This window comes from Coptis chinensis, chromosome 6, assembly GCF_015680905.1.
Source record: "Coptis chinensis isolate HL-2020 chromosome 6, ASM1568090v1, whole genome shotgun sequence".
Classification (NCBI taxonomy): domain Eukaryota; kingdom Viridiplantae; phylum Streptophyta; class Magnoliopsida; order Ranunculales; family Ranunculaceae; genus Coptis; species Coptis chinensis.
The window spans coordinates 87,110,556-87,182,644 of NC_141461.1; the positions used below are offsets into that span (position 1 = coordinate 87,110,556).

Here is a 72,089-nt window from a genome sequence, read left to right on the forward strand (position 1 = left end):
TAAGGATATATTTGAAATAAGTCAGTGCTTTATCATAGACACTAAAATTGTATGATTTGTAATAGAGAATTAGTTTTTACAAATCACCTATTTTTTAGCAATTTTTTTTTATTTGATCAAATATATAAGAATTGGAACACTAAAAGTGTTTGATTCGTAATAGGAAATGATTTTCTACAAATCATTTATTTTTTAGCATTTTTTTTTATTTGATCAAATATATAAAAATTGGAAATACACTCAAACTCTCCAAATATAAGAATTAGAAATACACTCAAACTCTCCAAAGAGGTTCCATGTACGTGGAATTATAGGCTATTAGAAAATACTATATTTCATATTGCCATATATGATAGAGAAAAGGCTAACTCTCATATTAGAGTGCCACATATTGCCATCAAAGACCATTAATATTGAGTAGTTGAAAATGCTCCCAGTGACCCACGTCAGCCCCCTTTTTTTCTCTCAGACTGACACATCAGATTTTACATAAAAAAAGGAATTCTACGCTCTTTTTTGGTGATTTCAATTGTTCGTAACCCAAAATAGATAAAAACCTCTTTTCTTAAATCTTATCTCTTTTATTAAATAAAAGGAATCCTGAAAAAGTGAGTAAAACTTCTCTCTTCCTTCTCCATTCTTAAACAAAAAGAAACCTTAAACACGACATTGATAGTCCAGAGTTACCAAAAGATACTCTTCTAACAGGTTTTTGGTTGTGCTGAGAGTCCGACCTTAAGAATGAAAGCAACCATGAAAGAGTTTATTGCTATTCTTTATTTGTTCAAACCGTAAATTGTCTATTGCAAGGGCGCTGTGATTCTATGAAGTGTCGAGTATGTTCCTGTTCACATCTACGAGGAGAAATTGAAAGTTCACAGGCTCAGAGGAAAAGAGGAACGTTTCCCGGATGAAACTGCACAATGTGTGTAATACAAGTGAAAATGCTCGCTGCATCGAAAAGAAAAAGTGAAACTGCTCAAGCGTACTATATCTTAAACCTCAAGGCATAATCGAATTATTGTCTTCCCCTGATTCTAGGACTCAGGCGCATGCAGTCACAGCTATTCTCAACCTCTCCATAATTAAATGAGACTAACAAGGTAAGTATCGTTAACGCGGGAGCAATACCGGATATAGTGGATGTGCTTAAGAATGGCAGCATGGAAGCGAGAGAGAATGCAGCTGCAACCCTTTTTAGTTTGTCTGTCATAGATGAAAACAAGGTGGCTATAGGAGAGCAGCAGTAGCTATTCCGGCTCTTATTGACCTTCTGTGCCATGGCAGCCCTAGAGGGAAGAAGGATGCTGCCAAATGCCATATTTAACCTTTCAATCTATCAAGGGAACAAAGTAAGAGCCGCCGAGCTGGAATTGTTGTGCCATTGATGAGGCCGCTACGATGATGCTGCTTTGGTGGAATGGTAGATGAGGCACTTGCAATACTCGCAATCCTTGCAAGCCATCAAGAAGGTAAGGTGGCAATTGGTCAAAATTTGAGCCCACCCCTGTTTTGGTGGAGGTAATGAGGATGGATCACCACGCAACCGTGAGAACGCTTGCGGCGCGTGTTGTGGTCACCGTGGTACACTGATGGGAAGCATCTTAAGACTTCAAAAGAATGTGGGGTGGAAGAAGCTCAGAAGGATTTATCATAGAATGGCACTGACCGTACTAAGAGGAAAGCTGCAAATCTTCTGGAACGATCTAGACGAAGATAACAAGCCCATGTAGTTACTTCAGAAACTCAGGTACCTGCTCAAAAACATGCATTCGGTGCTTTGGAAGTTCTCTAATATAGTCAAAAAGTATTTTTAAATAATACTTTCCTCACAGGACGATCAACTAGGAGCAGAAAATGGTTACAAGCATACATAGATGCTAATCGAGAATTCTCTGAAGCAGCTAGGATAACCAAGTGCTTAAAACAGCATGGAAGGTTCGAGGGTGAAGGTAGGCATGAGTTTGCGTATTGAACTATTCTAAGTTGATATAATCTAAGGCGCAAGAGCCAGATCTTGGCCTTCATTCACCTTCTGAAAGACTTCTAATCAATGTTGCAATTGTGCATTTCCTAAAATACACCTTTTTTTTTTTTTTTTTAAGCGCTAAAATAATTGACTGCTGGGTACTAATATTCCTAAAGAGAAAATACAAGTGGTCTTTGTTGCTGGTGTAGGATAAGAAAAAATCAATCTGTTGTATTTTATGAGGTCTGTTGGTGTACAAAGTGATAAGACGAGTTGGTCTTTATTTCTGTTCAAAAATGGAGAGCAAAATCACTGTGACGTACAAGTATAATGGTCGATTAAAAGCGCCATTATATAGCACACAGATCTATCATTGCAATTCATACAGATTAAACAAAAGGAGTTCTCTGCATGTGAAATCCATTACACAGAGAACGTGCAGTAATTGGATAGACTAGAAGATTCTTAGTAATAGACATCTAATCTTGATCCTAATTTGTTGTGCGTGGTGCTACATCAACTTTGATATCAAGCATACAGATAACGTTTCTCATAATCAAGTCTAATTGCTATGACTGGAGGTGTGTCGATCTAATTGTTTCCGCTTTTAGAAGTTAAAAGTTATCATTGTGGCCCTGCATTTATTGGGAGCACTCCATGGATAAGCCGTAGAAGACCCTTTTGCTTCCTTCTCCTGTGGTGAAAGTGCTGTGAAGTTCTTCCAGTCATCTCAGAAAGTTAACTACCGTGAGTTCTATAGCATGAGAATCTTTTGATTGATTTAGTTTCTGATATGGGTGGATACTTTGGTAGAGAAGGCAGCTGAAAACGCCATGCATGACTAAGGCTTCATATCCGCTTGCTAAAAGAAACAGTTTTTGTTGCGTAAGGCTTTGTTTTAGGATCAAATAATATTTTATGATGTCATTTAGTGTTGTTGGAAACAAACTAATGTTTCTATGGGAAGGTGAAAAAAAAATTCTACTTGGGCATGCTCGGCATGAGCCGACTCTAGCGTGAAGCACCCATAAGTAGTCTTCATGGAGTTTTCACGCCAGCTCCTAATTCCTAACCTCGCCTCCCTCTATTACCTTGCGAGTGACCTCCTCAAATTGTCTGCAAGCTACTGGGATGCTGCCCCGCATTCCCCTTCAAAAAGAAGTTTTTTAGTTTGGGCAAATGCTATCCCGACTTCAGTTTAGATTAAACCATTTATTTGAACTTCCTAAGAAACAGAGGACAATGTAGTACAAAACATTATATATAAAGCAAGACGATTGTCACATGCATGGCCATCATTCGTAATTCTTCTCAGATTTACTGACAAGGCCAGCTGTCATTCGTAAGACTTGATCATGGATTTTTTAGGACAGTAGAGGGTTTCTTCCAAGTTCCAAAGAAACAGTTACATAACAACAATTTGAAAAAACTGTAGAGCTCCTATAGGATCTTGAACAACTCTTTGACATTTCTCTTTTTCAGCCATCAACAAGTACATTTTACTTGAGCTATGCAGAAAGCCAAAGATCAGGTAACCAAATACCAAAGCTTAGACCAGAATTAAACTGCTCAAATACCTCATCAAAACCCTTTTGACCAAGATCACCACCAATTTCATCATATTGATACAAACCCAACATCCGTAACATAAGCTTCAATCGTCGGCTCTACTCGCAAAAACCTTAGCTCGCAGCTGTTACAAGCTACAACCTTAACTTTGACCCAACACCCAGTTTATACCGTTTTGGCTTCCAGTAAATTAGTAGGCAAAGAAGCAGTATCAAGTTCAAAAGATCTTTTTGGAATACCATCTCTTTCTTTACCCGTTGTTCTATATGAAGGGACCATGTGCGAAAATCTTAAAGCTCACATGGTGGAATTTGAAATGGAGCATTACCATTCTTTGGCTGAAAGAGGGAAACAAAACCTTTCACCTTTTCCAAGTATGCAACACCAATGCCAGAGTGTTTATTGTAGTCCAACAAAATTTCAACTAAGTCGAATTCATAACAACTATATCTGTTTGGATCAAGGCTCCACTTCAGATCCCAGTTATTGAGGATAGCCCACGTTTCACCCTTTCTAGGGTATATCACAAAAAAACCTCTACTCCTGCTTTTTTCATATATAAAACCATATGAGAAAACATATTAACTCCTTCAATGGTTTCAGTCTTCCCAAGTTTAAACTTACCACAAGAAGCAGGTAACTGTGCATCAACCCATTTGATCTCATCTGGACTATCTGGATTGGCCTCCAACCATGTAATCTTCACCTTGAACACAGGAGAGAAAACTTTCTTGATCCAAGCATAGAAACGAGGCATGCCATCCGTGTCATCGTAAACAGCCCACATTTGATTGTTTTTTATACAGTTTTCCTTCCTATCATTGTCAAAACATAAAACTCTGGATCAGCCACTTCAATGCTGGCATTTGACTTACACGTGTCATCGATTTCGGATTCTTCTTCATCATTTTCCAAACTCACAATTTCTTCTCTGCTGCTCTTACATGGTTCAACTTTGGTATACCCATTACGAGAGATTTGTTCCAAAGGAGCACTTTCTTTAGATTTCTTCAATTTCCTTTCCTTTTTGAAATCAACTAGAAAACCATCTGGCTTCACAGTTTCTGACCCCTCTTCTTTCGAAGTTGCTTCACTCTGATTTTCTACAACCGTTGATGGTTTAGTGTGCTTCTGAGAACCCATAAGGTCATTTGATATAACTGGAACCAAAACATCTTTTTTGGTGACAGTATTTAACAATGTATTGCTGTTTAGCTATTATAAGATCTTCAAGTAATGAGTTTTCAGTAAAGATTGTGAACTATGCGTGTGGAGCATTAAGTATATCCACTAGCTTTGGGAATAGGGTCATTTGACCTTTTGGTGGTGATTGAGTGTTTGCCATTAATGTCTCAGCTTGACCTTTGCCTTCGCATGCTCGATATACTGGAGTATTTATCCCACACTACTACACTGTATAGAGATCCAATTTTTTTTTTTTTTTTTTTGCTGGATTCTTAGTTGCGCTTTCAGTTATTGGATAACTTAGCTGCGTGTTTCAGGGTAAGAAGCTATTGGGAAGTCTTGGTGGTATGTTTTCTAAAACATGAAAGCCTAAGAAGACTAAAGCAATTAAAGGGCCAGTAATTACGAGAGGTAATTATCATATCACATTCAATCTTTGGACTTTAATAGCTGGAAAAGTTTCTCTTTGCTTACCTGAATACCTGTGTTGGGTTGCAGATGATTCATTTAAAAGAAGGGGAAATCACTTGGAGCAAAGGGAGAAGTTGGGACTGGCATCAGTTCCTAAGGGAAGATCGAACCCTCGAAAACCGGCATCTGAACCCACAACTTCACTACAGAAAGTTGAGGTGCATCTTGGCGTTGAAAGTAAAACTCACAGATAGTGTGGAGGAGAAAGTAGAGAGTGAGGTGGAGATGGAATCTGTTCAATCTGAACTGCAACAGCTAGATAAGCCTGATTCAGCTGAACAGAATGTTGATGGGGAGATAAAGTCTGGAGAGCAAGACACATTAGATTCAAGAGTTGTGATGTGAAATAATGAGGACTCGCAGTCTATGCCTATTGAAATTGTTGAAAGCAATAGATTAGAAGCAGCTAGAGTGGTACCAAGAAGTGGAGAATCCGATGAGGATATCTCTGTGGAAGAACCTTTAGACTGCTCCGCAAAGGAGCAGGGCCTCGAATTGGAAATAGACTCCTCTCCTGTAGATAATACACAATTAGAACTAGAATCTACCGATTCTATTTATCGAAGTAGTGATGATAATGGGGATTTGAGTGGAAGGTCAGATGTGACTGATAAAGAGGCTAAGAAAGATGGTGACCGTTCTTATGTTTTTGTCGATGGAGGAATTCTCTTGATGGGATTGTTTCGGATTTTTTGGGATTGTTTTTTTTTGGTGTATTTTCAGTTATGTGAGGGTAGATGATATTAATGATGTTCAGTACTTCTACTACTTCGTCAAGTCTGAGAACAAGCCAACTGAGAACCCTCTTCTTTTTTGGATCGCAGGAGGTCCTGGTTGCTCTGTTTTAACTATGGGGCGTGTGGATATTTGAATACGGTTAACATATGATGTTTCAAAGGAAAGCATGGGCTGACCCAACAATCCATTTAAGGCCACTCAAGATGGATACCACCATAAGCTTATGAATTTTTCTCGTGATGAAGCATCACGGTAAGTGAAGGCAGAAATGATACCACCACCTAGGCAACCGAGAGTTGTAGCGTGAAGTGACAACTAACTTCCAACCGACCTACTCGGGGGATTGATGTTGTGATTCTACTGATGTTGAGTAGCCACAAACCATCACACCTAGATGACGAGTGTGGGAGGCATTACAGACTACACTTGCGGCCACAATTGCTGCAATGTATGGTGGGAAAATCCATGCTACGTTGAAAAAACCCGCGGGAGACAAAAAGAGCCTATGGCGGTTGCACCACCAAAGATGAGATTGTGGTTCCCGCCGGTCCAAAGGGACGATCGATTAAGATTAGGATTGGAGTGGCAAGAAATATACCAGCAGCCTATGAAATTGCAGTCCATTCCAGTGGTGTGAACGAGTAATTGCTAACCTTTATTGGTACCTGAAATTGGATCCGTCTATTTCAACTATATTGTTGTATTGCTATATGAATGCTTGGCTTTTGTTTGTTCAGCACGATAGTTTTTCATCTTATTTACATTATTATTGACACACAGGAAATTGTGTTATTGGCTTTTGTTTGTTCAGCACGATAGTTTTTCATCTTATTTACATTATTATTGACACACAGGAAATTGTGTTCTTGGCTTTTTTACATTTTGATAGTCTATTGTCTATACTGCAAGGAAGTTTTCATTCAGGCAACGCCATTGCTTAGCCATTTCTTAGCTTGCAAAACTAGGTCAGGCTGTTTTTATATTTCATATGAGCAACCTTGATTTGTTTACTGATGCACTACCGTAGCCCTTAAGTGCATTGATTACATATGCTCCACATTCTTTAGTACAGCTATTAATGTAGTAAGCCCGGCGTATGCCGGGCAAATTATCTAGTATATGATAGAGAAAAGGCTAACTCTTATATTAGAGTGCCACATAGGAGAGAGAAAATCCTCTTTTAAAGGTCTCTGCTTTAGTATATAGATAGTAGATTCTTGTCTAGTAAGTAGGAGGTAGTACAAAATATCCCGATATATCGTGATATTTGGAGATATTTATCTAGATTTCAAAAAAAGATATATAAATATCATGATATGTTTAGAAATATATACGATTGCAAATATCGATGATATTTGTGATAGTTTGGGATATTTTGTGATATTTGACGATATTTTGTGTATATAACAATTTTATTTAATATTTATCATTATATTTCAAATAAATATAAATAATGTATCATGATATATTAAGAAATATCTATAATATCTACGATATTTATCGATATTTTAGATATATCTACGATATTTGCATGTGAAACAATATCAAATATTCTGAAAGAAAGAGATATATCTACGATACATATCCAGAAATTGAATATCAATAAATACCCATATCCTGATATTTTGTACTATGAGTAGGAGTGTCTTCCGAACTCATTCCCTACCACTGGACAAATATATGTTAAAAAATAAACTGGGCACGATATATCAATCGCATAAAATATATTTCGCTTCATCATTGTGGTTTTCCCGAATCCTTCCCATGTGAATAGGCCATATAGTTGACACTTACCAGCATCTGATGAATTTTACTAAGAGAAAGATATTTCGAGGAAAAAAATAAATAAATAAAACGTTTTTGGGGATGCGAGGGTTCGACCCTCGTACCTTGCAGCGGGGCCTAGGATGCTGCAATCTATTCGAATATTGAATAATCAAGTTGGCTGAGCTACATCCCCGTTGTTTAATTACAAATTAAATATTATAAAACCATCCACTAATCCCCAAATCTTAAACTCATATTCCCGAACGCACTTTGTCCATAAACCCTGGAGGCCTGGAGACAACTTACCAATGCCGACTCTCCCATTCGATATCGTCACCATAATCCTAGAACGGCTTCCCGTGAAATCTCTTTTACGATTTAAGTGCGTGTGTAAACCATGGTGTTGTGTAATCAATGATCCTATATTCATCAAAAGGCATCTCAATACCGCCATCGAAAGCGAAAAGTTTAACATCATGTTTAACCATTATCATCTCCATTCCATTGAGTACGACTCGTTTGAATTCAATGAAGTTGTAGATATCGATTACCCTTATAAGAATAAGACATATGGTTGTGTTGAAGGACTTTCGGGTTCTTGTAATGGATTAATGTTCTTGACGATAGGAGGAATTTTTTTCCTATGGAATCCATCTACTAAAGAATTCAAGAAACTACCTAAGACGAACATTGAGATTTTTGAGGAGATTCCGGAGGGGTACGGGTACCTAAATATAAATTATGGTTTGGGCTATGATCGCATTGCTGATGATTATAAAGTTGTGAGGATTGCCAAATTTTATGGTTATCGGGATAATTATGGTGATGCTGCTGTGGATTGTGAAGTCAAGGTCTATACATTAGGAACTAATTCATGGAAAACTGTTGCGGATGTTCCTCAAAACCTTTTCTATAATGGACAGTCTGTGGTTTATGTTAATGGAGCTCTGCATTGGTTAGCTTTAAGTATACAAGGATCAGGTTTCGTTAGAGTAATGGTATCTTTTGATCTTGAATAGGAGGTTTTCAAAGAGGTGCTACGATTTGATGATATGTTTAAGCCCATGAGCATGCACACAGTGGGAGGATGTCTGTGTACCCTTAGTTATTGCGATACAAATGGAATCGAAGAATGGGTGATGAAGGACTATGGCGTCAAAGACTGCTGGACCAAATTGTCAACCAATATAGGACCAAGTGAACTTCACTTTTCTAATGACATGAGGGTATTATACCACTTGAAGAATGGTGAAATTCTTCTGCAGAAGTATCGCAATGATCTAGTTCTATATGACCCAAAATCTCAAAAGGTTAAAACTCTTGGAATGCAAGATATTTTTTCACCAGGGTTTAAAGCGGAGATCTATGTGGGGAGCCTTGTTTCACTAAACTCTGGTACCTATGTTGAAGGAAAGGGAGAGCGTAAGAATACCAAGGGAGAGGAGGATGAGTTATTGGAGGACAGTTCATGTCCATTACCATGATTCTTATGCAAAAATCATTAGGATCTAATTTTCATTGTTTATTTGGCATTATTAGTGATTTTGTACTCTTGAAATTATATGGAAATAGTTCCTTTCCTAGTTTCAGGAATATGGACTGTGATTGAAAAAGCTTGCTAATAACAATCAAGGATTTGTTCTGTTTTCTTGAGGTTTAAGTAGATTATAGAAGAGACAGGACAAACGAACAGACAGTACAGAGTACACTAGTCTCGGCGCAAGTTGATTAGAGACATAAAGAGGATTATATATTCTATAGAGTACTGATCTACCATCAGTACCATTGGAGGCTAAACATTTCCACCCTCAAACTATGCCATTTAATTATCTCCATGGAGACGAACATTTAGCACACCGCTATCGCCTAATACTACACTCTCTGTTTGTCCAAAGATGTTTCCCGCTCGCAGTAAAAGGAAGCTTTGGACCCCTATTGTTTGTTATAATAATTTTACATGAACACAGACAAGGTCTGCTGTCGTCCATGTCTTTTCATCTTTTATACGTGTTTTATGCAATATGATTGAGAACATTTTCCTTATCTCTGTCATTGAATCATTGCCAACGAGTATACATACGACTAGTTAGGCAAGGGTTCTCGACTAATTGTAAGTCCGCCACTGCTACGATTTAAAAACTTGGATCAAAGTAGACGCTATTTTTTATATTCCCAGTAATCCATGCTCTGGCATTTTTTTCCAGAATGCCTCAGGTTTTCAACCTTCACTACTACCTTTTACATGTTGATGCAAAACGGAAACCGATGCTTTTCAAATTGGCTCTAATTTGCTAAATGATTGTATATCCAGCAGTTCGATGTTGTCATTTCAACATTGAGAGAGATGTTCCTCATGAAACAGCTGAATATTGGCATTAGCTTCTAAAATTCCAAACTCGTTCCCTGCCACTGGAAAAGTATATACATATAAAATATATTGGCACGACATATAACGTAATTGAATCATAAGACTTTGAACCATTATCTTTAGAAATTAGAACCCCAGAACATATTTTAAGAAAAAAGATTTTTTTTTTTTTTTTTTTTTTGGGGATGCGAGGGATCGAACCTCGTAACCTTGCAGTGGGCCTCGGACGTTGCAATGTATTTAAAGCTGAATAATCAACTAATTGAGCTACATCCCCGTTGTAGAGTTACGAATTAAATAATATAAACCCATCAACTAACTTTTTCCCTTCAGTTTTCTGTTAATGGGCTATGTCCTAAGTCCTAAGTCCTAATTAAAAGTTAGAAGTTAGGTTTTAGCTAAAAAACCTAAACACCTAGTCAGACTTCCACCACAAGTCACAAGTCACAACAACCATTTCCTTTTTTTTATCGGAATTCAAGGTGGATACACATACAGTTGCACATTACTATTTCCTTCATCAATCCAGCTAGATTCCCTTTCAACAACATTTGACCATTTTTACAAAAATATTTTAATCAAAATTACAACTTAGATAACTATAATGGAGATGATCTGTAGCAGTACTTTTCAGAAATGCATGGTTTTGGAACCTGACGACTTACTTGAAGGTGAGTCATCATGATTCCTGTCTATGAAACTATTATATTAGTGTTTTTATTAGGTGTTAAAGCGTTTTCATATCTGGATGTGGGGTCGTTTTGTTTGTTTTTTTCATGTGTTATAGAGAAGTAGCTTGAAATGTTGGACTCTTTGATTTAATTGATGTTTGAGGTTTTGCATTAATTTTTTTTATATGTTGAAGAACATTGCCATCACTATCACTATCTTGAGGATTGGCGGTGCGAAAGCTTTGTCTGATTTTGATTGATTGATGTTTGGTGTTTACATCTTCTAATCACTATCATTAGCTTGAATTGAATTGGCATTTCGGAAGCGTTGTTGTCTGAAGATGAATGGTAGAGAATGAGTAACACTTATAAATTATATTAATTCTTTTAAAACAAGTCTTAAAAAGGTTTTGTAAAAAATCTCTTGTTTTAGTGAACTCTTTGGAAATTTGTATCGATTACACGTCGGGATTTTCACTGTATATAAGTGGCACTCTCGAGTACGTGGACGCGTTTGACATTAAGGGTGAACACAAATAATTAAAGTTGAAAGGATGGGTGCAATATCTTAAAGAAATATTGTTGTCCAGCCGAATAAGAAAGGTTGGGATGACAGAAAACTGTTTCCTCATTCCCTATTGAATTTCGACGGCCACCTTGTATGTGGGATGAGGAGTATCACTTGTTGAGTTTAGACTTTAGAGTAGTCTAAAATATTATTGTATGACTCATCATTTGTCTTATTGTCTCTTGTATTCTTCTGCTTTAAAATATTAAACTCTGTCCTCCAGCTCACTGGGACGCCTGTTCTGTAAATATTATGATCTGTGCTTATTGTTTCTGAAAACTCAATTCTGTCAAGACACTACGACTTTAAAGTTTAAATACAAGAAGGAAGGTATGTTGTTTGTCAGTCAGTTGTTAATTTTTTTAGTGTTATAGCTTAGACTTTGGAAATATTTCAGTCTACGAGCATGTGTAGTTGACATGCATTGATGTTTACAGTCTAGCTTAGTATTTTATTTAATTCGGTTACGGCGGCAAGAAGCTCCCCCCATATTAACCTAAAATGAAAAAATGTAGAATAATGTTATATCATTTTCAATGAGACGTGTACAAATGAGGATTCCAGCATCATGTTCATACTCATTTCATTGCTGGGAAGTATACTAAATAATTACTTCTTCTATTCCCGATTTCCTAATTCCTATATAGAGCCAGCCAAAATGCTATCTTTTTAGACTTGTCCGTGACACAAATGCTTCTATCACATGCTTGGCTCCTTCATTATATACCATCCCTACAAGCTAGCTTTGCAATGTATTAGTGAACTATATATACTATACAGACGGTAAATGTTTACCATATTATCTGTGGTTGATTCTGTTTAATCACCTCTTCTGTCCCCAAACCGTGACTATGTGCTCATCCTTAGCTAGATAGAGGAGCGTTAGTTCAGGTTGGAGCCCGAGTTCACATTCTCCCACCGTGAATTTGTTATTCTTTTAAAGGTCTTGAAGGCTTCTAAATTTTGTCGTTAGCAGAAGGGTTCGAAGCATTAAAAAGGTTACAACCTTAACTAAAATGCTGTCTTCTTTCTTTTTACCTTTGGTAATGGTGTTGAAATGTGTGAACCGTTCACTTTCCCGGTTTTCTTCTTTAAAATTTGTCATAAGCAAATTTATGACTCACTAGTTTGTAAATGCACTTTATGTATTGATTGGAGGAGCATGGTATATACTAGTTAGTTCTCGCCCCTTCCTTTTTCTGCAAAAAACCATGTTCCTTTTATCTAGTTTTATAATTTTCTCATTGGAAGAGGCTCACCAGAAGCTGATTGTAGGATAACACCTTTGTGTATGTTCTCATCAATCTGATTATAGAGACTGTGTCACTCTTTATGTTTGTCTAGTTCTAGCATTTTGTTTCTTTGAGTAGTCACTCTCTGTTGCATCTTTATGCATTTTACCTCATTATATTCCACTCTTCCAATCTGATTGCAGTTTTAAATTTACAATTGCTATTCTGACACTCTCCATCTGCATATTGCTGAAATTCATAATATATGTTATTTGGTCTGACAAGGGCTTTAAGCCATCACGTTTCAAATAAATATGATACCATAATAAAGAACTGGTACAACCTGATGATGTTGTGGAGGGAAATTTCGGAGTGTCAACTGAGTTTCTTGAGTTTGAAACAACATGAGCATAGCCTGTCCGATTAATTAGAAAGTTTTTTCTTGCAGATGCATCAATTTGATTGCATCACCTAAATTGTATATTAACATCTTGGTGTTCTTTTGGAGTTCAAATAGGAATAATCACTCCGTTGAAGAGGTTAAATTTTTATCATGTATTGTAACATGTTAAGCATTGTAAAAATGAACACCTTGTTATTATAGTTTTAAACAGATTGTAATAACGACATTCTCCTTTCTCTGCTTTCCACCTAGTCAATATTCTATTAACTGAAATTGTTCACTGTGGTGTAGGTTTAGTTGCTTCTGTATGGATGCCATCACGGATCTTTGTTCAGTGAAACAGGAGTCCCCTGAAGAACTCCCTTCCCTCTTCAAGCATGTATCATCCAAAGCTATTGATGGATTTGATACGGTGAATCTGTGTCCTATAGATTTTGATCCCTCGTCTGGTTTGGCAGGCAGCAAAGTAAGCATTGGTTTTAAGTTTACCAAAGTATCTTGAAACAGTTCATTTTTTTATTGTTATTTTTTTCTGCTTGAGCACATCCTTATTGTTTAGCTTTTCTATGTGTCACTTCGACCATGTTGAGCTGTTTCTAGAACTCTATCCTAACTCTTCAGGTGTGACATCGGATTCAGATCGATATACATATTGCTGGAGAGATAAGAATTATAAAACATATTACTTTTTAGAATCCAGGAAATGCATGAAAATATCAAAAATATAATAAATGCTATAGTATTTCTTACTAAGCAAAAAAAAAGTACTCTGCCTCCCACATGGTATACCAAGGGGTTGCAGCACTATAAACTTTCAACTCTAAATATACAAAATGGAGAACATAAATTTTAAAAATCATGGTTTATCTTGTTATAAGTGCTGGAGTGAATAGAACAGAGTATTTACTTCTTTGTGGCCAAACTTTATTATAATAGGCTTAGATAAGGCAATTATGAAGTAAAGTTAATATCTAACCTTTAAAAGGGCACCATCTAAATATGGTTGCGATATTTTTTTACTTGTAGTGAGTTAACCTCCAGATTCATACTGTAACCTTCAAGGTTGTCAGTAAACCATAAATCACACAAGAACTTAAGAAGTAGGAATCTTCATGCAATCTTAGAATTAGACAAACTCCATTACAGGTCTATCTAGTCGTTTCTCCTCTGGTATACATGTACTACAAACTCCATTTCAAGTCTATCTTGTCGTTTCTCCACTGGTATACATGTATTACAAACTCCATTTCAAGTCTATCTAGTCGTTTCTCCTCTGGTTTACATGTATATAGATCTAGCAGGCTCTCAATATTTCTCACATCGTGCATTCATTTTATGTGCTCGAAACTTAGATATGAATATGTAGAATGTTCAGATCGTCTTTATGTTCAAATGGGGTCCCTTGCTCGGCCATTCATGATGACAGCTTCTTTGCTTTACTTTTTAAGTTTTTATCAGTTGTAGATTTTTTTTTTTTTTTTTTTTTTTATTTATTAGAGGGTTAAGGCAGACCCACACAGGTTACATCGAAAGACCTAGCCAGAAGGCTCATCAACCCCAGAGGGACACTAGCCCTAGGCTCATCAGTTGTAGAATTTTCTTATATTACTCTTGTGTTTGTCTTTCTTTTTTACGTTACCTGAGTGCAATATCTCATCCTGCAAAGTTGACTTTATAATATAAGTATTCACATACATTTAACCGATAAAAAAAAAGTAGGTAGAAAGTACGGACACCATAGTTAGCATGTGAGGTACAAGTACTAGCTTAGTTCAACTTAGTTTCCTCTGAGATTAATCTACCAAACGAGAGTCTGTAGGTTTCTTTTCTTCCCAGAAGATCTCTCATGTCAAAATTGTCGCAAGCAACTGTCCCTTGACTTGATAAATTCTTGTGGCATCAAGTTGTTGGGTGAGGTACAGTGTAATATTGGATGTTTCAATCTTTATTTTTGAATCCATTGATGACAGCTCGACTTGTTCCTATCAGGTTTATCTTCTTCGAAAAGTTAGTCATCCACTGGAAAAGTTTTCTGCTCCACCATAGATTTCTTCATTGATAAGTAAAGTAGTGTCACAAAAATGTGATTAATTATACAGAATATACTTGGCATCATCTAAATATGGTTGCCATATTTTCACTTGTTGTGAGTTAACCTTCCAGATTCATACTGTAACCTTCAAGGTTGTCAGTATACCGTAAATTGCACTAAGAAGTAAGAACTATGAAGTAGGAATCTTCATGCAATCCTAGAATTAGACAAACTGTTGGTATACATTTACTGAATTGCATAGCTGCTTCGAGTCTTATTGTTCGCACATACTTGTTGTGCTTTGAAATTGTTGGTCTCCATCTTTTATGTGTGTATTTGTGTGAAGAAGGAAATCTATTGTGTATTCTTTCTTATGTTTCATCATTTATCATCACTTCTAACTGAACTAAGAATTTTCAATTCAATCCAGGATGCTACATCAGAAAGTAGTGGTTTCGACCATGTACATGCTATTTCTATCAGTATGCCTTCTACTCCTTTGGGAGTAAAAAGAGTTCTATTCAGTAATGATCCTGGACCAGATGACAACAGTCCTGGTCCTTGTGCCATCCCCAGTATTTCTAACCATGAAAAGTCAAAATGTGCAAAGTTTCATTCTCAGCCCATACCACCATATGTTGATGGAGATGGGAAGGGGAAACATTTAGAGCCTACGATGCTGCAACCGAAGCATCCAAGGACTGACAGGCTGAAGGATAAACAATTTAAATCTTTTAAGACATGGTCTGCAAAATTCGAGAGGCAAACCTCACATTTACGTGGGAAGCAACAGGAAACTGAACCAAAAGTGTGTGCTTCACAAAATGCTGGAATTGCGCCTTTACCAGTGCATCGCTACTTTGATGCCTTAAAAGGGCCAGAATTGGACACTCTTAGGGTATACTCTCTTCTCATAATTTTCTGTTCAGTTATGTTAAATTGTTGAAGGGACTGGTCCAATTCTCTAGAAGAATTGAACTCCATTCTTTATTTCACAAGTTTTATATTTTTATATGTATTTTCTTTTTTACTATTTATCAATCAAGCGAACAGTTTTTCAACTTAATGCCCAGAGGATTAGGCAGATGCAACCCCCTCCTCTCTTTTCCCTCTGCCTAATCCACTCTCCTACAGGACGGGTGCCACGTAGAGGCTCGTTTTTTTTTAAGTTGCATAATGCAACTCTAATGTCCGAACTTCCCCAGACACCCCCATATGTCAAAGGACCGATTTTGAACATGTTTTGCCTTCTGAGGGAAGCCACCTGAACCAAAATCCCCATGAGGATGTGGTTGGTGAAATCTTCTGCTCGTGTCTTTTTTTTGAGTAAGCATATGGGAAAAAAGAGGCTTCAGCCCAATTTTGTGCCCCCCACCCCAAATAAATGTAGAAGTTAAACAGTTTATATACGACACGAGCATACGAGCACATCTTGGGAAACTAGTGTGATGTGCAGACAAAAACACGTACCTGTAATTGTGCTTGAGTACCATTGTTTGCATAAATCTGTAGCAGTAATTCTTGTTAGGTCGTTGCTGATTAGTTAGCCACTCAGAATGTGTTGGCCATCTTACCTAATGGTTTTGTTTGGAGTAAGTGGAGCTTGTTATGTATGCTTTTGTGGCTTTCTGCAAAGACATGATAGAACTTGTTTTATTTCCTTGATATAAATCTGTTATTAGTTAGTAAACACTGTTACGGTGCATCACTAAAGGACATTCGTTGATTTATATGTTCTACATTCTTCCAGGCTTCAGAGGAGTTGGTTCTTCCTAAAGATGAGCAGTGGCCATTCCTTCTCCGCTATCCAATTTCTGCATTTGGTATTTGCCTAGGTACTAGCAGCCAAGCTATCCTCTGGAGGACCATTGCCACCTCTTCGTCAACCAGTTTCCTCCATGTAGGCCTAGAAGTCAATCTTGTTCTCTGGTGCATCTCTGTCGTTCTTACCGCCACTGTGTCTTTGATATACTCTCTTAAGATCATTTTTTACTTTGAAGCAATCCGGCGTGAGTACTACCATCCCGTCCGAATCAACTTTTTCTTTGCCCCATGGATATCCTTTCTGTTCTTAGCACTCGGGGCACCACCTTCTGTAGTGAAAAACCTGCACACATCTCTCTGGTATATTCTTATGACCCCGATCTTCTGTCTCGAGCTTAAAATCTATGGACAATGGATGTCAGGAGGTAGAAGGAGGCTCTCAAAGGTGGCCAATCCATCAAATCATCTCTCAGTCGTTGGGAACTTTGTTGGGGCATTGTTGGGTGCAACGATGGGACTTAAAGAAGGGCCCATCTTTTTCTTCGCTGTTGGGATAGCTCACTACTTAGTTTTGTTTGTAACTTTGTATCAGAGGCTTCCGACAAACGAGACACTCCCAAAGGAGCTTCATCCAGTGTTCTTTTTGTTTGTAGCAGCCCCTAGTGTTGCTTCAATGGCATGGGCAAAAATTCAGGGGACATTTGATTACGGGTCAAGGATTTGTTACTTCATTGCATTGTTTCTCTACATCTCTCTGGTAAGTAATTCAACCTCTACTGTTTGATATCTTTTGTTAAGGATTTAGGTGAAGGAGGGTGAAAAATTAGGTCCAAGAATGAAAACGTACGACTAAGTTATTTGCTTGATAGTCGTTACTTATAAACAATATTACCATGCACATGTTTAAAACCAACTAATAAATATGTATAACGGTCCTCTTCCGTTGTTGAATCAAATTTTCAAAGATTTGATTTAGCTGTTAACTATATAAGTGGGTTTACTCATTACAAGCTCTAATTAATTTTTCCGATTAAGTTTAACTGAGACCGTCTAGATCTTGAGTAGGTGCTGATTTGTATACCCAGGTCTTACTTAGCTTGGATCACATGATCAAATTGCACCTGCCTTCAAAAACCACCATAATGCAATGGTTGCTACTAATACTTTTATTCTAAGTTTTCTCGTTCTTCTTTCTTATTACATTTTCTTTACTTCTTTAAAAATTTCTGTTTAGTAGCAAAATGGCTGTTATATTCTCACATGATTTTTTGTTTCCCCTTTTCGGTGTGTTGTAGGCTGTTCGCGTTAACTTTTTCCGAGGATTTAAGTTCTCTTTGGCATGGTGGGCCTACACTTTCCCAATGACGGGGGCTGCAATAGCAACCATCAAATATTCCAACGAAGTGAAAAACCCAGTTACTCAATCTCTGTCGGTCATTTTCTCTGCCATTTCTACTCTCACTGTATCAACCTTGCTTGTAACCACAATCATCCATGCTTTTTTGCTGGGGGATCTCTTTCCAAACGACATTGCCATCGCCATTTCACACAGAAGGATAAAAAATAAGAAGCATGTCCATATAAGATCTGTGAGCTCTGACCCAAACATCACTGAACTGTCTTTGAAGTCAGTAAGCCCAACTTACAAAGACATCTCCCCTCTGCAGTGGGAAGCGGAAAGTAGATTAGACCATACTGTTTAGTTCATTTTGACGTTGGTTGTAATTGGAGATGGAGTTAGTCCAGATGGTTAGATGGCCACATTTTTTTGGTGGACTTCAGAAGTTATATGATGGCTTAACAATATGCAAGAGGATACCACCAATAGGCAGTGCTTATATTCTCTCGCCTCACTATATATCTCTCTATTTTCCAACCCAAACAATATTAGTAGTTCCTAAAAAAGAGGAGGTCCTAATAATTAGAAACACCTTCCCAGATTTATTTAATTCTCCCTAATCTATTCACAAAATATAATCACCTCTCCCAACTGGTTAAAAGGAGAAATTTCGCTAAAACTAATTTGTTTTCACATAAACTCTTAATAAGAAAAATTCCGACTAAACTCTTACTGCCTGGGAAAATTCCTCATTCATTCGCCACTCCAAACCCTTTTTCATTATGTAGGAAAAAAAAATTAAAAATCCTAACAAGCAGTTGTATGTAAGTATACAAAGGGCGCAGACGAATGTAACAGCTCTCGACGAGACGAGGAGACCTCTGCTTTAATCTCTCTCTGCAACTCTTCCTTATACTCCTCGACTGTACCAGGGTAAGTTCTCACAGTTCCTTCCTCTACCACCCCATATTTGACTTTTCTCTTCATCCTCGCAGACCCGTGATATGAGCCTAGAATCGTGACTTACCAAGATAACACCAACTGTGAACTCATCCAGTGCATCAGCAAGTGCGTCAATGCTCTGCATGTCTAAGTGGTTTGTCGGCTCATCTAATAACAAAATATGGGGCTTTGCCATGGAAATAGAAGTGAAAACAACACGAGATTTCTGCCCTCCAGATAGCTTTGCAATAGGGGTGAGGTGGTTATGGCTGGGGAGACCAAATTTCCCAAGGTTTGCACGGACTGCCTCCTGCTTGCTCAATCCTTCTTGCTCAGGATGAAGACGCAGAAGATACTGTACAGGTGTCTCGTCCATTGTCAATAAATCCACAAAGTGCTGCGAGTACCTTCCAATCCTCATCTTTTGACTTTTCCTAGACTCCCCCTCTGTAGGAACCAAATCACCGGCAAGTAGATTAAGCAAAGTAGATTTACCCAGCTCCATTTGGACCCACGATCGCAATACGGTCTCCCATATCGATACTAACATGAGAGCCTGAAGTCCTCCCTATTTGGGTAACTGAAACTGACATCAATTAGCTACATAAGAGGCGGATTCAACTCAGTAGGCTCAGGGAAATGGAACTCTACACTGTAGTCCCTCCACTTCCTTGGAGCTTCTTCCATGGGCTCATCCTCATCAACCTTCCCTTTTGCTATTCTTTTCGAGGAATCCTTACCTGCTGCGAGCTTAACCCTGTCCTTGATGTTGATATCAAAGATAACAAAGGTCTATGATACTTAACCTTGAGTCTATGTATTTTCGGGTGAAATGTGTACTGAAAAACAACAATCGTTATGACGGTGTTGTTACGTAAACGAATGCGGAAGCGTGACAATTGGACAAAAAAGATTGAATGTGGTGATAGAAATCGACAAAAACAAATCAATTAAAATACTTATCAATAACTAATAGAAGTGGAGACGAGATTTACGTGGTTTGGCGTTAGCCTAATCCAACAAGCAAAAGAGGAGAATTTTACTAATCAAGAGATAAACAAATAGAGTACCTCACAAACAAATCCCGAAGAATTCACAAACTCTCTCTCACAAATTGAACCTAACAAATCCCACAAACCGGTCTCGTATTTATAGAGGTCGTGGGTATCAAATTAGAATCCTATTTAGAATAGGAAACCAAAACCTTAACCGTATGGTTTATCCAAATCTGAGTCGTATACCAACAATTCTCTACCTCAGTGAAGATTTACCCAAATCTGAGCCGATCAACCGAATAACAAATCCCCTCTTCAATACACAAATGTCCGAAGGACCAAACAAATAACAAATGTCCCGAAGGACCAAACACGACTGTACCACATAGTGGTGCCTCACGCGCACCCTTGTTAAAGGATCAAAGCCGACCGTGAGTTCACCAATGCCCTTAAGAGCCAAATCATCTCAAATGAAGGATATGAGTCAAATTCAAACAATGTTGAAACTTGATTCCATAAACCACTTTGGTTAACATATCACCGGTTCTCCTTGGTGTCTATCGAGTGAGTAAGATATCACCCCTCCTCTAAAATTTCTCGACAAAGTGAAAACGCACATCAATGTGCCCGTCAGCGGGCATGATGAACTTGGCTCTTGGCCAAATATATAGCACTCATGCTATCACAGTGAATCTCGAGCTGACCCAGCACAATACCCAAGTTATCTACCAAACCCTGCAACCAAATAGCCTCTTTCATAGCCTCAGTCATCGCCATATATTCTGCCTCTGTCGTAGACAATGCAACTATAGATTGCAAAATAGACCTCCAACTTACTGGAGCACCAGCTAAAAGAAAATACATACCCAGTAGTGGACCGGCGCTTATCCAAATCACCTGCATAGTCAGAGTCCACATAACCCACACAAAGCTTACTAGTATCCCTCTCAAACATCAAACCAACATCTACAGTACCAAGAATGTACCGTAGAATCCATTTCACAGCTTGCTAGTGTTTCTTCCCAGGGTTATGCATATATCTACTAACAACACTAACAGCTTGTGAAATGTCTGGCCTAGTACACACCATCGCATACATCAAACTACCAACAACACTTGTATATGGAACATGAGTCATGTACTCATGCTCCTTATTGGAACTCAGAGACATAGTAGCACTAAGTTTAAAATGAGGGGCAAGAGGTGTACTTTCCTTGAGCTTTAGTTTCCATAAATACCAAACTTATGTAGTACCTTATTCAAATATGTCTTTTGAGACAAACAAACTTTGCCTTTTGCTCTATCTCTTTGAATCTCCATGCCAAGAATCTTCTTAGCTCCACCCAAGTCCTTCATCTTAAATTCTGAGGACAAAAGCTGTTTAAGCTTATCAATTTCAGTCTTGCTTCTTGAGGCTATAAGCATATCATCAACATACAAGAGCAAGTAGATGAAAGAACCATCATGTAATTTGCGAAAATAGACACAATGATCGTAGTGACTTCTTGTGTACTTGAGCCCTAGCATAAACCGATCAACCGCTTGTACCACTGCCTGGGAGACTGTTTCAAACCATATAGCGATTTTTTCAGTTTACATACCGAATCCTCTTTTCTTGCAACTTTAAACTCACTTGGCTGAGTCATATAGATCTCCTCTTCTAAATCACCATGTAAAAAAGCAGTTTTTACATCGAGTTGGGCTAGCTCCAAATCATACTGAGCTACCAAGGCCAAAAAGATGCGTATGGAGGAGTGCTTCACAACCGGAGAAAACACCTCATTATAGTCAATCCCCTCCCTCTAAGCGTAGCCTTTAGCTACCCATCTTGCCTTGTAACGTAACTCATTACTTAGAGATTCTTCTTTCAATGCAAACACCCATTTCCCGCCAATCGCCTTCTTACCCTTAGGTAACTTTACAAGCACCCATGTATCATTCTTATGAAGAGATTGCATTTCCTCATCCATAGCTGTCTTCCACCTTTCTGACTTGGAGCACTGGATTGCTCCATAATATGAGGAAGGAACATCTTCATCAAAACTTTCAATAACAGGAAGTGCATAGGTAACGTAATCGTTTAGCCAATATAATAGGGGAACATTTCTCTTAGATTTACCAGTTACAATAGGCTCATGAACCGGAGCCAAAGGACCAACATTCATCTGCTCCTCTAGTGGAGCCATATCTTCTGCATCATCATTTGTTCCATCACCTGTAATCACTATTTCTGTGTCTTCAACTATAACATCAACTGACTGACTACCCATGGTTGCCAATCTACTAGATACAGAACCATCTGGACTAGGTGAAGACGCATCAATCTCCACTTGTTGCAATACCTCTTTGGCCATACTCTCCACCTATTGAGAGTCAGTAGACTTCAACATAGAAGCCTCATCAAATGTCACATCTCTGCTCAAAACAAATTTCTTATCTATCGGATCCCATAGCTTATAACCTTTAACTCCACTTTTCAGACCCACAAATATAGCTTTCTTTGCTCTAGGACCCAACTTACCATCTTTGACATGAAAGTAAGCAGGACACCCAAACACACGAAGGGAATCATAATCCTGAGTAGGTTTACCATACCAAACTTCCAATTGCAGCCGAAGGCAACCTGTTAACAAGGTAGCATGCATAACTCACAGCCTCAGCCCAAAACACTTTGCCCAATCCAGCATTGGACAACATACACCGCACTTTCTCCATTAGAGTACGGTTCATGTGCTCAGCTACCTCATTTTGTTGCGGTGTACCTTTCACTGTGAAGTGTTTCTATATTCCCTCATTCTGACATATTTGCAAGAATGGATCACTCGTATATTCACCACCATTATCAATTCAGAGTCTTTTGATCTTTCTACCAGTCTGAGTTCAATCAACTTCTTCCACTTCACATAGATATCTAGGACTTCATCCTTGTTTCTCATGGTATATATCCACAAATGCCTAGAGTAATCATCAACAAAGGTCACATAATAATGTTTGTTCCCTCCAAGAGATGCATTCCTGGAAGGACCCCAAACATCCGAATGAACATAATCAAGGGTTCTACGCGTATGGTGGATAGCGGTGCCAAACTTTACCCATGTCTGCTTGCCCAGAACACAATGCTCACAAAAATCCAACTTACAAGTCTTAGCACCTTTCAACAGTCCTTGCTTTATTAATGTTTGCATGGACTTCTCACCTGCATGTGCAAGACTCATATGCCATAATCTGGTGGCCTCCTTAGCAACTGCCTCTGAATGCTCAGTAACAGCTACTTATCCACTAACTGTTAGGGCTGGTCATCAGGCTCGATGCTCGTGAGCAACTTGGTGCTCGACTCGTTTTGGGCTCGGCTCGAGCTCGCTCATTTTAAAATATGAGTCAAATATGAGCACGCTTTTATGCTCGAGCTCGAAATCAAGTAGCTCGCGAGCTACTCGAAACTACTCGTATTTTAGATAATTTTGTTAAAACACAAGATAATTGTTATAATAGTGTGTTGAATTTTAATAGCTTATCACATATTGATTGCAACAATAATGTGTTCACCTTATAATACTTGTTAAATAGAGGTTCATTGTTATTTCAATGAATTGTAATCACATTCTCGTATATCGTGAGATTGTCTCTGCATATTATTTTGATATTTAGTAAGTATTATATATCTATTTTTGCTCACTTGTATCTAGAATATGTTCGAATTCAAACTTATGAACAAAACAAATCAAATAAATATTGAAAACTTGTGATGGAGTTTAAACATATAGTTCTAAACCGTCAAGATCCAGACTCGAGAGCTACTCGGATACTTGATGATCTAACTCGAGCTTGGCTCGAAAGAATTTGAGCTCGACTCGAGAGACACACGTGCTCGACTCGAACTCGCTAAAGCTCGACTCGACTCGCTCGATGACCAGCCCTACTAACTGTACCACCCTTCAAATAGTACAAGTTATTCTGACGTATGCCTTTCATGATAACCATTGCTCCAGAAACTATCTTTAGAACACCACTGTCAATGACTACCTTGTAGCCCTTAGCTTCTAAAGTACCAACAGAGATAAGATTCTTCTTCAAAGTAGGAATATATCAAACATCCTTTATTTCCTTAACCGTTTCATCATACATCTTGAGACAAATATTACCCATCCCCATAATACGACAGGGTTGATCATTCCCCATCAACACATCACCACTTTCAAGCTCCTTGAAACTTGTAAACCACTCCCTTACGGGACAAACATGATAGGTAGCACCCGTATCCAAAATCCAATGACTGGAATCAATGAAACAAATACTCGATGTAACAAGAAAAGAGAAATTTGAACTATCAGAATTATTACCTCCTTGAGCAATGTTGACATTAGGGATCAAGTTTACGCCAAGATCTTTACTTGTGTTTTCAACTTCTTGCAGTCCTTCTTCCAATGTCCAACCTCATGACAAAAAGCACACTCATCACGGGCTAGATTTCGCCCTCTCGACTTGGAATGAGATTTACTTCTTCTACCACCAGAGTTTGGACGGTCATTAGACCTCCCTCTTACCACAAAAGCAGTGCTCGTCAACTCTCTTGACTCCTTTTCATTGTTGTTCATCATATCCCAACTTGTCAACGCAGACTGCACCTCAGAATAGTTCAAAGCTTTCTTCCCGAACATAATGGTGGTTTTTATATGCCCATACTCCTCCTTGGGAAAAGATCTCAACAAATGGAAAACTTTGTCTTCATCCTTCATTTCTTCTTCAATGTTCAACAAGTCGGTAAGTAACTTGTTAAACTCGTTCATATGTTGGGACAATGAAATACCTTCTTTCTTTCTCATATCACACAACTTTGATTTCATAAAGACACGACCTTCTATTGTCTTATCTAAGTACTTCTCTTCAAGGATTATCTAGATTTCCTTGGTCGAAGTCTCATTGAGAACAAGGTACTTCACATCCCTAGCCAAACACGATCTTATGATACCACAAACTCGTCTATTTTTCTTAACCCAAACACTCTTCTCTATATCTGATGGTTTTTTGTCTAACACATCATCCAAGTCTTGTTGGCATAGTGCATCTATAACTTCACAACGCCACATACTAAAAATTGTTAGATCCATCGAATTTCTCCACATCAATCCTTACATGGTTAATATTCAAAGTCGTAGGAGGTGATTTCTCCTTAGACGTCGTAGAAGTAGTACCCGATAGAGGATCCGTCGCCATACTTTCTCAAACTTTCATATACCACAAAACAATCAATAAAACCAACAAAAGAAGCCCTATGTAGAACCTTGGCTCTGATACCAATTTGTTTCGTAAACGAATGCAGAAGCGTGACAATTGGACAAAGAAGATTGAATGTGGTGATAGAAATCGACAAAAACAAATCAATTAAAATACTTACCAATGCAAAGAAAATAACCAATAGAAGTGGAGACGAGATTTATGTGGTTTGGCGTTAGCCTAATCCACCAAGCAAAAGAGGAGAATTTTACTAATCAAGAGATAAACAAATAGAGTACAATCACTAACAAACAAATCCCAAAGAATTCACAAACTCTCTCTCACAAATTGAACCTAACAAATCCCACAAACCGGTCTCGTATTTATAGAGATCGTGGGTATCAAATTAGAATCCTATTTATAATAGGAAACCAAAACCTTAACCGTATGGTTTATCCAAATCTGAGTCGTATACCAACAGGTGTATTGTTGATTTGGTTTATTATTACAGGTGAAACCCCATTACACAGTGCAACTTTAGGAGGGCATTTGGGCATTGCTGTTTATCTACTGAAAAAGGGTGCTAATCCTAATACTGCGGATGATTCTGGTTTTACTCCTTTGCATTATGCTGCAGAAATAGGTACTTCAACCAAATCTATCTTAGTGAATTAAAGTTGTTGGTAACTAGACAAGTTCTAAAGATATTGTATGTGCATATCTATGCAACATACCATAATCCACATATCAAGAGTTTCTATACTTATAGATTCTTAGTTAGAATATATTTTATCTCCACATATGTAATAGTTGTATGAAGAGAATAACGTAGGATTTCCTTGATTTTAGGTTCCTTGATTGTAGGTTATATCCTTATATAGTTGTATATTCAAATTTCGAATTTACTTCCTTGTAATACATGTAAATGATCTATAAATAAATATTTTCTTCTTGGTCTTCTTAAGGAAGCCAACCAAATCAATTCTCAATTCTATATGGTATCAGATTTCTAACAAAAAAAAATAAAAATAAAAATAAATGGCTTCACCTTCCCCTCCAAATTCCACTTCCGTATTCCCCAATACAAACTCGATTTTGGACCCTTTTTCCATGCATCATTCCGATAATCCAACGACGGTTTTGGTCTCTCCAGTCCTCTCCGATGACAACTATGGCACTTGGTCTTGTGCTATTAGCATGGCCTTGCGAGCAAAAAATAAGCTGGGCTTTGTTGATGGCACATTCAATAAACTGTCTAAAGAGAAAGATGTCCCGAATTGGGCTCGATGCAATGACCTTGTTAGTAGTTGGATATTGAATTATGTGTCGATGGATATTCTTCATAACATTCTTTATGCCGAAACTGCTACAGAAATATGGGAAGATCTCAAGGAGCGCTTCTCATAATCAAACTCACCAAAGATTTATCAACTAAAGCAATTAATCTCCGCTCTCAAACAGGACAGTTTTACTGTATTAGTTTACTTTACTCAATTAAAATCTTTATGGGATGAACTTAACTCTATTGTTACTGTTCCCCCATGTGTTTGTGGTTATGGTAAGACCATCACTGAACATTACCATCAAGATCGTGCAATGGAGTTCCTCCAAGGACTTCATGATCGCTTCTCTGCTATCCGCAGTCAAATACTTTTAATGGATCCATTTCCAACCATCCAACGGATCTATTCTCTAGTCCACCAAAAAGAGAAACAACAAGAAATAAATGTTGTTATGGTTCCTTCTATTGATTCCGCTGCTCTCCATGTGTGTCAATATGACTCTCGTCCTTCCTATCACTCTACAAAAAGGGCTAGACCTTTTTTTGAACATTGCAACAAACATGGACACACCAAAAGCACCTGCTACAAGATTCATGGATATCCTCCTAAAACCAAAGAAAATGTGGTTGCCGCTGTACCACCTGCACCAGCCCCAGGGTCATCCCCTCCACCATTGATAACTGAACAGTATAGTCGTCTCCTCACCATGTTGTCAAATGACGAATTTGCAATGCCCATGGCAAATCTAGCAGGTTCGATTCTTCCTTTTCCCTATTCGTCATGGATTATTGACTCGGGAGCATCTAATCATATTTGTTTTAATCTAGCTTTATTTAAATCATATATCATTGCACCAAAGAATTTTTCAGTTCAATTGCCAGATGGAACTCACTCATTAGTACATCACATTGGCACTATTGTCTTTTCACCAACTTTTATATTTGAGAATGTATTTCACATACCTTCTTTCAAATTTAATCTTTTATCAATATCTCAACTAACACATTCTCTTAGTTGTGATGTTATTTTCTCACCATCTCAATGTATATTTCAGGACCAACGGACTTTGAAACAGATTGGTCGGGGTGATTCTCGAGATAGCCTATATTATCTAAATAAAGCTTCTGCATTCTTCGTTCTTGGCAGAAACAAGTTTGATCTTTGGCATTGGCGCCTCGGTCACCTATCTATGTCTCGTTTTAAATTTTTAGTTAAAACATTTGAACCAATTAAATCTGATTTTGAATGTTCTTGTAATGTTTGCCCACTAGCAAAGCAAACTCGTTTACCTTTTAATAAAAATATTACTTCTAGTACTAATCCTTTATAATTAATTCATTGTGATATTTGGGGGCCATTATCTATGCCCTCTCATAGTGGTGATCGTTTTTTTCTCACTATAGTAGATGATTATTCACGTTGCACTTGGATTTATTTAATGAAAGCAAAATTAGAAACCATGAAATTACTGCTTTATTTTTTTAATCTTGTAAATAGGCAGTTCAATAAAAAGATCAATAATATTCATTTTGGAAGTGGTGATACTTTTCTCCCCCAACTCCAAAAATTTCGGTCAGATAATGGAACCGAATTTTTATCCACACCTCTTCAATCATGGTTTCAACTAAATGGCATAATACATCAACGTAGCTGTGTTGCGACCCCTTAACAAAATGGAATTGTTGAGCGAAAACATCGCCATTTTCTTGATGTAGCCTGCGCTCTCAGATTCCAAGCGCATCTGCCTTTAGAATTTTGGAAAGAATGCATATTAACAGCCGCATATTTAATAAATAAAATGCCTACTCCTATCCTAGGTCACAAATCTCCACACCAAATTTTGTTTGGTGCTCCTTCTTTTTACTCCTCTTTGCGAGTTTTCGGATGCTTATGTTTAAGCAAGAACATGAATATCAAAAAAAAATTTGATGCACGTGCCAAACCAGGCATTTTCATAGGATATTGATAAAGGTAAAATTAATAGTTTTACTAATGAATAAAGTGATGAAACTCTAAACGCAAGTAAAACTAAAACTGAACTATACTCGTGATTATCAAAGATTTCTACTCTCGATATTATTGAAGTAGAGTTGGAATAGAAGATTCGTTCCACTCCTAGTTCTTTAGCATTTAAGTTTTCTATAATTGCGAATCTATCCAAAGTCTAACGAGAGTTTTACGAAGGGAATTCCAAGAACAAGATACTAACTATAATGATTCAACTACGAAATGCTACGGAATACTAAAAGTTTGAATATAAAATAAGAATTAGGGAGGAATTGAATCCACCTTGAATCCAACTTAAGAAACTAGCATAGATTGTTATAATTAAATTCTTACGTTCTTACAGTAAGAATTTGTCGTTCTAATCCCTAATTATACATGACATCTCTACCAATTCATAACTAGCATGTGAGGAAGTCCACCCATTCTCATGGCGAATCAACTCCCTTCTAGAGTGGAATAGACTCTTACAACGATTCTACACTACACAATCAAGCTTTCATCAATGTTTTATCAAACCCCTCTAATGGAGGTTTAGCCTTGATTCATCAAACTATCATTTCTATATGAATTAAAACTAGACATCATATAAAGATTCTAATTTTACTAATTTAACTAATCAATAGATGAAATCTAAATTAACAACTAAGAAATCATTAAATAACAAGAATTGAAATTATCAAGAACTAACTATTTTATATATCTAATGAATGTTAAATAATGATTCCAATAACTAATCTAAAACAAGGAATAAAACTAATTAATGGAATGAAAACTAATTAATTAACTAATTCAAAAACTCAAAACTAGATCTAGAACTATCTCTAATGGATACTTTCTATCATAACCTAATTGATACTTAAAAGCTAAGTCTTGTGTGTGGAAATGGAGGAGACCAGATCCACATTTTCGTGCATGGGCTGAGGGTCCATATTTTGGGCCGGAAAATCGAGCCCAAAGCCCAATTTCTTCAGTCCACAGGGCCCTTTTCAGTTGGCTTTGACTTCAACAGGCTTTTCGTCCACTTTTAATCTTCTTATTGGGTCAAGGTTTGGACCATTGGAAAGCTCTTTCCGAGTCGGTCGTTTTGACATAAGGTACGCCCAATTCTGAGGCCTGAGTCCAAAGATACGGTCTTCGGAAGTTTTGCTGACTTTTGTGTGCTGTTTTTGCCCGCGTTGACTCTGACTTTTCAGCTTCTGACCGGGCTTTACAAAGGCTTTTTCTCCTTGAATCTTGGCCTTTAATCACAGAACTTCTTAGCAACCAACCCTTGCTCCTTTATATCGCCAAAGTGGCACATTTCTGCACATAATTGACTTCAATGCCTGAAATACATAAAAGCATGTAATTAGCATTAACTCTTATTTATTACTTGCATAATTGGTCTAAAAGTATTATTGTTAAGGGGTTAAAACTACAGTTTTGGGCTCTTATCAAACCACCCCCAAACAGTATTTTGCTTGTCCTCAAGCAAATATGAGAAATTAGCATAAGTGACCAAAAATGGAGTTCTAACTAATCTCGTTTCAGAGTGCGATTGCATTGACTATATGCAACAAGGCGCTTAAACCACTAGGAATTCCCTAAATGACGAAGTTATAAATCCTCTGAGAGTTTTCCAGTGAAGGTATTCACAAACTTCATCTATACTACAAATCGACTTCGAGAAATAAAGCTATTGTTTCCTTATCTATGTCTCAATTATCTATACATCTCTAGCAATAAATACGAATAATCAAGTTGAAACCTAAGCTAATATATGCATAATAATCAATCATCTACTTAATAAATATATATACAATGAGTAATACTATGAGATGAACTAGCGGTCCGTTTTTGAAAAACTTCTAATAGCATCTTTAAGTAGGTCCTTACATAAATGTCAAGACAAAACCACTCTAATTTTTCCCGCTCAAGTTTAAGCTTACTCCGAATGTAGTGGGCACACTTTTACCTTACAAACTCAATGACACACAAGGAAGCCTCGGAGTCGATCAAGCACATCCGCCACTTACTATCACACTAACCTATTCCTAATTGAGCTAGAGGTCTTTATTAGGTGTTCATGGGGATTAGGAGATGGTTTAAGAAGGAAGGAAATGGATATTCAAAAGGACAAGTCCGAGATAATAAAGTCTTCATATTATGTAACTAGAGAAAACCTTGTTCTTACTTTTGTTTCTATACTTTGTTTCCATCCTTAGCCATATTTTTCTTTTTCTTTGGCTTTTGACTCCTTTCATTCTATTTTTGGAGTTCTAACTCTCTTTATTTTCTTTTATACACACACACACACACACACACACACACACACACACACACACACACACACACACACACACACACACACACACACACACACACATATATATATATATATATATATATATATATATATATATATATGTATATATTTTGGATGGAAACTTTCTTTTTTTATCCTGAGTTTACTAACAAATTCTTGATTTCAAGGTCTTTCTCTTTTCTATTCTTCATCTCTATTCTCATACTTATTCAAAGAATCGGGTAGGTTGATTTTTTTTTTTTAACAGGGTAAAAGATTTCCGTTTATGAAAGGCTAAAGAAAGGCTCGAGGGGGCTTACTAGCGGAAAATAATTCATAGGTTTGAATTTTGGCTATATCGATCCAAAGAGGGCCTAAATTCTCGCTTAGGATATGGTATAGTGATCAAGCAAGTGGACGTGTGATTTCTCTATCTGGATTTTACTTCTCCCTTGTGTCATTTCTCAAATATTCACTCATATAAGGCTTTAGGCTATATTCTCACAGGATTTATAGAATAAGTACTCTAGCCTAGATTTCAGAAACTTACTGCCAACAATCATAAATACTCATGTAACATATTTATAGATAGATGCAAGGCTTATTACCTACATATTAACCTAAGTTTCTAAAAACTATTCTAATGCAAAAGCTACGTGAGATTTCTAGATTATTCAGAGCATAGAGAAAGAAAACAATACCAATATTCCTAAGTGTACAACATAAACTTTTTATTAATATTTTTAATTTTTTTGAATTTTTAATTAGAAAACAAGTGCATATTATACATATCTATATCCTAACAGATGCCTTAATTATAAGTGTTTCTATGCCCCCCCCAAACAAGAAGCATGCTTTGTCCTCAAAGTATTTAAATAAATAAGTTAGAGAAATACCTTGAAACGCCTGAAATTCTGGAACATCTTAACTCCCGTTTAAGCATTTTCCTCATCATTCTCAATAAAGAAATGAGGTTCCTTTGCATCTTGCCACGCCATGGTAATCTGCCAGGCTTCACGCCACTTATCGTCTACAATAGCTAACCAATAGTGGCTCCTAGCCTGCTAGAATGATCACTTTGCGAAACCACGCACCATAGGTGTCACTTTGGAACAAGTCTTCAAAAGACTGTTCTGGTATGATACGAGGGGATGTCATCACCAACTACGTGCTGGAACAGCTGCAGACGATCCTGGAACAACCCACAAAAAATCGGAATTTTTCTTGCCCATGAGGGTCAGGGCACGGAGTGCGCTCAACCTATGCCTGGGTAGAGCGCGGGGTGCGCCTTGGTGATTTTTGAGTTCCAGGCACTTGGGAGCAGGGCGCTCTCACTTTTTGCCTGGGATGGGCGCGGGCCGCGCTCAGGATGAAAACTGGAATTCCAGTGGTGTGGGCAGAGGTCGCGCTCAGGTTTTTGGTAGCTTGGTATGTCGCACTCGATGAAATTCTCGCCGACGATTGCCTAGGGCGGTAAGCGCCCCATCGCAGGGCAGTGCGAAATCCATTTGAAAGTTGCTAAAATGGAGAAGAAAAATGGGAACCGTGGGTGTGAAAGGTGAGAGATGAAAGTGAGGTGTAGTGTGGGTTGTGAGTGTAGAATGAATGGAGTTTATATAGGTTTTAAGTTTCCAAAACGAATCGGGAAGTTGCCAAAACGCTTTAAGGCAATTGCCGAAAACAAAAAATTTCCAAAACCGAAAACGGAAACAACCCATATTCTCTATTCCAAAATAAACCCAATATCTTTTAGGTTGAATTTAGGATAGTAACTTCTAAACTCTTTTAGATTTCATCCTATCTTAACATCTAATCATGGGTATGCCAATATTGGCAATATTGTTAACCATCACTCCAAAACAACTTCTAAATTGGAGGGTCATATAACAAATCATGCTAGAGTAAATAATACCACCCCCAAACAATTTGGGAATGTTGGATTAACAATAAAAACAATGTATAATTCGAAAAGAACCATATTATATTAAAAATTGAACTTCAAATACAATTAACTACCGAATTCAAATTTAACTACTGAATTCAAATTCAGCATCCGAACTAATAAAAACAATACAAACAACTAAATAATATCGAAACAAAAAATTTCTCGAAACACCTAGCCACATGATGAAGATGGAGCCTGAGATGGAGATTGGGCCTGGGATGAAGAAGGACCCGAGCCATCCGTCTTTTGACGACGACGCTCATGCCTCTCAGACTCATCTGAAACAGAACCCTCCAGGGGTGGCATACGTCGTAGAATCTCTACTTGGAATAGGCGTTGTGCTTCCATTGTTGCTTTCATCTCTTTATAATGTGCATCGTGACGCTGAAGGAGTGTCTCCATGTTACACAAAATATCCTCCTGACGCTTTTCGAGGATTTCAAAACTAGTCTAAAGGTTCGTTTGTTTATTTCGAATTATAATCTGCCTACTCCGTATATCTTCACAAATAGCATAAATGCAACGCATGCCAGTATGCAACATTGTCATGCGCTCTGAATCAGACGTACACTTCTTTAAGGCATCTTCATCCAAAGATGTTATGTCCTCTATTTCCTCATCCGAATCAACCATCCTGTCCTCCGACAACATCCAAGTCTTTTGGATACACTCCGTATAAATAATTTCGTTTGAATGCAATTTCAATATAGTCCGCTCAGTTCTTGGTTCCTCCCCCCCCCCCAAGACAACATTATCTTCGTAATTAAAGCAGGAAATGGTGAAATACTCTTCCCAACTCCTCTAATCATATTTATCAAAAACTCGAGGATACAGAATTCATACCTATTCTCTTGCAATATCCAGATAACGTGCAGACATGTCAAACCGATGTCGCTCACTTTCTCTTTCCCAATGACGTTCTTACCAATCCACTGAGCTACAGCCAGTTGGTTGGTTCGCAGAGATGACTGTCAAGCACAATGAGAATTCGGATTGTATTGACCTTCCATGAGAGTGTCGTTCATCAATGCAGGAACTCTAGTATACTGGGATTCCTGTACGGTGGCATCGAGGTGGCGTTCAGGCGTAATGCCTAAAATCTCAGCCAACTTCTCTCTCGATAATTCTCTCCTAACCCCAGCCACCTTCATGAAAACTTTCCAACCATCCAACTCTCTCTTCTTATAGAATTGTTCGACCAAATTGGAGTGGTAGAAATTATATGTCGAGTACCACAACCTATTCTAATTCCTCATAATCATTTCATCACGAAAAAACAGTGCGAAGCGGTCGGCCGTAAAAGCTTGTTTCGGCAGAATTCTTCGTCTTATAGCCATTGAAAGTTTTGAACTGATTTGGGGGTTTGTATTTGGTGTAGGAAACGATGTGAAACAACCCTACATAATAATAAAAAAAACGATGGTGGTGGGACAGCTGTTGCGCAGCATTTCAAATATTTTGTGGTTTTTTTTTCCTAATTTTCGGTGGTTAGGGATGGTGGTGGGAGTGTTTTGGGTAAGATTTTGAATTTGGTCATGGTTGTTTTTTTTTTTTTTTTTTTTAAATTTTAGGTTATGGTTTTGAATTTGGTAATGGAGGAATTGGAAAGACTCGCACTTCTTTTTTGTTTGGAAGAAGGAACGCGACGCTACATTTTGAGCCCAAGCCCAAATCGATTTCGAAATTCGTCGATTTTTCGCTCAACTTCAACCTAAAATTGCCGCTTCAGTACCAGTCTGATTTTTGCGAATGAGATATGGAAATGATTAGAAGAGAATTTCCAATCCGATGATCCATAAAACACTCTATTCCGACCGTGGATGACATATAAGAAGATAAAAAATGCCTCGAAGTGCGTGTATGACGTAAGTTATGCGAACGAATGAAATCTGAATTTATAGATAATGTCAACCTGAATCGAAATACGATTAAACGGCCTAAACAACACAAATGGAAAGTTGAACAATCTAGTACGGAAAAGCGAACATCCCACCCCAAACAAATTTTAGACAACAGAGTTTGAAAATTTGTTTTTTTTTTTAAAAAAAAGTGGGTCTTTTAAAGTCAGATTCCCTAGACTTCCTAAATTACTATTGTTATGATTTAGAATTTTTTATTTTTATGCATGATGTTTACTATAAGAAAAACGAAAAGCAATAAGAACATAATTCACACCATTGAGGAACATGACTCAAAAACCGAGAAAACATACATGAGTGGAATACGTGAATTATGTTAACCGTGGACTTAGGATCCGGTACTTACAGCCACACACTCCATAGGGAGGGCCCGGTTACCTGAATGGTGCACTTACCAAAATATAAAATTGTAAGGAAGTACACCAAACAACAAAATTAGCCGTTTATATTTAGATACTCGAGACTTTAACAAATAACGGATATATATATATATATATATATATATATATATATATATATATATATATATATATATATATATATATATCATGGAATGCACCCCCAAACGTAATTAAGCACCAAGATTCTCTACGACGAACTTATTGAAATGAAAACGAAGTTTGATGGATCTAGAATGTAATCGTGCATGCACCTTCTTTTTCGCCTTTGATGGTGGATATGAATGAATTTTAGATGTAAGGAATGGAAGAAATGAGAATGTAGGTTTGGCACAAAACTCATTCATGGTGTAGGTGGAACCGCCTCAATTCTGAAAATGAAGGTGTCAAGTGCCTTTCCCTTTGGGAATTATTTCGTATTAAAGAGGATTTAGAAAATCATTAAGTACGAAGAAACAAAAGGGTCAAGCGCAAACTCCGTGTTCCTTTGAAAGGGTGGAAGGTGGGGATATTGGTGAGGGAAGATGAATGAGTGTCAGCTAGAGCTCTCGTGTCTAGATCATTATAAGCATTGAGATATGCGGACATTCCTCAATAGGTGGGTCAAAAAATCACCGGGATAGAGGGTGAAAAATTCATCTTCCGTCATAAGCGTCAAGGGATAAATGGATGTTGGCGGGGTGGGACTCACGGCGGCGGGAAGAGTTGCAAAAGAGTTGAAGGAAATCTTCCTCAATTTCCTCTATGTCCAAGGAGTATTTGTCGAAGTTGGAACTTCCAAAGGAAAGGAATTTGTGCATCTGGTCATTCGGAAACGTGGTTTTGAAATAATCATGAGCTAAGCTCTCGATCATTCTAACCTCCCCATCGATATTCGTATAAGGCAACTGTTTGATCGTTTTAAAAATGTTAACCGCAACGGAAAGATGGCCAAAGGACAAGGACATCAAACGATCATGGCAGTTTATAAGCGCGTTGGCAGTTGCCAAGAAGGGGCGCCTTAAAATGATCGGAACAGAATCGTTAGCGACTTCTGTATCGAGGATAACAAAATCCGCAGGATAGTAGAAATTCTGAACCTTAACCAGCACATTTTCCACTACACCCTTAGGATACTTGATAGACCTATCAGCTAATTGCAACGTCATTGTTGTAGGTTGCATTTCCTGTAGACCTATTTGTTTATATAAATAATAAGGGAGTAAGTTAACACTCGCCCCGAGGTCTAATAAAGCAGTGGTCGTGTGAGTATCCCCTAAGGTGCATTGTATAGTAGGACGACCAGGGTCCTTGTACTTAATGATTCCATTGTGTTCCGTTAAAGTTGGAAACTGTTCAGTTAAAAAGGCGTCTTTGGGGAATCTTTGTCTTATGCCTAGTAGTGTACAACTCTTTAAGAAACTTAGCATGGTGAGGTAACTTTTTAATCGCTTCAAGAAAAGGTAAGTTTATTGTTAGATTTTTAAAAACTTCCCTAATTTTGTCAAAATTTATATCCTTGTTTAACATAGCTAATTTATGAGGAAACGATGGTTTCTCTCTATATTTAGTATATGGATCAACAGGATGGTTAACCTTGCTTTTCTGTTTCTTAGGCTATGGTTTAACTAGTACCTCTACAGGGGTAGGATCTTCAGTTTCTATTTCGGTATCTAGTGTAATATCTTATGTAGGGACTACTGGTGGGGTAACTATAGACATAGTTACTTTGTTATCCACCACTCTGCCTGAAGGGAGAGTGGTGATAGAATTTATCTCACCTACGTTTGTATTTTTGTTACTAGTATTAGCGTTTACCTCAAAGGCTGTGTTTGGTGTTTTAGGATTAGGTATCGCTTGTCCTGAAAACACACCTTTTGGTTGTACTTTCTCTTGAGCTAACTCCTGTAAGAAAAGTTGGATGGCTTGTAAAATCTGTTGTTGAGATTGCATAAAGGTATCAAAACGATCCGGTCCGGTTGTGGAGGAGTATTTGCTACTGGTTGTGTGACAGGAACTATGTCACGTTGATTATTAATGGGTGGATTTTGGTAGTTATTATTTACTGGAACGATACCTCTATTAGTATTATAATTATTATTGTTATAATTATTATAATTACCCTGACCTTGTCCTTGTCGTGGTTGAACTTGGTTGTTATAATTATAATTACCCTGACCTTGTCCTTGCCTTGGTGGACCTTGGTTGTAATTGTTTGTTGGCTTAACATTTGGGTTAAACAACCTTGGAGGTTGTTGATTATTTCGCCAACCGAAGTTGGGGTTTTGTCGCCAAGCTGCGTTAGGTTCGCTATTAATGGAAGAAACATTATCTTGTTATGATTGTTGTTGTTCATAGGCGAAAGGACAATAGGAGTCGGGATGCTCTGGACTCAAACATAAATTACATGGATTGGAGTTGGCATTCATGACGGGGATAGACATTTGTTGAACAGAAATAGCCTCTACCTTTTTAGTTAGAGATTCGATTAAATTTTTAAGTTCCAGATCGGGTTTCATCTCAAACATACCGGTGACTTTAACTGTTGTAGAAGAACTAGCGGAACGAGAGATATCGTCACTACCCCCCCAGTTATTATTACACTTAGTTTGATTTTCTAAAAATTTATAAGCCTCTGAGGCTCTCTTACTTAGGAAACTACCCCCATTCACTATGTCAACCATCTCCTTGTGGTGGTGTAACAGTCCTTTGAAAAAGGCACGAACTAGCGTGTCTTTCGCTAGGTTATGGTGTAGACACTCTATAAGTAGATTGGTGAAACGATTCCAAGCCTCTAAAAATGATTTATGAGGATTTTGTTGAAAGAAATGAATCTTGGAAAGCATTTCATCGGTCTTCAGTGGTGGGTAAAAATGTTTCATAAATAGTTGAACAAGTTTAGCCCATGAGTCCACAGAATTTGGGCTTGGGCAGTGATATCGTACTTTTACTACGTTAGAGATTTGACTCTCTAATTTGGCGAAAGAGCGAATTCAAAGTTTCCTTACTCACAAAATTTCGTGTTCATTTAGTTGGAGTAAAGATTCGATCTAACCTAAAGTCTAGGACAACTACAATTTGGTTTTTACTCTTAGGGAACTAGTGAGTAAGTTAATACAAATACTAAGTTTCTTACCTACACAAACATTAAAGAAAAACATTAAGATTAGAAATCATGAAACTAAGACAAAATACAAATTGCTAAAGAAAAGGTGGAGAGCCAATCCTCATCATGTGAAACTAAGTTTTTAATGTTGATTTGAATAGGTTCATTTGATTCTTCCTAGACTCATAGACAAGCCATAATGGAAGAAAACTTGATCCCTAGCATGTATGGCTCATCTCTAAACTCATACATGTTAGCAAGTGGAACCAAGCAATGACTTATCTCTAAGCTCATCACTTTGATTCTTAACTAGACACTACACCAACTATCATTTTGGGATAGGATGTAGGTCTAGTTGTTCTTCCTAAACAACTTACCAACTTAACAACAAATATTTTCCCTCACATGAGTTGGATTAACTCCCCTAAAGGGAAGTTAGCTCATGATCCTTGGGACAAAGGATTACTAGTTAGAAATACAAAAAGAGAGAAAGAAAGAGGAAAAAGAAGACTAATTATCTAACTCACTTGCTTTTGATTTATTTTCCACTAGGAGAAAACCAAAGTTTCCTCCATTAAAAACTATTACAAGCTTTCTTACAAAACTAAAAACTAAAAATAAAATATGGCTAAGGAACTAAAATAATACAAGGTAAGGAAAAGAAGTCAAGGGAGTAAATGGAGTGTGCCCCCCCTTTTTTTTCTTCTCCATTTGAGAGACATCTTATTTCCTCCCATGTGAAACATTAAACCACATTTACTTCATTTTTATCCACCACATTAAAACAAAGTGACACCTTGCCTTTTTTTTTTTTCACTATTAACACCTAATCTAATTAATTACATGCAAGGTGTCAACTTTGCACCAATAATTTGTCATTTTGTCTTGACATGCTCCATGATTGATGACTCATCCAATCTTGTGGGCCCATAGTGGGTCCTATGTGCAGCCTAGTTATGGGTCCGGTCTTTGGGCAATTTTACAACTTCCTGCCTATCGTAGAGTTCATCATACGATTGTCCGAAGCAGCTCACTTGTGTCGCATTTGGAGTCCCGGTTCAAGAGGTAGGAGCTTCGGAAGTTTGATGCTTCGTGGCCGATTTGGAAGAATTCATATATATGTCGCTCCTCGTGCTTTATCGCAGTTTAAATAATATTTCCATGTTTATGTGAATACCTACAAAAGTATGAAAACATATTTATTTTATGATTATTAAACACATAATTAACCAAATTTATATGTCTCAATGGGGTTTTCATAATACACTTTTGGGTGCTTATCACACTACCCCCAAAAACACTTTGCTTGTCCTCGCTGTTAAGAGACATTAAAACGGATAAGTAGCCAAAATGTGTAGTCCTAATTAATTCTCGTTTAGAGTGCGGTTGCATTGACCATATGCAACAAGGCCTTAAACCACTAGGAATTCCCTAGTGGACGAGTTATATAGCTTCGTGAGAGTTTTCCAGAGAAGATACTCACAAACTTCATTTATACTACAACAACTCAGTGACAGAAACTCGTTTCCTAAATTAATCTCAGATATCCATACATCTCCTTAGCAGGGAACGAGGATTGATTTATTTGAAACTCAAGTTAATATGTATTCAATAATTAAAACATCTACATATGATCATGCATGCAGTGAACTTTTCATTGAAATGTACTAGCATGGTTGTTTCTGAATCCTTTGGAGAGTGTACCTAAATGGGTTCTCACAGGTATGTGTCAAAACACAATTTCACTCAAAAATTTTCCACTCAGGTTTTGTTAACTTCAGTGTGCAGTAGGCACACGTTTCCTTACATCTCAATGACAGTCAGAGGAGCCGATGTCAATCAATCACGTCTACTACTTATTATCACACCACCCTACTCCTAATTGAGTTAGAGGTCTTTATTAGGTATTGTGGGGCTTAGGTGATAGTGTACAAGAAAATGGAAATGGATAATCAAAATTTACGAGTATGAGAGAATAGGGTCTTCATATATTTACACTAGAGAAATCCTTGTTTTCTTTCCTTCTTCTAATTGAGTTTTCCAACCTTGTTCTTAAGCCTTTAATGGATTTTTTTTTAGATGGCTTAAGAACATGATTCTATTTTTCTTTCCTGAAGCAAGTAACTGACTTTTATTTGGGACAAGTCTTTCTCTTTATTCTTTCCACATTTCATCCTATTTCTCATACTCATCACTTAGGTAGGTTATTTTATTTGGTTTAATAGATGGGTAAGGATTTTTTTTTTGAAAGTGAAAGGTTTGATGAAAGGTTTAGTGGAGTGACTAGCGGTAAAATTTGTAACAGGTAAGAATTTTTAGCTATGTCGATCCAAAGATGGCCTAAATTCTCGCCTAGGGTTCGGGTGGTGATCAAGTAAGTAGATGCATGATTTTCTCTAATCGAAAAACTACTCCTCCTCGTGGTCATCACACACAAATCACTCATGTCAAGGTTTTGGTTAGATTCTCACAGATTTATAGTTTAAGTAACTAACCGTTGGTTCCGTGAACTTACCGCTATGTACAATCGACGATACTCAAGATACATGAATGTTCATGAAAAGATGTATAAACTATTGCATATGTATTATCTTAAGTTTCTTAAAACAAATCCTAATTCGATACTAATGTGAGATTTCTAGACAATTTTCATCATTGAAAAGGAAACAAGACTTTGTCACTAAGTACAATTATTAACATGAAAATAAAAACTATATACAGGTTACAATTTGCCTAATATTTGCTACAGGGTTAAAGCACCCCCAACAGAATGATGCTTAGTCCTCGAAGTATCAACAATTAAAGAGAGAAAGTACCTGAGAACCGTGAGCAAAATTAGGGCTAGATTGCTGGAACATAAAGGTTGGAGAACATAATATATTATTTAGAAAGAACAATAAAATGTTCAATAGCACACTAAACATAGCACACCTAAATAATGAAAAACAATAGCATACTTAAACATGAAAACAATAGCACACCAAACATAAGGTTTAGCTAGATATATGTACAATGGCAAGCTCAAGTTTACCATCCAAAGAAGATGTGAAGGTCCGGCGGCCCTCTTTAAGGAAATGTATTTCCTTAGCATTGCGCCAAAAGATAATAGTCTGCCAAATTTCTGCCCATTCTTCGTCTCTAGATTTCCTCAAATGTTTCTTCATATTCTCATCCTTCGGGTAACAACGAACATGCCTCAGGTACCTAGCGGGACGCTTCCATTGCCGAAACCTCAATGAACGAATGATTCTATTTGCCAGGCACATAGAATCTACCTTGACCCAGTCATGAAAAGTAGCTGCAAACTGTGGGATGTGTGTCTTCATGATTTGGCAAGCGGTGACCGGCAAAAGTATATACTGATCCTGAAAAGTGCGAGCTCGTTTTAGGTTGGAGATAACACAACCTAAGATGTTAAATAATGTATGACCTTGAGCCATCAAGATCAAAGACGCGAAGCCTCATTGGGTCAGAAAAATGCCAATCTCCCATAATGTTCAAGAGAACAAATAACATCGCAGTCCCCATGTTCATGGTCATGCTTGCTAATGGAATGGTGATGTCATGCCATGGCACATGGCCATTTCCTTCTCGTTTAATCTCAAGACCATCACCATAAGAGTCGCGAAATGCTTGCCACTGAAAGAAACGGTAAGAATTATGATAGATGTAATGCCATGATGCAGCAGGTTCGTGGTATGGAAGATCCAAAGTTAGGGCAAGTTGTTGTTCAGAAAAGATGTGAGGTGTGTCACCAACTTGGATTGTGAACCCGTGTAAGTAGAGACCATGCGCATGGTTGAATGCTGGTGTGTCTTCCATATTAGCATAAAAGTATGCAGCCAAACTCGAAGAATAAGTTTGGTCAGGTTGAAGAATTAGGGAAGACCACCCGATGTTTGTAATGTAGTCACGGAAAAGATGGCCATAGGTATTGGAATCCATCATAGACTGAAAGGATTGCTCAGGAATGAGTTTGGGAGATACCATGTTTGATGAAGATGCAATTGATGAAAATGCCATAGTGGATGAAGTAAAGAAATAGGTAACGACAAAGGCAAACTGGATGGATAAATGAGTATGTAAGAGAATAGACCCTCCTGTAAGCACATGTTAAATTATATTAGTCACAATGCAAATGATGACAATCCTATTAAGCATTCATACAAAAGAAGACACAAAGGTAAGACAAAATTCATAATACGACGAAAAATGTAATAACATATATGATTATTTATTTATTGACTTAGTAATATTAGAAAATTATGGATTATTATGTTGATCTTGGAGACACATATCGCGCACCGATCGTTTAGTTCTTCCATTTGTTGGCCGAAATGCATCCGAATGTCCCCTTGGTGGCGAGAGTGTAGTTTGATTCTCCATAAGAAGAGCGTGATTCTCTGCAAGACCGAGAATGATTTTCCAAGATTTCCCTCGCTCAACATCATGCTTTGCTTGATGTTCTTGGAAATCCTTAAGAGTTGTAATGATGATATTCTGACGAGCGTGTAGTTCCCGCATGCCGTGATGAAGAAATTGAATGCCTTCCATGGTGTTAAAAAAACTTATGCATGACATTTTCATCAAATAAACAGTCAGGGTTTAAGCTTGGGTCGCTTCGCTCATCCGTCGTAAGTATCGTGAGTCCAAAACCAATGGAGTAGTCTGTTTGGAGTACGCTAATATATGCTCTTTGAAGTGGTGTTTCTGGAGAAATGACTGGATAACCCCAACGCATCATAATTTGCGTGACTAAAGTTGGTAGAGGTAGAGGTGCTGACCTTCTTGTTTTTCTGGTGATCACTTTCCAGAGGTGTTGGATTAGACAAAAATCATCTCTTTGAGTCTGCAAAATCCAAAGTAGGTGAAGTTGAGTCTTTGTGACTTATGATTGGTGAGATGTATCGATCACATTGTGTCCCAACTAGTGGAGCACGACTCGTTGATTCTGTTTCAAAGAGCGCTGAAGAACAACGTGATGTCTATTTCCCACTTCGCCATAAGATATGGTAGCTCTTAGTAAACTTTTGATAGAATCAAATGATGACTCTAGAAAAAGGCACTCCTGGGTATTCATTGGTATTTGAAGTATGTCGGAGATAATTTCCCTAGTCAATTCCAATCGTCGTCCATAAGCATTGAAGTAGAATTTTCCATTCTCAGGTTTTATAAATTGGTAGAACATCAAAACCAATTCTTGGGAATAACCAGCTGCTGAATGATATAGAAGAGGCGTCCATTCCCGACGTATTATTTCGGTATCAAAATAAGGATAAAACCGGCCATCTTCCAAAACTTTTAGGTAGTCTTTCTCTGGCATTATTTTTCTTGGTTGATCCATTGGTAGTATTACTAAAGGAAGGATAGGGAGAATTGTTTGAATGAGAATGGCTAAAAAAGAAGAGATTTATAGCCAATCTATGACTCTGTACCAATCTGGATTCCAAGTGTAGTTAATGACCCATGTGATGATGAACAACAACAATGGGGATCCATAGTAAGTCTTGTTATGTCAGATTTCCAAACAATTAATGAGATGTTTCAATGTTAGAAAATACGGAGGAAAGTTTCACAGGATAGTTAGACTTACACGTAATTTCAGAAATGATAATCAGACCTCAGTAATAACATATGGATAGAGTAATCGAGCTGCATGTGTGACAAGTGTTATTCGTACCTTGTAGCGTGCACGATCGTCGCTGAACAGCATGAGTATCGATTAATTAATTTGGTCAGTTTTGGATGGCCTTTCTTGTTATGGGTTTTTTTTTTTTTTTTTTTTTTTTTTTAGAGAGGAAAAGACAACTAATATACAGAAATAGTTAATAGGAAACTTCTCCATTTAATACGTAACCCGTACAAATGTGTGAGAATTATTTAACACACTATACTAATATACAAAATGAAAGTCGGAAAAAGAGATGGTTACATAGATCTAGATGTTCTGGATCATATTATGCATGAGTGATAGGAGAATAATGATAAACACTGTTATCACGAATACTGTGATAGCCCATTCACGTTGCTCCTTTTCCTATCGCTCGATTGAATTCATTATGATCAAGAAAATGAGAATTTGTATGTGAAGTGTGAAGAGTGAGAGAAAGGGATGAGTGAAGGTGGAAAAGGAGAGTTGTATTTATAATTAGATTTCTGACCGTTGGGCTTCTGACCGTTTGGATCAGTCCGTTGGGTTTTGAGCGTAGGCCCAATGCATCGAGGAACAAACTACTATATTAGAAAGTACAATAATTTCACAACATAAATAATTTCTCATTCAAACCGTCTGGAGATATAAAATTATGAGAAATCAACCGATATATAATATTTTTATCACAAGAAAACTAAAAATGCAATGCATAAGGGAAATAAATGACATAGTCATTTCTAAACCATGGGAAATAAACAGCTACTGGGAATCCTCCGGGTTAGCAGAAGATGAACCCGGGTTTCTACGCCGTCGGCCACGAACCTTCCGGGCCGAAATGACCGGTCTGAATGTGGCCTATAGATGTAGCAATTGATCTTGAATTGCCGCTGATTTGCCATCATCATTCTCTCGAAACGGCCTTGGCGATTGGCGCATTTCTTCTTTGGGAAGTCATTTTGGGAAGTAAGCATCTCTTCCTAACGAAGAAACATCCTGCGCATACTAGTGTTCATGTGTCTCAAGGCTTCCATGGGAGTGTTGATTCGGTGCATGGTAGCTTCATTAAAACAAATCGGGGGCGGCGGGGGGAGGAGGAGGTAATGCTATCATGCTCAATATCATCTCGAGCTACTGGGTCCCAGTGGTCCAGAACACAAGTCTCAAAAATTCCAAAATTCTCGAAAGACCTTGTTGGAATGAAAGGAGTAGCGGATTGGAACCCTAAGTTAAGCATAAGCTGAGTAACAAGTACAACAAGAGGAGCTGACCTGTTTGACGCGGTCGTAAGAATATGGCCCAGGAAATGGACCATACAGAAAGTGTGCTTCTTCTCCTGGAGGAACCACAGGAGGTGCAAGAATGTCTTGTTCACGTCAAACGTCTTTGAAGTTCCAATGACGTTGCAAGCCAGCCATTGAGTGACGGCTAGTTAGTTTCGTCTGAGCGAGTGCTGGTACACGCAGTTCGAGCCATCATTGTACTCTCCCTTGAGAAGCGTGTCAAACATTAAGTCCCTCGTAGTCGGATATTCTGACAACAATAGAGTCGGACTATCAGAGTTTATTGGAATTTGTGTTGTATTCGATATTAACTCCAGCGTGAGTTCATGTTCCAACCCATCCGCCGTAATCCAAAATTCATCACCCCGGAAACCTCCATTGTTGTAAAATTTCAACACTAAATCTTCGAATACTTGAAAGCTGGAATTGATGCAAGAGATATTCCCACTCTCTACTAGCAATCTCCTCATCGAAAAATGGATGAAATATCCCGGAATTGCAGAGATTTTCAAAAAATTTCTCAACTGTGATTCTCCTTCGTGCTGCCATACAGAGGTCTAGATGATTTTCTGAGGGTGGAAATTGCTAGGAGTGATGGAGGAGATGGTGGTGGAGGAAGGGGATTCAAATTGGTGGTGTTTAGCCCGCATGCGCGGGTTGAATTCAGGTATGTGTAGTCGCGTGCGCGAGGTGAGTGTGAGGGAGACCAAGATCCGGATTTTGAAGGGGAAGAAATGTGAGGGTTGGACGCGTGGGTGCCTTGCGCGTGGATTTTTGTAGCCGGGTCCGTGATTTTGGGTCAGGTCCAATTTTTTTGCCCAAGCCCAAATGATTTCCAAAAATTCTCTTTATGTCCTGAAATGTTTCGAAATTTCAAACGTGGAATTTCGATTCGTTTTAACTCCAAATTGAAATAATGATATATCAAAATGACCGGGATTCAAAATGCCATTCACTGGAATATGACAAAATCACATTCAAACCTTTTTATTTATTTATTTATTTATTTTTATTTATTTGTTATATATATATATATTTAATATTTATTTATTTACAATTTTTATATACAAATGTATAAGACGAGAGGAATGTGTCAACAACACCGGCAGTCCAAATAAAACAACACATCACAACAGCTTAACTTAGACAACTTTCATGTCGGCTCTGGAGCGAACCCAATCCAGCCAGACTGTGGCTTAACCTTTATGTTATGGGGGCCTAGGGTTCAGGACGGTACCATCCCTAACCAATGTGCAATGGTCTAGAAATAATATTACCCTTAGTACATATGGTATAGCCTCAAACCGCCCCTTGATATAGTCACATAGAAAACTGATCGGGGTTGGCCTGGTGGAATCCATTGCCCGCACGAACTAAGAAATGTCCGATGTTGAATATGACGACTCTCTTTGGGACCATGCTTGGTGCTAAGGGAAAAACTGGTATATACATGTTGAGTCTTTTAACGTCAGATCTTGAAGACGAATGTGAGTCTTTTAACGTCAGATCCTCAAGACGAATGTGAGTCTTTTAACGTCCGATCCTCAAGACGAATGTGAGTCTTTTAACGTCAGATCCTCAAGACGAATCCCAACCTGTGGGAACAACGGGACAACGACAAAGTTTATCCTGCTGAGCTGGTGTCAGACAATAATATACCTTATACCGGCTCATCTCAGATAGAAGATCAAGACCTAGACAGAAAGGAGTTTGATAGTTCATACACCACCCCATCCTTTTCGCTCGTCGCTTTCAAGCAAAAGTACTACGACCATTACCTATTCGAGATGGGTGAGATTTGGACCAAATGATGAGTTGGAGTTCGCGAGGAAGAGAATAGAAAAGGGAGGAGAAAGAAGGAGTTGAAATTTTTGGTACCCATTGTTTTCCGGAGGCACGCTTTGCTTCGATTATCGAAGACATTTATACTCAGTTAAAGTAGAGTTTTTGTGGACTATGGTTCCTGGCTTGCAACCACACACTCTAGGGATTTTAGAAAAGAAAATAGAAGAGGGGCCTACACCCAAATGGCGCACTATATCTGTTTAAACACATGGAAAGAAGTACACCATCGAATCTATTAGTCTATGTAGATTTGATCATTGAGAAGAGTCTCTTCGACATCTAGAGAGCGCAAGTCATGATAATGTTTAAGGCGTTGGCCATTTACTTGAAATTCGCTGTCATCATTTACGTTTTTCAAATAAATAGCCCCATAAGGGGTGACAGCAGAGACGGTGAAAGGACCAGACCATCGAGTTTTTAATTTTCCTGAAAAAATGTGTAATCTTGAGTTGTACAACAAAACTTTTTGACCCACTTTGAAATATTTTCTCAATATGTGCTTGTCATGCACTCTTTTCATGTTGGCTTTATAGGATTTCGAGAGATCATAGGCATCACTCCGAATTTCCTCAAGGTCATTTAACTACAATTTTCTCTTCGCGCCTGCCGCGTTAGTATTATAATTGAGGCTTTTGATGGCTCATAGAGCACGGTGCTCAAGTTCAACCGACAGATGACAAGGTTTTCCAAAAACAAGGCGATAAGGAGACATCCCTATAGGTGTCTTAAAGCTGTTCTGTATGCCTACAAGGCATTAGATAATCGTAGAGACCAGTCTTTTCTAGATGGATTGACAGTTTTTTCCAAAATGGATTTGATCTCTCTATTAGAGACTTCTACTTGACCACTGGTTTGAGGATGATACGGACTTGCCACTTTGTGTGTGACTCCATATGTTTTTACTAAAGATTCAAAAATTTTATTGCAGAAATGTTTTCCCCCATCACTAATTATAACTTTTGGAACACCAAATCGAGAGAAAATATTTTCTTTTATGAACAAAACGACCGTTTTATGATCATTAGCACGACATGTCAATGCCTCAATCCATTTTGACACATAGTCAACTGCTACTAGAATGTATAGGAAGCCATGTGAATTTGGAAATGGACCCATGAAGTCGATGCCCCATACATCAAAGATTTCCACAATTAAAATGGGATTTAAGGGCATCATATTGCGTTGAGTAATGCGTCCTAGCTGCTGGTAGCGATTGCATGCTTTGCAATGCTCATGTGCATCTTTAAACAGTGTTGGCCAATAGAATCCACATTGTAGGACCTTGGCCGCAGTTTTCTTACCACTAAAATGACCACAACAAGATTGTTCATGACAGAAGGATAACACATCATTGTGTTACTAATCGGGGATGCAACGGCGGATTAGTTGGTCGAAACAATACTTGAAGAGGTAGGGATCATCCCAGAAATAAAATTTCACAGTGGATAAGAACTTTTTCCGGTCATTACGAGACCAAGATAAAGGGACTTCTTTGGTAACTAAGTAATTTACTATGTCAGCGTACCAAGGGGATGAAAAAATAGAGTACAAGTGTTCATCCGAAAGGAATCACGATAGGTTCGGTATCGTGATCAACATCATCGAAAGTCGCGGATAAATGGTCTGCAACCACATTTTCGCAACCTTTTTTCTCTCTAATTTCTAGAGTAAACTCTTGCAAAAGGAGAATCCATCGGATTAACCTTTGTTTTGCATCTTTTTTCTCTAATAGATAACGAAGTGCCGCATGGTCAGTGTAGATAATAGTTGGAGAACCCACTAGGTAAGGACGAAATTTATCCAAAGCATATACAACGGCGAGAAACTCAGTGGTGGTATAGTTACATTGAGCTTCATTAAAGATTTTACTCGCATAGTAAATGACAACTGGCTTATCTTCTCGGCGTTGCCCTAGTACAGCTCCAATAGCATAGTCGCTCGCATCACACATTAATTCAAAAGGTTTAGACCAATCAGGTGGTTGAATTATGGGAGCGGTAGTTAATGCGGTTTTTAAAATCTCAAAGGCTTGTTTGCAATTGAAACTGAAGTAAAAAACGACATCTTTAAGCAGGAGATTGGTTAAAGGTCGAGCAACCTTTGAGAAATCTTGAATAAATCTCCTATAGAAACCTGCTTGTCCTAAGAATGCCCGAATGTCTCGAACTGATTTTGGTATAGGAAGTGAAGCAATTTTTTCTATCTTAGCTTTGTCGACTTCAATTCCGTCTTCTGAAACGATATGTCCTAAAACTATTCCTTTAGTAACCATGAAATGACATTTTTCCCAATTAAGAACAAGGTTTTCTCTTCACAACGATAAAGACCTTTTCAAGATTTGATGAGACCTATCGAAAAGAATCTCCATATATTGAGAAGTCGTCCATGAATACTTCCATAAAACGTTCAACCATATCACTGAAAATGTGAAGCATGCAGCGTTGGAAAATACCAGGTGCATTGCAAAGGCCGAAAAACATTCGTCTATATGCAAATGTACCAAATGGACACGTGAACGTTGTCTTTTCTTGATCAGCAGGGTCTATGACTATCTGAAAATAACCTGAATAACCATCAAGAAACCAGTAATATGCATGACCGGCTAAGCGTTCGAGCATTTGATCGATGAATGGAAGTGGAAAGTGATCCTTACGAGTGACGGCATTAAGTTTGCGATAGTCAATGCATATTCGCCATTTCACTGGGATACGAGCAGAAATGCATTCATCTTTATCATTTCGCACAACTGTAATGCCAGATTTCTTGGGAACAACGTGTATTGGACTCACCCAAACACTATCAGAGATAGGGTAAATAATACCCGCATCGAGTAATTTTAAAACTTCCTCTCGTACCACATCTTTCATGGTAGGGTTTAGTCGACGCTATGGGTTCACGCCGACGCCTTAGCATTTTCTTCAAGGTGTATGCAATGGGTGCACACAGAAGGTTCAATGCCTTTAATGTCATCGAGGGACCATCCAATAGCAAAACGATGCTGTTGAATGACATTAATTAAACGAGCTTCCTGATCGTCAGTCAATTGTGAAGAAATGATAACTGGGTGACGACCATTTGGATCAAGCTGTACGTATTTTAATTCCGAAGGAAGATGTTTTAAATCAGGGGTGGGCGGAGTAGGTATTAAAGATTCTTGAGGAACGTCATCATCCATGCAGTAAACAGATTGATGTTCATCCAAGTTACTGGACATCACAGTCGTAGAGTCAAATAATGGTAATGACTCTAATAACTCATTTACTTCCTGTGTATAATCATCGTCCTCAAACTTGGATTCGCTAAAGGAAAGAAATTGGTACACTTCATCTTCTGGAAAAGAGTTTGTTAAATGCTCTTGCGTAATGCTATCAACCCTGTTGACCTCACTATCAATGTCAGGCTCTGGGATTTGTTTCATCAACTTGAACACATTCACCTCGACCGATAGATTTCCGAAGGACATGGTCATTGAACCATCCCTACAGTTAATAAGAGCATTAGCAGTTGCTAGGAACGGACGTCCTAAGATGATAGGAATGGAATCACAAGCAACTTCTGTATCCAAAATAACAAAGTCTACACGATAAAAGAAATCTTGGACTTTTACAAGGACGTTTTCCATAATTCCTTTTGGATACTTTATGGAACGATCGGCTAACTGTAGAGTCATGGTGGTAGGTTTGAGCTCATGAAGACCTAATTGTTTAAATAAGTAATAATGAAGTAAGTTCACACTAGCTCCTAGGTCTAGTAGCGCAGTAGCCGTATATTTGTCACCTAAGGTGCATGGAACCGTTGGTCTACCAGGGTCCTTGTATTTTACTATACCATTATGTTCGGTGATGGATGGAAAGTGTTCGGTGAGAAATGCTTATTGAGGAACATTAGTTCTCCTTTTTGTGGTGCACATATCTTTCAGAAATTTTGCATGTTTTGGTAATAGTTTTAAGGCATCGAGAAAAGGTAAGTTGATTATCAAATTTTTAAAAGTCTCTCGAATTTCAGCAAAATTCTCATCAGGTTTATTCTTTGCCAAGCGTGCAGGAAACGGTGCTTTAGGGCTGAATTTGGCAAAGGGGTCTACTTTGTTGTTTCCTATATTTATTTGATCCTTCGGATTCCTTTGGTTGATCATCTGGCATACGTGTTTGATTGTCTACAGTTTTTCCAGATTGTAGAGTAGTGATTGCATGCACCTCACCTTGGTTGGGGGTGCTTGTACTAGGTGCATTGGTAAGTTCAAAGGCCATGTTTGGTGGTTTAGGGTTTGGAACTACTTGTGTAGGAAACACGCCTTTCTGACTCTTTTCTTGTGCCAATTGTTGAAGTGATTGTTGGATAGACATTAAAATTTGAGACTGTTGTTTCATGTAAGCCAAGAAAGTTTCATTTGTCCTATCCATAACGGGTGGCGCAGGTTGTGCAACAGGTAGTAGTTGTCAATTATTTCTTAGAAGTTGCTGATTATAGTTGGTATCTGGATTAGCTTGAACAAGGCTGCGGTTGGTTTGATAATTAGCATTGGAATTATGTTGAAATTGACCTTGTTGGTATTGTTGATTATTTCCTTGGTGGTATGGAATAAAATTGTGGGTAGGTCGAACAGGTGGATTAGCGAAACCTGGAGGATCCCCCATTTGTTGGTTATTTTGGCGCCAAGCGAAGTTCGGATGTTGTCTCCACGGTGCATTGAGAATGTTGAATGCACATGCCTCCTCCGATTGTTGAGTAGGGGAAGCATATAACAAGGGACAATATGCATCAGGATGGTTAGGACTAAGACAAAGGACACATGGGGCAGTGTCAACGTTCATGACTGATTTTGGTATTTGATCGTTTACTTGAACTGCAAGGGCATCTACTTTTTTAGTTAGGGATTCTATCAAATTTTTTAATTTTCGGGATCGGGTTTTACCTCAAAAATAGATGTGGCCTTTGTAACATTGTCCTTTGATGACCTAGACGACTCAGTGTTACCCCAATTGTACCTTTTTTTAAGCTTGTTTTTCAAGAAAAGTATAAGCTTCCGGAGCTCCTTTGTCCATGAAGCAACCTCCGCTCATTATATGAAGAGTTTCTTTTGATGATCAGACAGACCATTAAAGAATGAACGAACAAGGACAGCTTTGTCTAGTTGGTGGTGAGGACACTCTAACAGAAGATCAGTGAAACGACTCCATGCTTCCGTAATTGATTCATGAGGATTTTGACGAAAGAATTGAATTTTTTGAAGCATTTCAGTTGTTTTCTTCTGAGTGTAAAATTGAAGCATGAAAGCTTGAACTAATCTATTCCATGTGTCTATGGATTGTGGCTGTTGTCCTGCTAGCCAAATTGACGCTTTCTCTGCTAAAGTGAATGGAAACAACCGAAACAAGAGTTGTTCCTTAGAGACTGCTAGATGGTGAAATGTTGTGGCCACTTGTTGCAGCCTACGAAGATGATTGTAAGGTTTTTCGTGATCCAAACCATGATATATAGGTAACAAACTAAAAACATTCGGCGGGATATGAAAATCATCGACAATGTCCTCAAGTTTGATGCAGGGAAGAAGGTCCTTCCTGTAATACTGATATAGAAGTCCGGCGGGGGGCTTCTCACCAGTGGAGGATCGTCGGCCATAACGCATTAAGTTAATGGCGAATGAAGGATCTTGATGACGGTAATTAATTAAGAAGAACAAAGTGTTTAGGTGAGAACTTACGCAATTGCTTATCGTATTTTTTTCGACGATAGGTATGTTCAATTTCTTTAGTGGAACCAGACCTTAATCTCATGCAAGCATAAAATTAGATCTAATTTATAGAAGGAATTTAGTAGTACTCGAATTTTATTATTATCTTTAAGCATTAGAGTTGAACAACGTTGGCCTAAGTTGCTGCTAACATAGCAGTGAAGCTAGGAATGTGTGTATAAACCAACGGCCAGGTCACAAGAGAGATATGAGGGAGGCTTTCCGTGCGAGCACAGTTCTAATTAAGTAACCTCAATCTTTCAAGTTTCCTAGACACCGTTGGAATATGATTAAGATTTATGGAATTAAAATTTATGCAAAAGTAGTATTAATTTTAATTTAATTAATTTTTTTATTTTAATTTTAATTTTATTTTTTAATTATTATTATTTTTTTATCTAAACTCACTTGCTTTTGATTTATTTTCTACTAGGAGAAAACCAAAGTTTCCTCCATTAAAAACTATTATAAGCTTTCTTACAAAACTAAAAACTAAAAATAAAATATGACTAAGGAACTAAAATAATACAAGGTAAGGAAAAGAAGTCAAGGAGAGTTTTTTTTTATTTTTTTTCTTCTCCATTTGAGAGACATCTTATTTCCTCCCATGTGAAACATCAAACCACATTTACTTCATTTTTATCCACCACATTAAAACAAAGTGACACTTTGCCTTTTTTTCACTATTAACACCTAATCTAATTAATTACATGCAAGGTGTCAACTTTGTACCAATAATTTTTCATTTTTGTCTTGACATGCTCCATGATTGATGACTCATCCAATCTTGTGGGCCCGCATAGTGGGTCCTATGTGCAGTCCAGTGGAGGTCCGATTTTTGGGCAATTTTACAACTTTCCGCCTATGCGTTAAGTTCATCGCCCTGATTGTTTGAGCAGCTCACTTGTCGCATTCGGAGTCCTGGTTCAAGAGGTAGGAGCTTCGGAAGTTTGATGCTTCTGTGCTGATTTGGAAGAATTCATATATATGTCGCTCCTCGTTTTATCGCGGGTTTAAATAATATTTCCATGTTTACCGCGAATACCTGCAAAAGTATGAAAACATATTTATTTCATGATTATTAAACACATAATTAACCAAATTTATATATCTCAATGGGGTTTCATAATACACTTTTGGGTGCTTATCAGGCAGTTAACTAAGACACCGCCTTATCGGCTAAAGTGAAGGGAAATACCCGCAGTTTAATTTGTTCAGCACCAACTGTAGGATGGTGGAATGTAGTAAGGACTTGGTCAATCCTACGCATGTGCTGATAAGGTTTTTCATGGTCTAACCCATGAAAAACGGGTAACAAATTAAATATATTTGGGGGGATTCGGAAATCCCCAACTGGGTCTGATAGAACGATGCAAGATTTAGGGCTATCGTTCAAGGCTTTGTAAAAGTCAGAGAGAGGAGATTCTCTTTCTTCAGCCATTACTTCAGGTGATGTGTGTGGTATATTAGCTAGAGGTGTAGTGAGTGGAATACTAGAAAGGCGTGTTTGTTGACATTACCGATTGATTACGTTAGGCATTTTTCTTCGGCTTGACTTTAATCTCATGCAATACTAAGACTAATCTTAACTAAACACAACAACACTCCAAACAATCCTGATATGCTAGTATGAACCTCTAACAGGAGATGCGAGGTGTGGAAGAAAAGAGTACCTGAATGCCTCCTTGCTTCGCTTATGAATAACGTCTTGTTTACTCGTGCTCAGTGTGTATAACAAGTTAAAACACTGAAAACCTTGAAAGAAATGGAAGTTTGAAACAAACCTGTGGAAATCGGGATGTTTCAGCAGAGGGCGCAGGTCGCGGTCAGAATAGGCCTAAATAGGGCGTAGGTAGCGCTCAGGTTCAAGTTGGAGTTCCAGGCACTTAAGCGCAGGTCGTGCTCCAATTTAGCCTTGGTAGGGTGCGTGTTGCACTCAGGGAAAACCTCAAGGTCCAGGCGCTTTAGCGCAGGGGGCACTCGTGTTTTGCCTTGGCAAGGCGCGGGTCGCGCTCAGCCAAAAAGTGGAGTTCCAGGCGCTTGGCCGCAGGTGGCGCTCCAATTTAGCTTGCCTAGGGCGCGGGTCTCACTCCGTGTAATTGTTCGAGGAAAATTTTCAGTGCTGAAACGGACAACCACAGTGAGAATCAAACAAGGGTGGGTGGGTTATGAGACTTTCGAAAAGTAACAATTCTACATAAAACAAAACTAAAGGGAATTAAGATGGCAGCGACGCCATTTGATAAACGTAAAATTAATAGTTTTACTAATGAATAAAGCGATGAAACTTTAAATGCAAGTAAAACTAAAACTGAACTATACTCGTGATTATCAAAGATTTCTACTCTCGATACTATTGAAGTAGAGTTGGAATAGAAAATTCGTTCCACTCCTAGTTCTTTAGCATTCAAGTTTTCTATAATTGCGAATCTATCCAAAGTCTAATGAGAGTTTTATGAAGGGACTTCTAAGAACAAGATACTAACTATAATAATTCAACTACGAAATGATACGTAATACTCAAAGTTTGGATCTAGAATAAGAATTAGGGGGGAATTGAATCCACCTTGAATCCAACTTAAGAAACTAGCATAGATTGTTGTAATTCAATTTTTACATTCTTATGGTAAGAATTGGTCATTCTAATCCCTAATTATACATGACATCTCTACCAATTCATAACTAGCATGTGATAAAGTCCACCCATTCTCATGGCGAATCAACTCCCTTCTAGAGTGGAATAGACTCTTACAACAATTCTACACTACACAATCAAGCTTTCATCAAGGTTTCATCAAACCCCTCTAATAGAGGTTTAGCCTTGATTCATCAAACTATCATTTCCATATGAATTAAAACTAGACATCATATAAAGATTCTAACTTTACTAATTTAACTAATCAATAGATGAAATCTAAATTAACAACTAAGAAATCATTAAATAACAAGAATTGAAATTATCAAGAACTAACTATTTTATTTATCTAATGAATATTAAATAATGATTCCAATAACTAATCTAAAACAAGGAATGAAACTAATTAATGGAATGAAAACTAATTAATTAACTAATTCAAAAACTCAAAACTAGATCTAGAACTATCTCTAATGGCTACTTTCTATCATAACCTAATTGATACTTAAGAGCTAAGTCTTGTGTGTGGAAATGGAGGAGACCAGATCCACATTTTCGTGCATGGGCTGAGGGTCCTTGTTTTGGGCCGGAAAATCGAGCCCAAAGCCTAATTTCTTCAGTCCTCAGAGCCCTTTTCAGTTAGCTTTAACTTCAACAGGCTTTTCGTCAACTTTTACTCCTCTAATTGGGTCAAGGTTTAGACCATTGGAAAGCTCTTTCTGAGCCGGTCGGTTTGACATAAGGTACGCCCAATTCCGAGGCCTGAGTCCAAAGATACGGTCTTCGGAAGTTCTGCTGACTTTTGTGTGTTGTTTTTGCCCGCGTTGACTCTAACTTTTCAGCTTCTGACCGGGCTTTACAAAGGCTTTTTCTCCTTGAATCTTGGATTTTAATCACAGAACTTCTTAGCAACCAACTCTTGCTCCTTTATATCGCCAAAGTGGCACATTTCTGCACATAATTGACTTCAACGCGTGAAATACATAAAAGCACATAATTAGCATTAACTCTTATTTATTACTCGCATAATTGGTCTAAAAGTATTATTGTTAAGGGGTTAAAACTACAGTTTTGGGCTCTTATCAGATATCCATATGGCCAAAAAAGTTATCGCATCTATGATATCATAACCCGTAAAATATATACATCTCGTGATGTTATTTTTTACGAGGGCAAATTCCCTTATCAGGACATCCCCACCAAATCCGTGGATTCACATGTGTTTGTCAAACCAATACTTGATGACACATCATATGATCTTCCATTATCACAAAGTCCTATTACACCTGAGTTACCTTAACAAAATACTCCACTCAGTTCTCTTATTTCCGAATTGTCCTCCTCAAACTCTCAAGCTTCTACAGATGAACCAACACCAACATCTCCCATAATTGATCAAGCTTCTACAGATGAACCAACACCAACATCTCCCATGATTGATGCTACTCTTCCTCCACGAGTTCGACGCCCTCCTATTAAGTTAGGAGATTATGTTTGTTCATCTACATCACGTGCAATAAATTTTCCCATTGCAAATTATTTCTCTCTTTCTCATTTTAAACAACACCATCGTGTGTTTCTCACAAACATTTTAACTAAAGAGGAACCAACCTCTTTTACTCAAGCAATGAAAATTCCAGAATGGCGTGACGCCATGGCTACAAAAATCAAAGCTTTAGAAGATAATAACACTTGATCTTTGTGCATTTTACCAGCCGAAAAACAAGCAATAGGTTGTAAATGGATTTTTAAAATCAAATACCGCTCTGATGGTTCCATTGAAAGATTCAAAGCACAACTAGTTGCAAAAGGATATACCCAAATTCAGGGTATCGACTATCATGATATGTTTGCACCTGTTGCAAAGTTAGTGACAGTTTGTCTTCTTCTCTCTATTGCATCCATCAAGGGTTGGTCTCTTCATCAACTAGATGTCAACAACACATTTCTTCAAGGAGATCTTAATGAAGAAGTGCCATGAAATTACCTCCCGGGTTCTCTAGTAAGGGGGAGACCCGCGTTTGCAAACTAAACAAATCCTTATATGGTCTTAAACAGGCTTCTTGACAATGGTTCTCTAAATTCTCCTCGACACTCATTAGAAAGGGATTCACTAAATCCATTGCAGACTATAGTCTCTTCACATACATTAAGGGAAATATATCTCTTTTTGTTCTTGTTTATGTTGATGACATAATCATCATTGGAAATAATAATGATGCAATTTCCAATCTCAAATCATTTCTAGAAAATCATTCTTCATAAAGGATCTTGTTAAATTACAATATTTTCTAGGCATTGAAGTTTCTCGCTCAAAATGTGGAATTTTTCTATGCCAACAAAAATATACACTTGATATTTTAAAAGATGTTGGAATAACTGGAGCACGAGTCACTAGTTTTCCAATGGAACAATAGCTCCAGTTACGTCCTATTGATGGAGAACCTCTTGTTGATCCAACATCTTATCGTAGCTAAATAGGGCGACTTCTTTATCTCACTAACACGACCAGACATTCAGTATGTCGTCAACACATTAAGTCAATTCATGCAAACCCCTCATACCGTTCATCTTGATGCTGCCAATCGCATTCTTCATTATCTTAAGGGTTCTATTGGAAAAGGCATACTCTTATCCGCATCAAGTTCACTCCACCTTAGTGGATATACTGATTTTGATTGGGCGAGTTGCCCAACTACCCATCGTTCCACCACAGGTTATTTCACAATGATGGGTTATAGTCAAATCTCTTGGAAAACCAAGAAGCAACCTACGGTATCTCGGTCTTTAGCTGAAGCTGAATACCGTGCCCTCACTACTCTATCAAGTGAATTACAATGGATCAAATCTCTCCTCACTGATCTTGGCATAGATCACCCGCAACCGATTTCAGTTCACTGCGACAGTCAAGCTGCTATTCACATAGCAGAAAATCCTGTATTTCACGAACGAGCAAAACATATCGAAGTTGATTGTCATTTTGTTCGTGAGAAATTCACCTCTGGCTTGATAGAACCTTGCTACATTCGGTCCCGTGACCAAGTTGCTGACATATTTACCAAACTACTTGGAGCTGATGCCTTTCAACGCCTATCTAGCAAGTTGGGTGTCGTTGATCTCTCAACACCTACTCTAACTTGAAGGGGAGTCTAAAGATATTGTATGTGCATATCTATGCAACATACCATATCCCACATATCAAGAGTTTCTATACTTATAGATTCTTAGTTAGGATAGATTTTATCTCCACATATGTAATAGTTGTATATAGAGAATAACGTAGGATTTCCTTGATTTTAGGTTCCTTGATTGTAGGTTATATCCTTGTATAGTTGTATATTCAAATTTCGAATTTACTTTCTTGTAATACATGTAAATGATCTATAAATAAATATTTTCTTCTTGGTCTTCTTAAGGAAGCCAACCAAATCAATTCTCAATTCTATACAAGTTTTATTAATGATTGCATGTGGTATACACAATAGAGTTTCATAGTTTTTAGTTGTCATGATTGCATGTAAGAAAACCAGGAAGACGTTTCATTGCTCTATAACATTCAAAACTAGGTTTTTGTTTACTTATCGGTTACGCAACCCCTTGAAACCATTTGCACATTCTTGATGTACTACAATGAATAATAAATTATTATTTAAGAATTCAAATATATATATATCTGCATGGAAAGAATTAATTTGCTTACGAACCTTGTATAAGACTCCCCTGTCAGCTTTATATGGAGGCGGAGTCCATTTTTCTCTACGCTCATCAATCTCTTCCTCACTCAACCGAACATCCATTCTTCTATTTTGAACATCAATGGTGATGAAATCTCCAGTTTCAATTAGACCAATCAGTCCACCTTCCTTAAAAAAGGTTTGAGTACATTCTGTCCTGTGTGCCACTATATATGCACACATGGAGATTTGACCGTTCTGTTTCATGTGTGTACTTTGTGTGTGTGAGCGTGTGTGCTCCTACTTCTTATTAGCACAGAAAGATTTACTGATAACATGAACAGGATGGAAAAATGAGAGGCTTTGAAATCAATCTTTGTAGGTACACTAAGGGCAGGCGAGACATTACAAACATGAAACATGCATAGGGTAAGAAGAATGATATAAATTACAAACTATAATCCTTGCAATCACAACCCGCGCTCACCAATTCCAACTTGATGAACAGGCAGGGTTTAACAATTCAATTTTAATTTCCAAGTCATTCCACATAGTTTATTGACAAAGGGCAAGTACTGGTAGGCACATAGTGTGATAGTGAACCATCAACTTAAATGTTTAGGTACCACTACTAGATCCATTGCTTCCTGAGAAAGAGGGAAATATCTTTTATTTTATTTTTTGATTTCCCCCCAATCTAATTCAATCTAAAGAACATTTAGTTTTTTTTTTTTTTTTTTTTTTAGCATTCTATTGCAGCAACCAGTCTTGCGCTTTTGGTTAAGTTGAACATTGAATTGAAAGCAAAAGTTGGCAATGAAAATGTTAGGCTTTATTTCTTAGTACAAAGAAAATTTATAGTTTCACACATTTTGTCTCCTTAATGTCTTTGGTTTGAAAATCCTCATACTGAATCTTATGAAGCTAAGGTTTTTGATGTTTTTCACAAACAGGATGAATGATCGACCTTGAGATGTCAGCTGATGATGCATATCTTATTGGAAAACCAAAAAGGAAGGGGTAAAGTAGGGTGTGGGTTGAAGTCTAATGGTGAACCCAAACATAATAGGTAAAAGCAGGGTAAAACTCCTTATAATGATGATAGTTTATCTGTGAATTTGGAAATTGACAATGAAAAGGACAGGCAGATCAAAGAGAGGCAAACATTCATCAAAATAACATGAGTAGTCGAACTACCACGTCCTATAAGAACATGGGACAAGATGATGAAGTGCACACTTCAAAGAAACTGAAGGAAGGACAAAGAGCCAAAAGGTGTACACTCCTTACTGAAAAAATTTTCAATGTAGTTTGTGCCTTTGTCCTTACTGCTTTTTAAGCTAATTTCACACTATTTTTTATAGGCCCTGCTGTATGTTTATTTGTTTATAATTTTTTTCCATTGGTATGGGTCAATTATTTGGTTGCACACGCTAATTTTATAGCAAAAGATTACGGCTTCCTTTGTCAAAAATTGGTTTTCCTAAAAAGTGAGCCCTTCAGTTGTAGGATTGACATACTTAGAAAGAGAATAAGATGAGTTCATATTCACCAGTATTTTGTGGAGAAAGAGTGGGATCATGTGAACTTAGAGTTCACTATATCATACCACACACTTAATGTTATCTTTCAACATCCTACCATCAAGAAATGAACTCTTTAGCATCATTAACATAGAGATACATTATTGATTACTAATGGGGCAAACTTATTACCATTTACCATTTTGATGGTTGCGGAAGCATACGTTTGTAGTTTCAATTTGATTTGATCAACGTGTTAACTCCTTCAAATCTCCACTCTCCAACTTTTTGTTTACTAAGATTGACATACTTAGGAAGAGAATAATTAAGATGAGTTCATATTCATCGGTCTTCTTTTGTATGAAATAAGTACTAATTTATAATCATAATGAAACTTGAAATTTAATTTATCTTATCTCTACTATTTGTATACAACCATTGAGATGGGTTGTTTTGAAGTTGGAAAATGGGTATTATCAAAAAAAAAAAAAAAAAAATGGCGATATTTAATTTGATTAAGGGGTTATGATTTTCCAGCCACTACTTTGAAATGAGTTGGAAAAAGGTTAAAAAGTTAGATTTTCTAACCTTTTGCCCTAAATTAAATGGTTTTATGCTGAGGCAATTATCTTAAATGTGGGAAATAGTACTAATTGTAGACTATCTCATAATTAAGCAGGGTCATAACTGTGTCGAATGGGTGAGTGCTATGTCTTTACTTTGAAGAAGCAATATCTATTTCTCCATTGTAGCTTCAAGACATAGAAAAAGTACTCCATGCCTTGGTGAAGGATTGTAGTAGAACTATGAGATTTAAAGTAGAGTGATGGCTGCAAGGCCAACTAGTATTAGTGGTCTTGGCAAACTAAGAGAGATTTCAGGAGGGGTCGATCTCAAAGAAGATCTCATGGGACACGGATACGTTTTATTTTTAATTATTGGAGTCATATTATCTTTAGGTTCTTGACTAGGTTAGTTCTTGACATCTAGAATCCTGCTCACCATGCAATTTGGCTAAGGAGGTTTGCCAATTTTGTGTTTTCGTTGTCGGTGATTTTTGTTGGACTTTTAACTTATGCTCGATGAAAACTTAGCTTTTGGAATGTTGATCTGTTTAGCCATGTTGAATGTTTTCTCTTCATTGTATGGTGTTTGTGTATCTTGCTTGTTGTTTGAAAGCCTATGGATGCAATTATTTTTAGCTTTGTGATGTTATTGCTTATGTCAAACATAGGTTTTGCTTTGTGATGTACAACCGGTTTACAATATATAGGTTTTCAATATATAGGTTTTGCTCATGAAATTAAAAAAAAAAAAAGAAATCCAATGCCTGCTAGCATCTAGAAATTCATAATTGCCTAATATATTAGTAGTAGACTAATATTTAAGTGGTAGACCAATATTTTTTAGATTTAAAGTAGAGTGATGGCTGCAAGGCCAACTAATATTAGTGGTCTTGGCAAACTAAGAGAGATTTCGGGAGGAGTCGATCTCAAGGGATCTCATGTGACACGGATACGTTTTATTTTTAATTATCGGAGTCATCTAATCTTTAGGTTCTTGGCTATGTTCTTGACATCTAGAATCCTGCTCACCATGCAATTTGGCTAAGGAGGTTTGCCAATTTTGTGTTTTCGTTGTCGGTGATTTTTGTTGGACTTTTCACTTATGCTCTATAAAAACTCAGCTTTTAGGATGTTGATCTATTTAGTCATGTTGAATATTTTCTCTTCATTGTATGGTGTTGATGTATCTTGCTTGCTGTTTGAAAGCCTATGGATGCAGTTATTTTTAGCTTTGTGATGTTATTGCTTATGTCAAACATAGGTTTTGCTTTGTGATGTATAACCGGTCTACAATATATAGGTTTTGCTCGATCACGAAATTAAAGAAAGAAAAAGAAATCCAATACCTACTAGCATCTAGAAATTCATAATTGCCTAATATTTTTGTAGTAGACTAATATTTAAGTTGGTAGACTAATATTTTTTATCTCATAAATCTTCTTAATCAGTACACTTACCATAGCTCCCTCTGACAAAACTGTCAACCAAAATTGACAAGCAAAACTAGAAGGCTAAGTAACTCAATTGAAGTTTAGGTTTTCATAATTTGGTTTTGAAACTTTAGGTATAATGAAGTAATGTTCTTTTCTTTTAATTGCACTGGGTTACGGTTCAAAGATTTGTCAATTAAGCAAGAAAAGTGAAGTTATCTCGAAGATATATTTAATCTAGGTTCAAAATATTACTAAAACTATATCATCGTGCATGATCCAGATATATATTATTGACAATTATTGATTGGTTTATGAAGTTCATGCTCATTCACTCTGGAAGAAGGCGAGATTTGGTGAAGATACAATCATTGAAAACCTTGAGAATGGTGATTAACTTTTTCCTTTTTATTTTTTTGTTTTTTTGTTTTGGTATTAATCCCAATAAAACCCAAAGAATTTCGTAGAAGATAAATACCCATAAAAAAATTCCCAACAAGCCATATAGAAGAATCGAAGGCTAACAGTAAGGCACAACCGGTGTGCATTAAATATTTTTGGGGAAAATATTTGACCTTCTCTGTTAACTTTAAAAATCACACCAAGGATTTCGTTCTCAATGCTCAATCTTTCAAATTTCAAATAACTTCATACCAAAGGATACATATACCCAAATTGGTTTGAAACCTAGGAGGCTTGCAAAAGTCAAGGTGCTATTCTTCTATTATTTTTCTATCCATTGTCGCTTACGTTGTGGTCTTTCTTTTCTTCAATATTTTTACAATGTTATGTTAGTGATCCATTATTACTTCCTCATCATGTTGTGTTTCTCTTCCCAAATACAAGTTTCTCACATTTTTTGTTGAATTCAAGCACTGGGTATGTTTCTATTTTCACGATTAAGCATGATATATACGTCTTTTGTTGATTTTAAGCAATGGGTATTGTTTAATATTGATAAGAAATGATTTTTCTTGATGGGTTGAGTTGATTAACTGTTTCTTGGTTACCTTAGAGTTTGTTCAATTGAGTCAATGGGTGCCTTTGAGCTCATAATCCGTCATCAATTCATTATCTTTTCTTCACAAACTTGATAAACAAGTAATTCCTTTACCCCATTTTGGACTTGAATGATTTTAAATCTAAATATATGCATTTTGATACTAATTAGTTTTTTATTAATCACCAAAATTGTATTTTTTTTATTTCCAGGAATGGCTGTCTCTTTTCTTATTCAGTTCTTCTGGCTTGCTCTCATTGGGTAAGCTCGATTTTCATGAAAACAAAATGCTACCCAAAAAAATAAGATTTTATTATATTTAAGTGATTGAATTGAGTTGTTTGATTCTAGAATAACTGCAAATCATGAATGTCTAGAGATTGAAAAAATAATTGTTTGTGATGGTAGAAAGTTATGTTTTCGGTCGTGGCTTAGTTGATTTTTGAATTGGTCCAAACTATTATAATATATCATTAGACACATATATTTGCTTTTCCATACTGATTTCTTTGAATGCCATAAGGATCAACATCTTGAAGTATTTGTTTGTTTTTCTTATGAAACATCATTTGGATTTATTGTGTAAGCTTGAGTGCCCTTCATTTTGTTTATTGTTGATATGCAATTCATGGGTTTCTGTTTGAAATATTGTGTTTTATGTTTATATTAGGTGTTCCTTTTTATTTTAATTAATAATTGTGTTTTGTGTGTATATCTCATGTTACTATCAATTTGGTTCTTATATCATTATGGTGTTTTCTTATTTTTAAAGTTATTCAGCCTCTCTATCCATTTTTCATTACGTACATTCTCTATAGACAAAATACCTCCTCATCCTGACAATGTTTCCACAGTACTTTCCCAAATTTTCTTCCACCCTTCGAGTTTTCCAATTTCTTAACACTTTCTTGGTTCTTCATATTTTGTGGCGATTCAAGTTACCAATTGTCCTTTTTTCACATAAACTGTACGTAATTTTTTTTCTGCATCTTTCAAACAAGGAATTTCGAATATTGAACCAATGCAATATCCTTCACCGTTTTGCCATTCGACGATATGCTATGAAAAATTAGTTGTACATTTTCAATGGGGCCATGTTACGAAGAAGCAAACTCACTCAAAGACAATTGATTTGTTTAACTTCAATTTCTCATTCCTGTTCAATAGGTAATAATTTGGATAAGATTGATTTATTCTTCTTCCAACTTTTTGTAGTTGGTTCACCGTTCACAATTAGTTTAGTTTTTGAACATTAAAGTTCTTTAAATTTTTCTATTGCCTTTTTAACTGTTCGAGCAATCATTTTTTCAATGTTTTTTTCCTACTTGAATCTCAGCGGGCAGTGGGGCTTTTGTTGTCGAATTCAGATTTTCTGCCGAAAAATCTACATTACTCAATCTTTTTCCCAATCTCAATGGCACAATATTTGTTTTTTTTTTCCTCCCATTTTCAGTTCTTATTTAACTTTGTTGCTTTCAATGTTCTCTCTATGCATTTCTACTTCTCTCATTGTTTTAGTTTTTTTAAAGAATTAGGTGCTTCGAATATTCAATATCACTAGGTTGTCGAGGCATTTTTGAGAATCATGAACATTAGTCCTCTTTCTTCCGTCTTTTATTTTTTTTTAATTCCAAATTTTATGATATTCGAACATTCATTGTTCTAGGCATTCACTATTGATCGAATAGTTTCTATACTTACGGCACAACTGTATAAAACTAAATGATGCTACTAATATCTAACTATTGTGAATCAGGTTGCATTGGCACATTTTGCTCCTATGAAAAAACCAACATTGTCATTTTGAAGTGTTCATCCTATTTATTTTAGAGCGTCTTAAAACTCAAAATGGATATTATCTCAGGTAATTCTAGATGTTAAAAGAATGTTCAAGGAAGAAACTGAGTTACTGATCTTCTCTGCTGTTGTCTGTCATCATTTCTTATTTAATTGTGAAAAATAATTTACATTGAGTTGGAAGCAGAAAACCAAGTCACTATATTGTTTCTGTGTTGGTTCGGGCAAAATTTTCCAATATGGTTAATGTCTCCTATAGGGTCAAACAATTTACTTTTTTAGTCTATACTTGAAACAACTAACTTGCCCTTCTAATCTCGAAGGGTGGCCTTCATCAACTGCTTTGTGGCGTCATACATTACTAGCTTCTTTTGTCTCTTTTTTAATGATCCATTACTCATAACAATTTTTTCATTATGTAGATGGAAGCATTTTATTTTACTGTGCCCAAAAGACTGTACTTATGAGAAGATTGTTGGAAGACAGAATCTTGCTACCATAAACTTTGTGCACTTTCATTTGCTCATCGTCGTAGTATGATTCATTTAGCCTCCATGTTACTTGGATTGAAACTTTCATATGTTACTTCCTTAATTAAAATTACTACATCTAAATTGATACCCCACAATAACTCAGTTGCATTCAAACCTGCTTTTTGTGTCTATCATTAACATTAATCCTATTTTTTCATTAATTATAACTGTTATGGACCTAATTTGTGACCATTTTTAAAGAAAGGAATTGTATGTTGTACCCAATAGACAGACATATATGACACATATATCCACATCATACACAACCAATAGGGTTTCTAATTTATAACGATGTAGTTATTGTCAAATTCTATGTATCGGGTTGGACCTCAGTGTTAGTTCCATCATAAAATTGATGAACAATTCTTGCTTTAGAGAAATAGTTTGATCAAGGAGTGGTTTTGGAGAATAAACACTTTTTGTGAGTTGTTGATTTTGCACATTCTGTAGTGACGACTCAAATTAGATCATAAGGAATGAACCTAGCAACTTTGGAATTATTTGTTGTCTAAGGATTGCATTAGCAGGAAAGGTACTTAATCTAAAAATTGGATCCATGTGTATAATGTAGATGGCAAGGCTACATTAAGTTTTTATGCTCAAAATGGTATGCATGTCTTGATTGTTACTTTTAATGTGACATGTGCTCATTTTAGATTCCTTAACCACTATGAGCGAGTTACAATTATTTTTTAAAAACATTATTTTCTTACTTTTTTGTTCGCCAGATTTTTAATTTCCCTTATTTCAGTTGCTATTTAGTGCTCATAATCATGATTTCCTTAATATTTTCAGGGTCATCATCAGACTATCATTGAGGACATATCCCATCATAAAGGTGGGATTTATTTCTATTATTATTATTTTTTATTTCGATGCTTTGCCCAATCCATTATTTTCCAACTTTTACATCCACCATTTGTTCCTTTTTTTCACGCTATTATGGATTATGGTTTTGGATGTATGTTGTTTTTGTATTCAAATACTGATATCATCTACCATTGATTTTTTATTCATTCAGGTCTTGAGCCAGGGACAAAAGATTAAGACACCAATTTTTGGAACATCATTGTTAAATCTTGCATAATATGCATCAAAAGTTGGGAATTATGAATTTGAAATTAGCGTGCCTTTGACTTGCGAGTGGTGATGCTGAACCTCATCCTTCTATATGCGTATGTGACTCTTGATATATTTATTGTGTTTCTTGAGTTTTATGTTATGACATTGTGCTTTATTTTTTGGCACTTATTTTTCAGGTTAGAGCATAATGTCGAGAAGTGACAATAACCTATTTTTCATGTTATTCCTTACAAGTGGTTCCTCAACCCCCAACAGTTGAGAAGTCGAGAACTGACGATGAAGAGTTTGGTTTAGTAGTTCGTAAACGTGTAGGCTTTTGGAAAAAAACTCTCAAGTTCAAAGACATGAAAGATCTAGATAGTTTTACCATTGGAGTAAATAGTTTGACCATAGATTCTGAGTTCTCTAAGAACGACCGAGAAAAATACTATGAACTCTGTTGCAGTCAAGACACTTTCCTTCATGACAATCTTTGAGAAGGCATCAATATCAAGTTAGGCTGCGGGGAGCAATTTAAAACTGTAGATTTTCTTTGATGCTATAAAAGCCAGCAAGCTTAGTACCCCTCAAGAGGACTTTGCAGCATGGGAGAATACTTTGGGAGTGCCTGAGAAGCTTGGCATGAATGTATACTTTTTACATGTGATAAGCACCAAAAACTGTAATATTAAACCCCATTGAGACATATAAATTTGGTTAATTATGTGTTTAATAATCATAAAATAAGTATATTTTCGTACTTTTGCAGGTTTTCGCAGTAAACATGGTTAAACCTGCGTTAAAGCATGGGGAACGATGTATATATGAATTCTTCCAAATTAGCCATGTGAAGCTAAACAAAGACGAATCAAAGCCAGGGACTCAAACATGACAGAATTGAGTCAGAACAGGACTATGTAAATGAAAGCATAAACTTTTGGAGCTCATATCTCGCTAACCTAGACTCCGATTTCGGCAAATAAGCTGCCCAGATGATCAGCACGACTAGCTCTACCTTAGGCCAGAAATTGCAGAAATCTACGTTCGGACCCACCAATGGACATAGCACATAGACCCACCTTTTGGGCCCACAAGAAGAGATGAGTCATCAATCATAAAACATATATATCAAGACAAAAGTGCCAAATTATTGGTGCAAAGTTGACACCTTGCATGTAATTAATAAGATTAGGTGTTAATAGTAAAAAAACACCTTTGCATGTAATTAATAAGATTAGGTGTTAATAGTAAAAAAAGCAAAAAAAGGGGGATGCACTTTGTTTTAATGTGGTGGATAAAAGTAAATTAAATGTGTGTATGTTTTAAATAAAACAAGGGGGGATGCAATCCATTTACTTCTTTTGTTCTCTCTCTCATTTTACATTTCTATTTTGTAACTTTCATTTTAATCCCAAGATCATGAGCTAAAACCCACTTTTGTGGAGGGTTAATGAAGCTCATGTGAGGGATAACGATAAGCACCCAAAATTATCTTTTCCTTTATTTTTTAATTTTGTTTTAATAATCATGAAATAATCGTTTTTTTTTTTTTGCTGGTTTTTTCAAATTAAAAGTTTTTCCAGTTTTAAGTTTTTCAAAACCCGGACCACCAACTTTGGTGCCGTGGACCATTTTATCTTGGGGACAAAGATTGATGAGTCATTTTTTGGTGCAAAAAGTTTTGTAGTTAATTTAGATTTTTTTTTTTAGTTTCTTAAATGTGGTTTGGTTTAATTTTAGTTTTTCTTGTTCCATTGAAACTTTTATTTTAAAAAAAACTTGAAACATTGTAATAGTTTTAATGGTAGAAACTTTTGTTCTTCTTCTTCTAAATAAAATCTAATTTTCTTAAAATAGGTAAGTAATTTCTTCTTTAGTTTCTTCTTCTTTTTGTTCTCTCTCTCATTTTACATTTTTATTTTGTAACTTTCATTTTAATCCCAAGGATCATGAGCTAAAACCCCCCTTTTTGTGGAGGGTTAATGAAGCTCATGTGAGGGATAACCTTTGTAAATTGATTCTAGAAAGTTATTTAGGAAAAACAACTAGACCTACATTCTATCCCAAAATGGTAGTTACTGTAGAATCTAGTTAGGAATCAAGGTGATGATCTTAGAGATAAGTCATTGCTTTGGTTCCACATGCTAACAATATGATCTTAGAGATGAGTCATATTGTTAGGGACCAAAATAATCTTGTTAGGATTTGTTTATGAGTTCTAGGAAGATTAGGATGCAACAATCTAGAGTCAACAATAGAGGTTGTCTTCACATGAGAAGAATTTACCCTCCACATTCTTCCAATAATTAATTTTCACTTGTTTTAATTGCATGTTTACGTAACTTTAATAATCTAAAGGAAAGCTAAATAGTTTTTAGTATAATTCAATCATAGCTTAAAACTTACTCACTAGTTTCCTAAGGAGCAAAAACAAGTTGTAAGTTGTCCTAGACTTAGGTTGGTTCGAATATCCCTACTCAAAACTATTCACACAAATATCATGAGTAAGAAAAAATCTTTGTATTCACACTTTGCCGAATTAAAGAATCAAATCTCTAACATAATCAAAAGGTGAACATCAAAATGGCGTCGCTGCCATCTTAAAGACCAAAAGACCTTCCATTACAAGCTGGAATTACTCAAAGGGGAAACCCCCAAATCTCTTTCATATCCATCTTTTTGTTTTTCTTTCTTGTTCATCATTTGTTTTTTTAAATTTTTCCCGTGTTTCGCTACTGATCAGAGTTTGTGTGTTTGGTTGCACTTACATGAACAACAAGTTAGGACCTGGAAAATAATCAACACAGAAGTGTAAGACTTCTGGGAAAATTTGGGCTGACTGTGGGAGATTCCTCCGCGTGCGCAATTTGGACTCGCGTCACCTAGTATAACTCGTGTATGCAAGTATTTGTTTTCTATTGTTGTTCCTTGTTCACCGCAAACATCTCCTAATCTGCTTTGTTCCAGTACCGAGCCTAACGTTCTGGAACTGTCACAGCTACTCCAAATATCTTTTGGCGATTTGCAAAGTCGATGGGTTGAAATGAAAGTTTCATTTCTTTGGCGGACTTGCGGGACGCTACAAGTTCCCAATTTTATACTGTTTTTGCATGAATACCATGTATGTAGGTATTATGTACTAGTTTATGGATTATTATTTACATATTATGCTAGAAATATGCATGAATCATGTTAATACGCCTGTAAATATATATATGCGATTAAGTGGGTATGAATTGCATATTAATGTATATATACATACAAATGGTACTGTTTTGCATGGTTATCTCTATCTATACGTATAAGTGTCTATTGTTGCATGTTTAGTATTTCTCTACGTATAAGTACACGATCTTGTTTAATAAGTCGATTTTGTCAAGAAAGAGGAGAATATTCCAACGAGGGTTAAAATCTGAGTTGGGTAAGTTGTTTATGAACCCTACGGGGTGAAGCTGCTCTCTATATGACACTCGCAATCTCAATGAGTATTGACGAAATCGAATTATTATGCAATACAAGAGTCGTATTTTAGTTTATGTATAATACGTTGCATGTTTAATTTATGTTTTTGCATTGTCGTATCTATTCGCGTACGTATAGTATCTTCGCATGCTAATATATCTAGATACGTATGAGTGATTACAATTTGCCTGTTAGTGTAGATATACGTATACCAAATATATATCTACCTATTTTCCTACATATACGTATTACTGATGTGTATTTGCCTGTACGTATCGAAGTATTTATTGATGATACAACTTAACCTTGCATATTTGTATTACTATACGTATGAGTAGAGTATCTTCACATGCTACTGCATCTAGTATTGTATGAGTAGGTCGTATTTGCATGCTTGTACTTTCTCCCTTGCATAAATCTTTAAAAAAAAAAAAATTAATTAGGACCTTGCATAAATTTTAATTTCATAAATTTTAATCATATTCCAAAGGTGTCTAGGAAACTTGAAAGATTGAGGTTACTTAATTAGAACCGTGCTTGCACGGAAAGCCTCCCTCATATCTCTCTTGTGACCTGGCTGTTGGTTTATACACACGTATTCCTAGCTTCAATACTACGTTAGCAGCAGCTTAAGCCTATGTTGTTCAACTTTAGTGCTTAAAGAGAATCGTAAAATTCAAGTAATAATAAGTTCCTTCCATCAATTTGATCTAATTTTATGCTTGCATGAGATTACGGTCTGGTTCCACTAAAGAATTTGAACATACCTATCGTCGAAAAAAATACGATAGGCAATTGCGTAAGTTCTCACCTAAAAATTGTTTTTCTTCTATTAATCACCTTCATCAAGATCCTTTGTCGCCATTAACTTATGTCGTTATGGCCGACGATCCTCCACCAGCTGAGAAGCCCCTGTCGGACTTCTATACTGCATTACAGGAAGGACCTTCTTCCTGTATCAAACTCGAGGATATTAACGACGATTTTAGAATCCCACCTAATGTTTTTGGATTGTTACCTATTTATCATGGTTTAGATCATGAGAAACCATACAATCACTTTCGTAGGATTCAGCAAGTAGCCACAACATTTCATCACCCCGCCGTCTCTACCGAACAACTCTTGCTTAGGTTGTTTCCTTTCACTTTAGCTGATAAAGCGTCACTTTGGCTAGCAGGCCAACCACCACAATCTATAGACACATGGAATAAACTTGTGCAAGCTTTCATACTACAATTTTACACTCAAAAGAAAACTACTAAAATGCTTCAGAAAATTCAATTCTTTCATCAAAATCATCATGAATCCTTTATGGAAGCATGGAATCGATTTACTGATCTTCTGTTAGAATGTCCTCATCATCAGCTAGATATTGCTGTTCTTGGTCATTCATTCTTTAATGGATTTTCAGATCATCAAAAAGAAACACTTGATATAATGAATGGCGGTTGCTTCATTGACAAAGGAACGACTGAAACATATAATTTTCTTGACAAACAAGCAAAACGAGGTATCCACTGGGGTAACACTGAGTCGTCTAGGTCATCTAAGAATACTGTTACAAAAGCTACATCTATTTTTGAGGTAAAACCCAATCCCGAATTAAAAAATTTGATAAAATCCCTCACTAAAAAAGTAGATGCCTTGCAGTTCAAGTAAACGATCAACTCCCAAAACAAGTCATGAACGTTGACACATCCCCATGTGTTCTTTGTCTCAGTCTTGACCATCCTGATGCTTATTGTCC

The 72,089-nt window shown here is 37.0% G+C and overlaps 2 protein-coding genes, 1 long non-coding RNA gene and 1 pseudogene across 9 annotated transcripts; 3 read left to right on the forward strand and 1 right to left on the reverse strand.

Moving 5' to 3' along the window:
• The first annotated feature begins 563 nt into the window (after positions 1–563).
• LOC147495117 (uncharacterized) lies at positions 564–2,847 on the forward strand. Its single transcript, XR_015200455.1, has 2 exons — positions 564–1,750; positions 1,836–2,847. It is a non-coding gene; the product is annotated as an uncharacterized LOC147495117 (long non-coding RNA).
• Positions 2,848–7,797: 4,950 nt separating this feature from the next.
• Positions 7,798–9,347, forward strand: LOC147495118 (F-box protein CPR1-like). Its single transcript, XM_086569645.1, has one exon. The coding sequence runs from the start codon at positions 8,008–8,010 to the stop codon at positions 8,716–8,718; it is 711 nt and encodes a 236-aa protein (XP_086425771.1). The 5' UTR covers positions 7,798–8,007; the 3' UTR covers positions 8,719–9,347.
• Positions 9,348–11,552: 2,205 nt separating this feature from the next.
• Positions 11,553–18,580, forward strand: LOC147495119 (S-type anion channel SLAH3-like). Of its 7 annotated transcripts, none has more exons than XM_086569641.1 (5): positions 11,553–11,636; positions 13,233–13,407; positions 15,404–15,871; positions 16,724–17,494; positions 18,033–18,580. In XM_086569641.1, exons 2-5 carry the CDS (start codon positions 13,249–13,251, stop codon positions 18,438–18,440), a joined length of 1,806 nt encoding a protein of 601 aa, XP_086425767.1. In that variant the 5' UTR covers positions 11,553–11,636; positions 13,233–13,248; the 3' UTR covers positions 18,441–18,580. The 7 variants fall into 7 exon arrangements, with proteins under 7 accessions (XP_086425767.1, XP_086425770.1, XP_086425765.1 ...); XM_086569644.1 differs by lacking the exons at positions 11,553–11,636; positions 18,033–18,580 and adding exons at positions 11,697–12,089; positions 17,823–18,014; XM_086569639.1 differs by lacking the exon at positions 11,553–11,636 and adding an exon at positions 11,721–12,304.
• Positions 18,581–18,986: 406 nt separating this feature from the next.
• Positions 18,987–19,523, reverse strand: LOC147495120 (ABC transporter F family member 4 pseudogene; annotated as a pseudogene).
• Between the last annotated feature and the right edge of the window lie 52,566 nt (positions 19,524–72,089).

What these genes read in the sequence shown, in the direction of transcription:
- LOC147495119 (XM_086569638.1), top strand. Translation starts at nt 12,010, where the DNA reads ATGCTTGGCTCCTTCATTATATACCATCCCTACAAGCTAGCTTTGCAA. An exon ending in CTATATATACTATACAGACG is followed by an intron (nt 12,090 to 13,232) that starts GTAAATGTTTAC and finishes ACTGTGGTGTAG; the next exon opens with GTTTAGTTGCTTCTGTATGG. An exon ending in CAGAATTGGACACTCTTAGG is followed by an intron (nt 15,872 to 16,723) that starts GTATACTCTCTT and finishes ACATTCTTCCAG; the next exon opens with GCTTCAGAGGAGTTGGTTCT.
- LOC147495118 (XM_086569645.1), top strand. Translation starts at nt 8,008, where the DNA reads ATGCCGACTCTCCCATTCGATATCGTCACCATAATCCTAGAACGGCTT.